This window comes from Phocoena phocoena, chromosome 8, assembly GCF_963924675.1.
Source record: "Phocoena phocoena chromosome 8, mPhoPho1.1, whole genome shotgun sequence".
In the NCBI taxonomy this organism is placed as follows: Eukaryota; Metazoa; Chordata; class Mammalia; order Artiodactyla; family Phocoenidae; genus Phocoena; species Phocoena phocoena.
Window position 1 is genome coordinate 32,003,924 of NC_089226.1, and position 72,089 is coordinate 32,076,012.

The following is a 72,089-nucleotide window of genomic DNA, read 5'->3' on the forward strand; positions in this document are numbered from 1 at the left end:
TTCCTGGCTTAAACAAAGGAGGAACACAGTTCATTTTCCACTTAATTCAGAAAAGCCATTCCAAGCATGGTAGGAAATGTTAAAGAGCTGATAGATAGAATTGATACTGCTACCTCCGAGGTAGAAATGCTGGCAAAACTATCCCCCAGTCTTTATGCCATATGCTTCTAATCTGCACCAATAATTCCTGTTCATAAATAGTATATTGAGTTCTCTTTTTAGAGTAATAAATCTATGCCTAAATCAGTTTTTTCATTTTTCTTCTACTAGAGTACCATTGAGCTCACTCTGATGTTCACGTCTTCAATGGGAGGTAAAGCTGATATGGAATTTTCTGAATAAGAAAAGTGGTTAAAAGAACACTTCAGAAGAAACCATTGTCTAACAGACTGGACACACATTGTCCTGGGGAGTTGAGGTAGCTGAGAGATGATGAATGAACAGGCTTTAATTCTCTTGGTGATTTGTTGCTAGAGGACCATTTAAAATTTCTTCCCTGGAGCCTTGAGAAGGTAGCTCACCTGCCTCACAGCACTGGGTTAATTCTGTGTTCAGGTACACAAGGGACCTGATTAACCCTGGTTTGACAATTAGTTGTTGGTAGCTAATAACTAATTATTCAGGACATGAGGAAACACATTTTTGTAACCTTCCCTCCCCCTCCAAAAACAATATATTCAATAAATTCACATAGGGGAACTTTAGCCTGCCTATGGTTGGGAGCCAATTTTGTTTGCCCGACTTTTGAACCTTTGAATTTAATGAGGGGTTGCTGACACTTTCTCCCATTCAACAGCTAGGAATTTAGTTTTCCCAGATTTGCAAATCAGGATCAACTTTACCCAAAACACTGTGTGGGAGGTGGAATTCTAAGATGACCCCCCCCAGTGACCCTCACCCTTTGTCTTATTCCCTCACCTGTGAATATGAGACATCATTCCTGTGATTATGTTATCTTACCTGGCAGAGGGGTTTTTGCAGATGTACTTAAGGTTAGTAATCAGTTGACCTTAAGATAAACTATTGAGTGGGCCTAGCATAATCATATGAGCCCTTTAAGAGCAAAGAGTTTTCTCTGGCTGGTGGCAGAAGTGGAAGTCGGAGAGATTTGAAGCGTGAGAAGGACATGCTGCTGTTGGCTTTGAAGACAGAGGGGCCACATGAATACAGGTGGCCTTTAAGAGCATGGAGTGGCCCCAGCTGACAGACAGTAAGAAAATGGGACCCTCATGCAAGGACCTGGATACCATCAGCAGCCTAAATGATCTTGGAAGCAGGTTTTTTCCCAGAGCCTCCAGATAAGAGGCAAGCGTAGCCACACCTTGATTTCAGCCTTCAGGAGACCCTGAGCAGAGACCCAGCTGAGCCGTCCATTCGTACTTATGACCTCCGCAACTGGAAGCTTATAAATGGTGTTTTAAGTGACTACATGTGTGGCCTAGAAGTATATTTTGCGACTAGTTTATCTTGAAAGGAATACCGGGGAGTTATACTGCTCTAAGCTATAAGTGCTATGGGTACTTTCCCGAGAAAAAAGTTGATGGCCAGGGTGAGTGTTTGCTTAGGATACAGTTATTTCGGTAATGGTGTGAAAAACCACATATTCTTCTGTTAGGGAGGAGTCTGCTGCTGGTATGTAATTTTTATGTGTTTGATTCTTACAGGAGCCTTCACTAACATTTATTAAACAAACCCACAACCTGTGACAGAAATCAGTGAACTTTTTCTGTGAAGGGCCACGTGGTAAATACTTGTGGCTTTGGGGCCCATATGGTCTCCATCGCAACTATAATCAATTCTGTCCTGGCACCACAGCAGACACAGACAATAGTTGAGTGAATGAGTGTAGCTGTGTGCCAGGAAAACTTTATTTATGGTCATCATTTGGCTTGTGTTATCAGTGTCTTATCTCTGGGGTTTTTTTCTTTTTACTCATGGCTGGTAGGTACTAGTTATTCCTTTAATTTATCACAACTGATTTCTGCCCTTATTCGTAGCTTTTCCTGACTTGAATTTACAAGAAACCTCCCCCACCAAAAAAAGTCTCTTTACTGAATTATCTTATAATCTTGAGCATGTTTTTTGTTTTTTGTTTTGCGGTATGCGGGCCTCCCACTGCTGTGGCCTCTCCCGTTGCGGAGCACAGGCTCCGGACACGCAGGCTCAGCGGCCATGGCTCACGGGCCCAGCCGCTCCGCGGCATGTGGGATCCTCCCGGACTGGGGCACGAACCCGCGTCCCCTGCATCGGCAGGCGGACTCTCAACCACTGCGCCACCAGGGAAGCCCTTGAGCATGTTTTTAAGTGACAAAATTGGTAGGAGAAGGACTATGGAATCTGTTTTATTACATAAGCATAGTGTATAAAACTTAATTTTAAAAGAGGCAAAGGTCATTCCTTTTATTTATTGAGGTATAATTGATGTGAAACTTTATATTAGTTTCAGGCATACAGCATAATGATTTGATAATCGTGTATACTGGCAAAATGATAAGCCTAGTTAACATCCAACACTACACATAGTTACAAATTTTTTTTCTTTCTTGTGATGAGAACTTTTAAGATTTATTCTGTTAGTAACTTTTTTTTTTTTTAAACGGGAGTCACTGAGCTTTATGGTTTCATTTGGCCCCAAAAATACACTTTTAGGGGGCCTCAAATTACTAGACATGTGAATTTGAATGTTCCCCACCGCCAGGTCCCTTCCACCCTTCGGTTCCTCCCAGGAGCTCCAAAGCCAAAGTTGAGTCTGTCCCACTCGGGTCGTTCCACAGCGTCTCTGCTTCCTGGGGGCTGCAGTTGCGATGTGAATGATGGTGAAGTTCCAGCTCAGGGGCCTCTGCCAGCTGCTGTCACATGATTGCACGGCACGAGTTTTGTTTCCAGGCCGTTTTATAGAAGGCTTTAGACTGTATTCCCAGCACTTCGGATTTGGACACCAGGTCATCTAGCTTCTCGCCTCGCTCTAACAAAGACTCCGTGGTGTTGTGCAGGATGATTTTGGTCTCATCTAGTTCAGCCTGCACTTTAGTCATTGGGTCAGCTTCTCGGAGGTTCTGGTATCTACTGAGGTGACCGTCCAGGCCTGCATACTGGATGGTATTGGGGGATCCAACTGGCCAGTCTGGCCTTTCGACCTGCTTGGAGAATTCGTCTAGTACCTTCTCCAGCAAGGTAAACGCCACCCAGGATGGGTATTCACTGTCAGCAATGACCACTCCCACCAGACTGTCGCTTCTCACTTAGACATGGCACAGATACTCTTGTTCTTTGACAGAAGCTCTGCTGCCTTTTGAAGAGCGCTCCACAATCAGTTGACTTGTGAAGGTCATGAATTCCTGAACGCTGGACCTCTGGAAGAAGCTGAAGGAGGACACGTCGTACGCAGCTTTGAGCGGCACCGCCTTGGCATCGCCTTTGTATGGGACGCTGAGGCTGTACAGCTTCATGGCGCCGCGCCCTCGGGCCAGCTACCCGCCTGGCCGCGGGACCAGCTTGCAGGGAGCAGCATGGCGCTGCCCCTCGAGACCGCCATCAGCTGCTGACGGGTCGGCCGCTCTCTTAGTAACTTAAATATGCAGTACAGTATTAACTATAGTCGCCAGTCTGTACATTACATCCCCTGACTTATTTATTGTATAACTGAAAGTTTGTACCTTTTGTCCTCTTCATCCTTTTCACCCACCACCCCTGCCCCGCCCCGCCCTAGCTTCTCCACATTTGACAGCCGCCTATCTGTGAGCTCAGTTTTTTCTTTTGATTCCACATAAAAGTGACATCGTGGACTTCCCTGGTGGCGCAGTGGTTGAGAATCCGCCTGCCAATGCAGGGGACACGGGTTCAAGCCCTGGTCTGGGAAGATTCCACATGCCGCGGAGCAACTACGCCCGTGCGTCACAACTACTGAGCCCTCATGCCGCAATGACTGAAGCTCAGGAGCCTAGAGCCTGCGCTCCAGCAACAAGAGAAGCCACAGCAATGAGAAGCCTGCGCACCGCAAAGAAGAGTAGCCCCCGCTCGCCGCAACTAGAGAAAGTCCGTGCGCAGCAACGAAGACCCAATGCAGCCAAAAATAAATAAATAAATAAAATAAAAATAAATTTATAAAAAAAAAAAAAAAGTGACATCGTACAGTATTTTTCTTCCTCTGACTTATTTCACTTAGCATAATGCACTCAAGGTCCATTCCTGTTGTCACAAATGGCAAGATTTCTTTTTTTTTAATGGCTGAGCAATATTCCACTGTGTGTGTGTGTGTGTGTGTGTGCGTGTGTGTGTCTGTGTCACATCTTTATCCATTCACTCATCAAAGGCCACTTAGGTTACATATCTTGGCTGTTGTACATAATGCTGGACTGAACATGGCAGTGTGTGTGTGTGTATATATATATATATATATATCTTTTCAACTTAGTGTTTTCATTGGGGGTGGGGGGCGCTGGAATAAATACCCAGGGGTGGATTGCTGTATCATACAGTAGGTCTATCTTGAACCTCCATACTGTTTTCCGTAGTGGCTGCACCAATTTACATTCTCACCCAGAGAGCACAAGGATTCCCTTTTCTTCATATCTTTCCTAAGACTTGTTATTTTTTGTCTTTTTGATAATAGCCATTCTAACAGTTAGGAGGTGATATCTCATTGTGTCTCTGATTTTCATTTTCCTGATGATTAGTGATGTTGAACACTTTTCATATGTCTGTTGTATGTCTTCTTTGGGAAAATTTCTATTCAGATTCTGTGCCTATTTTTTAAATGAAATTACTGGTTTTCTTGCTATTGAGTTATATGACTTCTTTATATAATTTGGATACTAACCCCTTAACAGATACATGATTTACAAATATTTTCTCCCATTCAGTAGGTTGCCTTTTCATTTTGTTGATGGTTTCGTTTGCTGTGCAGAAGCATCTTAGTTTGATGTAGTCCCACTTGTTTATTTTTGCTTTTGTTGTCTCTGCTTTTGGTGTCAATCCCAAAAATCATAGCCAAGACTTAAGGACTTTACCACCTATTTCTTTTTAGATGTTTTATGGTTTCAGGTCTTACATTAGGTACTATTAAGTCTTTACCCCATTTGGAATTAATGCTTTGTGTGTGGTGTAAGATAGCGGTTCAGTTTCATTCTGTTGCATATGGCTGTCCGGTTTTCCCATCTCCATTTATTGAAGAGATTGTTCTTTCCCCCATTGTATATTCTTGGCTTCTTTGTCTTAAATTAATTGACCATACATGTGTGGCTTCTGGGCTCTGTGTTCTGTTCTGTTGATATATATGTCTGTTTTTATGCCAATACCATACTGTTTTGATTACTGTAGCTCTGTAATTATAGCTTAAATTTAGAAAGTGTGATGCCTCCAGCTTCGTTTTTATTTCTCAAGATTGCTTTGGCTACTCAGGGACTTTTGTGATTCCATACAAATTTTAGGATCATTGGTTCAATTTCTATGAAAAATACCATTGGAATTTTTATAGAGATTGCATGGACTCTGTAGATTGCTTTGGATGGTGTGGATATTTTAACAATGTTCTTCTAATTCGTGATCACAGAATATTTTTCCATTTATTTGTGTCTTCTTTAATTCCTTACATCAATGTCTTATAGTTTTCAGTATACAGGTCCATTACCTACTCGGTTAAATTTTTTCCTAGGTATTTTATTCTCTTTCATGCAATTGTAAATGGGATTGGTTTCTTAATTTCTCTTTGTGATAGTTTGTTATTAGTGTATAGAAACACAGTAGATTTTTGTATATTGATTTTGTATCCTGAAACTTTATTGAATTTGTTTATTAGTTCTAACACTTTGTGGAGTCTTTAGGGTTTTCTATTTATAATACCATGTTATTTGCAAATACTGACAATTTTACTTCTTTCTCTCTAATTTGGATGCCTTTTATTTCTTTTTTTTTTTTAGAAGATGTTGGGGGTAGGAGTTTATTAATTTATTTATTTTTGCTCTGTTGGGTCTTTGTTTCTGTGCGAGAGCTTTCTCTAGTTGTGGCAGATGGGGGCCACTTTTCATCGTGGTGCGTGAGCTTCTCACTGTCGTGGCCTCTCTTGTTGCAGAGCACAGGCTCCAGACGCGCAGGCTCAGTAGTTGTGGCTCACGGGCCTAGTTGCTCCGCGGAATGTGGGATCCTCCCAGACCAGGGCTCGAACCCGTGTTCCCTGAGTTAGCAGGCAGATTCTCAACCACTGCACCACCAGTGGAAGCCCCTATTTCTTTTTCTTGCCTAATTGTTCGGGCTAGGACTTCCAATACTGTGTTGAATAAAAGTGGTGAGAATGGGCATACTTGTCTTGTTCCTGATTTTACAGGAAAAGCTTTCAGCTTTTCACTGTTGAGTATGATGTTAGCTATTGGCTTATCATATATGGCCTCTATTATGTTGAGGTACATTCCTTCTGTACCCACTTTGCAGAGAATTTTTATCATAAATGTTGAATTTTCCTAAATGCTTTTCCTGCATCTAATGAGATAATCATATGGTTTTTATCCTTCATTTTGTTAATGTGGTATATAACATTGATTTGCAGATGTTGAACCATCCTTGCATCACTGGAATAAATCCCACTGGATTATCGTGTATGATTCTTTTCATGTATTGATGAATCCAGTTTGGTAATATTTTGTTGAGGATTTTTGCATCCATATTCATCAGGGGTATTGGCCTGTAATTTTCTTTTGTTGTGGCATCCTTGTCTGATTTTGCTATCAAGGTAATGCTGACCTCTTAAAATTACTTTTGAAGTCTTATCTCTTCTATTTTTTTGGAAGAGTTTTGAGAAGGATTGGTATTAATTCTTGAATATTTGGCAGAATTCACCAGTGAAGCTGTCCTGTCCTGGACTTTTGTTTGCTAGGAGGTTTTTCTTTTGTTTTGTTTTTTGTTTTTAGGGTTTTTTTATTTTCTATTTTGTTTTATTTATTTCTTTATACAGCAGGTTCTTATTAGTCATCAGTTTTATACACATCAGTGTATACATGTCAATCCCAATTGCCCAATTCAGCACGCCACCATCCCCAGCCCCCCACGGCTTTCCCCCCTTGGTGTCCATACATTTGTTCTCTACATCTGTGTCTCAACTTCTGCCCTACAAACCAGTTCATCTGTACCATTTTTCTAGGTTCCATATACATGCCTTAATATACGATATTTGTTTTTCTCTTTCTGACTTACTTCACTCTTTATGACAGTCTCTAGATCCATCCATGTCTCAACAAAGGACTCAATTTCATTCCTTTTTATGGCTGAGTAATATTCCATTGTATATATGTACTACATCTTCTTTATCCATTCATCTGTTGTTGGGGATTTAGGTTGCTTCCATGACCTGGCTGTTGTAAATAGTGCTGCAGTGAACATTGGGGTTGCATGTGTCTTTTTCAATTATGGTTTTCTCTTGGTATATGCCCAGTAGTGGGATTGCTGGATCATATGGTAATTCTATTTTTAGTTTTTTAAGGAACCTCCATACTGTTCTCCATAGTGGGTGTATCAATTTACATTCCCACCAACAGTGCAAGAGAGTTCCCTTTTCTCCACACCCTCTCCAGCATTTGTTGTTTGTACATTTTCTGATGATGCCCATTCTAACTGGTGTGAGGTGATACCTCACTGTAGTTTTGATTTGCATTTCTCTAATAATTAGTGATATTGACCAGCTTTTCATGTGCTTCTTGGCCATCTGTATGTCTTCTTTGGAGAAATGTCTGTTTAGGTCTTCTGCCCATTTTTGGATTGGGCTGTATGTTTCTTTAATATTGAGCTGCATGAGCTGTTTATATATTTTGGAGATTAATCCTTTGTCCGTTGATTCATTTGCAAATATTTTCTCGCATTCTGAGGGTTGTCTTTCCGTCTTGTTTATGGTTTCCTTTGCTGTACAAAAGCTTTTAAGTTTCATTAGGTTCCATTTATTTATTTTTGCTTTTATTTCCATTACTCTAGGCGGTGGATCAAAAAAGATCTTGCTGTCATTTATGTCAAAGAGTGTTCTTCCTATGTTTTCCTCTAAGAGTTTTATAGTGTCCGGTCGTACATTTAGGTCTCGAATCCATTTTGAGTTTATTTTTGTGTATGGTGTTAGGGAGTGTTCTAATTTCATTCTTTTACATGTAGCTGTCCAGTTTTCCCAGCACCACTTATTGAAGAGACTGTCTTTTCTCCATTGTATATCCTTGCCTCCTTTGTCATAGATTAGTTGACCATAGGTGTGTGGGTTTATCTCTGGGCTTTCTATCTTGTTCCACTGATCTGTGTTTCTGTTTTTGTGCCAGTACCCTATTTTCTTGATTACTGTAGCTTTCTGGTACAGTGTGAAGTCAGGGAGTCTGATTCCTCCAGCTCCGTTTTTTTCCCTCAAGACTGCTTTGGCTATTTCGGGTCTTTTGTGTCTCCATACAAATTTTAAGATTTTTTGTTCTAGTTATGTAAAAAATGCCATTGGTAATTTGATAGGGATTGCATTGAATCTGTAGATTGCTTTGGGTAGTATAGTCATTTTCACTATATTGATTCTTCCAATCCAAGAACATGGTATATCTCTCCAATTGTTGGTATCATCTTTAATTTCTTTCATGAGTGTCTTATAGTTTTCTGCATACAGGTCTTTTGTCTCCCTAGGTAGGTTTATTCCTAGGTATTTTATTCTTTTTGTTGCAGTGGTACATGGGAGTGTTTCCTTAATTTCTCTTTCAGATTTTTCATCATTAGTGTGTAGGAATGCAAGAGATTTCTTGGTATTAATTTTGTATCCTGCAACTTTACCAGTTGATTAGCTCTAGTAGTTTACTAGTGGCATTTTCAGGATTCTCTATGTATAGTATCGTGTCATCTGCAAACAGTGACACTTTTACTTCTTCTTTTCCAATTTGTATTCCTTTTATTTCTTTTTCCTCTCTGATTGCCATGGCTAGGACTTCCAAAGCTATGTTGAATAATAGTGGTGAGAGTGGATATCCTTGTCTTGTTCCTGACCTTAGAGGAAATGCTTTCAGTTTTTCACCATTGAGAATGATGTTTGCTGTGGCTTTGTCGTATATGGCCTTTATTATGTTGAGGTAGGTTCCCTCTATGCCCACTTTCTGGAGAGTTTTTATCATAAATGGGTGTCGAATTTTGTCAGAAGCTTTTTCTGTATCTACTGAGATGATCAAATGGTTTTTATTCTTCAATTTGTTAATGTGGTGTATCCCATTGATTGATTTGCCTATATTGAGGAATCCTTGCATCCCTGGGATAAATCCCGCTTGACCGTGGTGTATGATCCTTTTAATGTGTTGTTGGATTCTGTTTGCTAGTATTTTGTAGAGGATTTTTGCATCTATATTCATCAGTGATATTGTTCTGTAATTTTCTTGTTTTGTAGTACCTTTGTATGGTTTTGGTATCAGGATGATGGTGGCCTCATACAATGAGTTTGGGAGTGTTCCTCCCTCTGCAATTTTTTGGAAGATTTTGAGAAGGATGGGTATTAGCTCTTCTCTAAATATTTGATAGCATTCACCTGTGAAGCCATCTGGTCCTGGACTTCTGTTTGTTGGAAGATTTTTAATCACAGTTTCATTTTCATTACTTGTGATTAGTCTGTGTATATTTTCTATTTCTTCGTGGTTCAGTCTTGGTAGGTTATACCTTTCTAAGAATTTGTCCATTTCTTCCAGGTTGTCCATTTTATTGGCCTGGAGTGCTTGTAGTAGTCTCTTAGGATGCTTTGTATTTCTGCGGTGTCTGTTGTAACGTCTCCTTTTTCATTTCTAATTTTATTGATTTCAGTCCTCTCCCTCTTTTTCTTGATGAGTCTAACTAATGGTTTATCAATTTGTTTATCTTCTCAAAGAACCAGCTTTTAGTTTTATTGATCTTTGCTATTGTTTTCTTTGTTTCTATTTCATTTATGTCTCCTCTGATCGTCATGATTTCTTTCCTTCTGCTAACTTTGGGTTTTGTTTGTTCTTCTTTCTCTAGTTCCTTTAGGTGTAAGGTTAGATTGTTGATTTGAGATTTTTCTTGTTTCTTGAGGTAGGCTTGTATAGCTATAAACTTTTCTCTTAGAACTGCTTTTGCTGCATCCCATAGGTTTTGGATCGTCGTGTTTTCATTGTCATTTGTCTCTAGGTATTTTTTGATTTCCTCTTTGATTTCTTCAGTGATCTCTTGGTTATTTAGTAACGTATTGTTTAGCCTCCACGTGTTCGTGTTTTTTACATTTTTTTCCCTGTAATTCATTTCTAATCTCACTGCGTTGTGATCAGAAAATATGCTTGATATGATTTCAGTTTTCTTAAATTTACTGAGGCTTGATTTGTGAACCAAGATATGAGCTATTCTGGAGAATGTCCCTTGTGCACTTGAGAAGAAAGTGTAACCTGCTGTTTTTGGATGGAATGTCCTATAAATATCATTTAAATCTGTCTGGTCTGTTGTGTCATTTAAAGCTTGTGTTTCCTTATTTATTTTCAATTTGGATGATCTGTCCATTGGGTGATCTGTCCATTGGTTAAAGTCCCCCACTATTATTTTGTTACTGTCTATTTCCTGTTTTATAGCTGTTAGCAATTGCCTTATGTATTGAGGTGGTCCAAGTTGGGTGCATATATATTTATAATTGTTATATCTTCTTCTTGGATTTGATCCCTTGATCATTATGTAGTGTCCTTCCTTGTCTCTTGTAACATTCTTTATTTTAAATTCTATTTTATCTGATATGAGTATTGCTACTCCAGCTTTCCTTCGATTTCCATTTACATGGAATATCTCTTTCCATCCCCTCACTTTCAGTCTGTATGTGTCCCTAGGTCTGAAGTGGGTCTCTTGTAGACAATATATATGGGTCTTATTTTTGCATCCATTCAGCAAGCCTGTGTCTTTTGGTTGCAGCATTTAATCCACTCACATTTAAGGTAGTTATCGATATGTATTTTCCTATGACCATTTTCTTAATTGTTTTGGGTTTGTTTTTGTAGGTCCTTTTCTTCTCTTGTGTTTCCTACTTAGAGAAGTTCCTTTAGCATTTGTTGTAGAGCTGGTTTGTTGGTGCTGAATTCCCTTATCTTTTGCTTGTCTGTAAAGCTTTTGATTTCTCCTTCAAATCTGAATGAGATCCTTGCTAGGTAGAGTAATCTTGGTTGTAGGTTCTTTACTTTCATCACTTTAAGTATATCATTCCACTCCCTTCTGGCTTGTAGAGTTTCTGCTGAGAAATCAGCTGTTAACCTTAAGGGAGTTCCCTTGTATGTTATTTGTCATTTTTCCCTTGCTGCTTTCAATAATTTTTATTTGTCTTTAATTTTTGCCAATTTGATTACTTTGTGTCTCGGCATGTTTCTCCTTGGGTTTATCCTGTATGGGACTCTCTGCGCTTCCTGGACTTGGGTGCCTATTTCCTTTCCCATGTTTGGAACGTTTTCAACTATAATCTCTTCAAATATTTTCTCGGGTCCTTTCTCTCTTCTCCTTCTGGGACCCCTATAATGTGAATGTTCTTGCGTTTACTGTTGTCCCAGAGGTCTCTTAGGCTGTCTTCATTTCTTTTCATTCTTTTTTCTTTATTCTGTTCCGCAGCAGTGAATTCCACCATTCTTTCTTCCAGGTCACTTATCCATTCTTCTGCCTCAGTTATTCTGCTCTTGATTCCTATAGTATAGTTTTCATTTCAGTTATTTTATTGTTCATCTCAGTTTGTTTGTTCTTTATTCTTCTAGGTCTTTGTTAAACATTTCTTGCATCTTCTCTATCTTTGCCTCCATTCTTTTTCCGAGGTCCTGGATCATCTTCACTATCATTTTTCGGAATTCTTTTTCTGGAAGGTTGCCTCTCTCCACTTCATTTCATTGTTTTTCTGAGGTTTTATCTGTTTCACTATCATTATTTTCAATTCTTTTTCTGGAAGTTTGCCTATCTCCACTTCATTTAGTTGTTTTTCTGCGGTTTTATCTTGTTTCTTCATCTGGTACATAACCCTCTGCCTTTTCATCTTGTCTATCTTTCTGTGAATGTGTTTTTTTTTTTTTCCACAGGCTGCAGGAATGTAGTTATTCTTGATTCTGCTGTCTGCCTTCTGGTGGATGAGGCTATCTTTAGGAGGTTTTGATTACTGATTCAACCTCCCTATTGGTCTGTTCAGATTTTCTGTTTCTTCATGATTCAGTCTTGGAAGGTTTTATGTTTCTAAGAATTTATCTATTTCTCCTAGGTTGTCCAATTTTTTGGCATATAATTGTTCATAGTAGTGTCTGAAAATTCTTTGTATTTCTGTGGTATCTGTTTTGATGTCACCTCTTTCAATTCTGACTTTAGCTGAAAGTTTGTCCATTTGTTGTTTATCTTCTCAAAATGGCAGCTCTTGATTTCATTGATGTTTTCTATTGTCATTTTAGTCTCTATTTCATTTTTCTACTCTGACCTTTGTTATTTTAATTCTTCTACTAACTTTGAGTCTCATTTGTTTTTTTCTAGTTTCTTTAGTGTGAAGTTACATTGTTTATGTGAGATTTTTCTTGTTTCCTGACGTCAGCATTTATAGCTATGCACTTCCCTGTTAGAATTACTTTTGCTGCATCCCATAAGTTTTGGTATGCTGTATTTACATTTTCATTAGTCTTAAGGTATTTTTTGTTTCCTCTTTGATTTCTTCTTTGACCCATTTGTTCAGTAGCATGTTGTTTAATTTCCACATATTTGTGCATTTTCCAGTTTTCTTCTTGTAATTGAATTCTAGTTTCCTGCCATTGTGGTTGGAAAAGATGCGTGATATTATTTTAGTCTTCTTAACTTTGTTAAGACTTGTCTTCTGGCCTCATATATTATCTATCCTGGAGAATACTCCATGTGCACTTGAAAAGATTGTGCATTCTGTTGCTTCTTGGATGAAATGTTCTGTATATATCTGTTAAGTCTCTATGTTCTAACATGTCATTTAAGGCCAGTGTTTCCTTATTGATTTTCTGTCTGATCTATCCATTGATGTAAGTGGGGTATTAAAGTCCCTCATTGTTACTGTATTGCTGTCTTTTTCTCCCTGTAGGTCTGTTAATATTTGCTTTATATATTTAGGTGCTCCTATGTTGGGTGCATAAATATTTACAAATATTTTCTTATTTGTTTAACACCTTTATGTGATGCCCTTCTTTGTCTCTTATTAATATCTTTGTTTTAAAGTTTATTTTGTCTGATGTAAGTATAGCTACCCCAGCTTTCTTTTTGTTTCCGTTTGCAGGGAATATATTTCTCTATCCCCTCTCTTTCAGTCTCTGTGTCCTTGTATCTGAAGTGAGTCTCCTGTAGGCAACATATAGATGGGTGGGTTTTTTTAATCCACTCTGTATCTTTCAATGGGAAAATTTAGACCATTGACATTTAAAGTAATTGTTGATAGGTATGGACTTACTTCCATTTTGTTAATTGTTTTCTGGCTGTTTTGCAGGTCCTGTATTCCTTTCTTCTTCTCTTGTTGTCTTCTTTTGTGGTTTGATGACATACTTTAGTGGTATGCTTAGATTCCTTTATGTTTTGTGTATCTACTAGAGGTCTTTTTCTTTGTGGTTACCTTGAAGCTTACATATAAGAACTTATTTATAACAGTCTGTGTTAAGCTGGTAACAAATATAAATAGGTTCTAAAGCTCTACAGTTTTGCTCTCCCCACCCCCACGTTTTATGTTTTTGATGTCACATTTACATCTTTTTATCCTGTGTATTCTTCAACTAATTATTATAATTATAGTTATTTTTATTAGTTTTGTGTTTTAATCTCCATACTAGCTCTATAAGTGATCAATCTACCACCTTTACATTAGATTATTCTGAATTTTACCTTTATCGCTGATACTTATTCTTTAATATGTTCTCTATTACTGATTAGCACCTTCTTGTTTCAGCTTAAAGAAGTCCCTTTAACATTTCTTATAAGGCCAGTTTAGTGGTGAACTCCTTTAGCTTTTGCTTTTCTGGAAAAACTCTTGATCTCTCCTTCAATTCTGAATGATAACTGCCAGATTGAGTATTCTTGGTTGACAGTTTTTCCTCTAAGCACTTTGAATATATTGTGCCACTCCCTCTGGCCTGCAAAGTTTCTGCTGAAAAATCTGTTGGTTTTATGAGGATTCCCTTATATGGAATAGGTTGGGGGGTTTTCTTGCTGCCTTTAAGATTTTCTCCTTGTCTTTATCTTTTGACACATTAATTATAATGTGTCTTTGTGTGGGTCTCTCTGGGTTCATCTTATTTGGAACTCTCTGGATTTCCTGGATCTGGATATCAGTCCCTACCCAGGTTGGGGAACTTTTCAGCCATTATTTTCTTTCAATAAATTTTCTGCCCCTTTCTCTCTTATTTTCCTGGGACCCCTATAATGCAAATGTTGGTCTGCTTGATGTTGTCTTGTAAGTCCCTCAAAGTATCTTTACTTTTTTTTCCACTCTGTTTCCTTTTTGCTGCTTTGATAGGGAGAGTTCCACTGTCCTGTCCTTGAGTTCACTGATCCTTTCTCCTGCTTTATCTAGTCTACTCTTGAGCCCCTTTAGTGTATTTTTCAGTTATTATATTCTTCAGCTCTGTGACTTCTTTTGATACTTTCTTATATTTTCCCTTTGTTGAAGTTCTGACTGTATTCATCCATTCTTCTCCCAAATTCAGTGAGAATCTTTATGACAGTTATTTTGAACTCTTTATCAGGTAAATTACTTATCTTTGTTTTATTAAAGTCTTTTTCTGATGTTTTATCTTGTTCTTTCCTGTGGAACATATTTCTCTGTTTCTTCATTTTCCTTGATTCTCTGCATTGGTTTCTATGCATTAGATGAAAGAGCCACCTTGCCCAGACTTGAAGGAGTGAGTCCATGCAGATGAACCTTATTGTTCAATCCTGCCCTAGCTCTTGGTTGTCTCTCAAACTTTTTTGATTGTTAAGTAGTCTATTTTGTTCTTAATGGATGCTAGTAGCTGAGAGTATGCCAAGACCTGTCAGTGTAGGAGAGGATCTCAGTCAGCACCTAGACTAAACCTGATTGGAAGCTAAACCCTCAGGTAAGAGCTTTCAAAGTATGCAAATATATACAGTTCTCTGGGACCACAAACATAAGTCCCACTGGCAGCTAGAGCCAGGTGATCTGGAGGTGTCCCCTGGGCAGCATCACAAAATTGGTACCTCAGAAAAATGGACAGCCTCCTTTCCAGAAGATTCCAGAGACCTGGAATGAGGCAAAGATGGTGTCCCCTGGCTTCCATTCCCAAGAGCGCCTTTGTAGGCCTCTAAAAGTGTGCCAAACCCTAAGCCTGCCCCTCAGGCCAAAGCTCCTGGACAAGCAAGAAGGCCTCTCTTTCAGAAAGATCTGCTATCTGCACAGTTCTCTGGGGATGGTAGCCAGCCAGGAACTACCTTTGCATTTGTTACAGTCCCGTGGGACCTAGGAACACAAGCCCCCCTGGCCTCCAGAGCCAGGCAATCAAGTGCATCCCCTGGCGGTGGGGGGGGGGGGGGGGGGAGGGGCAGCCACAAAAAACAGAGCACCAGACACATATACAAGTCCACTCCAGGATACACTGGTGCTCTGGAGTGTGGCAGAGGGAGAAAATGAAGATAGCACCCACCCACCAGGTCTCTGGAAAGGATTGCGATCAGCCCTTAGATGTGTGTTTAATTAGAAGCCTGTCCCTCAGGCCTAGCTGATAAGATAATAGGCCTCTTTCACAGAAAGGCTGAGCTCCTGGGTCTGTTGCCTCTTGCTGTACCCTGGGGAGTGGTAGCTGGTTGAGAGCTCTTTCTCTGTTGGTTGCAGTCCTATGGAACTTGTGAGCATATACCCTACTGACCAGAGCCAGTCATTCTAAAGGTCTCCCCTGGCAGCAACCACAAAAATTGGGGCACCAGAGATGGGCATAGGCTCCTTAGACATGTGTTAGATTAGATTCCTTCTGCTCATACCAAACTTTAAGATTAGCAAATGAGCCTCTTTCACATAAAGTCTGGGTGCCTCTCAATTGACTGCCTCTGAGCTGGTCCTTGGGGTGGGGTGAGTCTGAAGATGAGTGCCCTTTAAGAGCCATTTCTCAGTTGGCTATGGCCTTGGGGGTCTCAAGGACATGGCCCCATTGGTTTTCAAAGCTTAGAGGGCTCACCTCTCAGGTGCAGGTCTTAAAAGTCGGGTACCTGATGTGGGGTTCAAACCTTTCACTCCTCAGGGAGAAGCTACGGGTTTTGAGTTCCCTTCTGATTGTGTGTCACTGCAGCAGGTTGGGGGCAGGAGCGGGTTGCAGAGTTTATGGCGAGATTGTGTCAGCCTTTCCTTCCTGCCTCAGTGTTGGTTTTTTTCTCATCTGCCCGATGTGTAGGAGTCACTCAGCCAGTTTTGGGGTGTCTTTTTTCCCAGAGGAAATTGTTGTGTAATTGGCTGTAGATTCAGTGTGTCTATGGGAAGTGGTGAGTTTAGGATCTTCCCGTGTCATCATCGTGAACCAGTACCACTCATCACCTTTTCTCTGATTAGTAATTGTATAGTATATTTCTTTCCTATACCTTCACTTTCGATACTTTTCAGCTTTTTGGAATCTTAGTTTTAAGATATATTGCTTATGAACAGTTCATAGTTTTGCTATCCAGTTGATAATCTTTGTCTTTTACGTGGCCTGTTTTGTACATTTAATATAACTTCAGTGTAATTTCTGGACTGGGCCAGGAGCAGTAATAGGGTTTCACCGGGTAAAGAATGGGTGGGAAGCATCCCAGGCAGAGGAAGTACTATAACAAAGCAACAGAAGTAAATCGACCGCATAGGGAAAGCTGAGTAAATCTGCTGGGGCGGAAAAGAGTAGCAGAAGATTAGGCAGCAGAGGAGACCGTGGCCTTGTCATCATGGCGAAGGGATCGCTTTTGGCCTCTTCCCTCCTTGCATAGTGTGGAGCACATGCTAGAAGTGATCGAGTTCTTCCAAAACTGTGCCTGGCACTTACGTAGAGTAAAATGAAAATGCAAGATGTAGGTCTTGCAATTAATAACCAACTAGTTCGATTTAAAAGGTAAGATAATACAATTAAGAGTCCAGAAAAATGTAAAATAAGGAGATAAATAATAAAGTTAAAAATAAAGGAGTACCTGAGAAGGATTGCATCTTTCTTGTTTCTGCAGAGCCTCCTAGCATTGTTCTTGGCGCTGAGTAGGTATTGGGTTGGCCAAAAAGTTCATTCCAGTTTTTCTGTGACGTCTTAGGGGAAAACCTGAATGAATTTTTGGCCAGCCCAATAATACTCAGTGCTGGGAGGAGTGGGAAGCCAGGCTGACTGGAATGTGTTGGGGAAGAATAGCAGATAGAGTGAATTCTTTGGAGATTGCCAGGATGAGAGGCTGGGAAGGTTTGGAGCAGGAACAGAGGAAAAATAATATCAGCTTGCCTGATGCCCTTGTGAATGTGATTCTTGCCTTATTTATTTTTAAGTAGCTAGGGTTACAAATTGTGGGCTGGGTCTGTGGTAATGAAATAGAATGGGAAAGACCTATGGCAATATCATAACAAAGCCTGGATATTGTCTACACAGCCCTGGCCAGCTCAGCCTTGGCTGAGTTGGGTTCTGACTGCCTTGAAAAGCCAAGTTTCTTTTCTGACCCTCTCTTGCTCATCTGCTTTCTGTACAGCTCTGGGAATGCACAGGATCGCCCTTTGGAATGAATTTCCTTAAACAAACCTGGACTGTGTCACAATTGTTAGTTCTCACTGTCCGTAAGGCAGATAATTGCCTTGACTGAAAATGCCTCTTTCAGCTCCTGCCAGAGTTTATATTAAAAGATTTAGGTAGAGTGATGATAGTGTAATAAAATGTGGGAACAGAATTTATTACAGATGTACTATAACTTATTTAAAACATCGCAGTTGTTATTTTTCTGTGTTCATATATATATAGAGAGAGAGAGAGGTTTTTTTTCCTTTTTGGAATTTTAATTTTTGAATTTAGAAGTTTAGGAAAATATATTTGATTTTCAGAAAATGGACAGCTCTTTATGATGATATATTTTTTAAAGCCCAATTTTCTCTTAGATTGTTTTAAATCTAGATTTTTCTTGATTTTTTTAAAAGATAACTTTTTAAGATTTTTTTTCTAATCTATATTTTTCAGTTCTGTGGATTTTTGGTCCTCAGGTAATTTGAATTCAAGGAGAATTTTCATAATGTACAATGAGGAAAGGCCCCTTTGCTTTCTAAATAATGAGCACTTCTGGGATGACACTGATACTTAGATTCTCCATAGCAGGGGTCCCCAACCCCCAGGCCACAGACCAGTACCAGTCTGTGGCCTGTTAGGAACTGGGCCGCACAGCAGGGGGTGAGCGGCGGGCGAGTGACCGAAGCTTCATCTGTATTTACAGCCGCTCCCCATTGCTTGCATTACCACCTGAGCTCCGCCTCCTGTCAGGTCAGCGGCAGCATTCGATTCTCATAGGAGCTCGAACCCTACTGTGAACTGTGCACACGAGGGATCTAGGCTGCGCACTCCTTATGAGACTCTAATCCCTGATGATCTGGCTGGGGAGAGGCTGCAGATACAGATTATCATTAGCAGAGAGGTTTGACTGCACAGAGACCATAATAAATCATTTGCTTGCAGACTCATATCAAAACCTTATCAGCAGACTTCCCTGGTGGTGCAGTGGTTAAGAATCTGCCTGCCAATGCAGGGGACATGAGTTTGATCCCTGATCAGGGAAGTTCCCACATGCCATGGAGCAACTGAGCCCATGCACCACAACTACTGAAGCCCGCGCACCTAGAGCCCGTGCTCCACAACAAAGAGAGGCTACCACAATGAGAAGCCCGCACACCACAACGAAAAGTAGCGCCCGCTTGCCGCAACTAGAGAAAGCCCACGCACAGCAATGAGGACCCAATGCAGCCAAAAAATAAATAAATAAATAAAAATTTAAAAAGCCCTATCAGTGAGTGGCAAGTGAAAACGAGCTCAGGGCTCCCACAGATTCTGCATTATGGTGAGTTGTATAATTATTTCATTATATATTACAATGTAATAGTAATAAAAATAAAGTGCATAATAAATGAAATGTGCTTGAATCATCACGAAACCATCCCCACCTCCATCCGTGGAAATCTATGGGAAAGAGGTTTTCAAGGTTCTCAGTGTTTAAAAATATTCCAAGAGACACACACAAGACTAGTACTAGCTGCAGACTGTACTTAGAATCATAGAACCCTCAAAATGACTCTGTGGCACCAAAAATTTATGATCCATGATCTTAAATAGCTCTGTATTTTTGACAACTATAATAGGAAATGAAAAACTACCACTATCCCATTTTAAAATAACTGAGATTTTTTTTAAAAATGAATGTGAATTTTCAACTCTGGTTTAAGTGTGTATCTGATACCCCAAAGAAAACAAATTGTCACTCTTAACTTTGAAATATTTAGGTTAAAGGACAAAAATGGCACTTAGATAGTTTGGGGCTTAATTAAGGTTATAGGAATAAAGAAAGTTATTTCAACACAACATAGTTATACAAAGACACTTGGAATAAATCCAGACTTTGAAGAGGATGAGTACTTTTACTTGGTACTAGGAAAAAACAGGCTGCTTCATAGTGTCCTTGGTCTTGCTGGAATAAGAAGGTGGCTGGCTGGTGTTAATAGAAAAAGGCCTGGAACATCACTTTTTTCTTCTTGGATATTTATATCAATGAACTGAAAATACCTTTAAGAGCATCCTCTTCGATGTGCTGTTATTCAGATGGCAGTGGTGATAATCATGGAAGTAGATCTGACTGACTACTACTCAGCCTCCTGTAAGGGAACTGTGTCGTGCATCTCTGTAGGAGAGGTATATTCTGTAAAACAAATGCTGAGATACAGAGTAACCATTCATTGAGCAGGTCCTCCGTAGGAGGCACTGTGCTAAGTGCTCAATACAAATTATGTCAGTTATTTCTCCCAAACCCCTGTGATATCCCTTTTTATAGATGAGGAAGGAGACTGAATCTCAGAGAGGTTAAGTAACTTGTCTAAGGTAACCCAGCAAGTAAGTGGCTGAGCTGATCCAGAGCTTGAGCTCGTTCCCACCATGCCTGAAGAATATCACTAGCACTTGGTAAAGAGAAGAGCTCAGTACATGGAAGTGCGAATTCTGTCATAGAAAAATTGTGCTCCAGGGATAGTTCTCTTATTACAGAACAGGAACGGAGTGCTGATTGGACTGTCTTGAATGTTTTTTCAGCAGTGACAAAACATCAACTCATCCCCGTTTGTACTTTCTCTGTCTTGTCCCTTTTGCGCCTGAACATGGCAGTTGCTGGGACGGAGGGTGCATGGGTGCTCTTCCTACAGCCCTTCACTTTGTTTTCCTGTGATTATGTTAGTTGAAACCAAGAACTAGGGTCAAGAAATTCTTATAGCTCTGAAATCTATAGGTGATCTTAGGTTTCATTTAAGAAGTTTTGAGAGTAGTTTGACAAGTACCGAATGACTTAATTCATCTCACAGTGATTAGTTGCAAGGATCTGTGAAAGGAACAAGCTCAGCACAGCCACTGGCGAGTGCTGTGTCTCAGCTGCCTGAAGACACATTTTGTTAGCAGTGAAAGAACTGTGGTCCTGAGTGCATTAGTTTGCTAGGGCTGCCACACAAACGACCACTAACTAGGTAGTGTAAACAGCAGAGATGTATCATCAGATTGTCGACAGGGTTGCTGCCCCCTGAGAGAGGATCTTTCCTGTGCCTTTCGCCTCGTTTCTGGTGTTTTGCTGGCAATCTTTGGCTTTCCTTGGCCTGTTGGAAGCATCACCGTGATCTGTGCCTTCATCTTCACATGGTGTTCCTCCCGTATGTCTGTCTGCCTCCAAATTTCCCATTTTATAAGGACACCAGGTATTTAAGGCTCATCTTCATAACCTCATTTTAACTTCATTATAATCCTCTGTAAAGACCCTGTCTCCAAAAAAGGTCACATCCTAAACTACTGGGGGTTAGGGCTTCAACATATGAATTTTAGGGGGACACATAACACTAAATAAGTGTTAACAACTGTGTGCCACATACACCCCTTCCCGCAGCTCCACTTACGTTAGCTGAGGTGTTATCCATAGTACGTAGGTCCAGTTTATTGAATGAGTTGTATTTAGTAAGGTGTCTCTCCTTTTCAGAATAATACCAAAATAAATAAAAGTCTACAATGATTGGAATTTCTCCCTCTGCCAGCCTGGGCCTGCTTCGCGTTTGGAACCGACAGTGGGGAATTTGACACTGTCGGCTTCCTTCCTTGCTCTGCCTTTCTCCCCCTCACTTCTCCTGGTTTTTACCCTTCCAGGATCAGGCCTAAAGGGGCTTAAGGGGAAAAGCCAGCTGGGATGTTTTCATCTGACGAAGGTGCCCCCTAGGTGGCGGATGTGGTTCTCTTTGGTAGATTCCGGGGAGACCCTACAGCTGGGGCTTCCCCCTTCAGCTCCCCTGATGCAGTAGGGCCTCCCCTCCAGCTGACCCTCTCACTACACACCCATGGCCCCTAGCTTTTGGTGTTCCACTTCTCTGCTGGTTATCTTCATCCCTCTGCGCAGAACTCTCTGGGGAGGCTATCTTTTAAGGCAGCCCCATGCTGGCTATGTTTCACGGGGCCTGGTTTGGTTCTTGGGAAACACGCACCTTTGCTGTCAGTGGAAATAAGAGTCTACTCCCAGCGCAGCCTTTTACACTCTGCTGACAGGTAGAGACAGCTCAGCCATAGCCTCTCGCCTTTAGAGTTACTTTTCAGGCTTGAGTCAAATCTTAGTCTTTGTCGCTTCAGGTCCAGGAGATACTGGGCCTGCTCTTCGGGTGATTCCCTCGGCTTAGTTTGAGGTGAGCGGCTGCGTTCTCCTCTTTTCCTCCGTGGGCAGAGGTGGAGGTGGACACAGAGCACACTTGACACTTTCCAGTAACGTACCCTCTTTGGGCCTTTATAACTTGTTTTGTTTTGATTTGATGTTTTTGTACTGTTTTTGATTGAGATATAATTGACGTATAACATTGTATTAGTTTTAGGTGTACAACATAATGATTTATGTATTGCAAAATGATCACAATAAGTAACATCTATCATAATCTATAATAATGTATATAACATACAACACCTATTTCATCATATTTAGTTATAAAATTTTATTTCTTCTGATGAGAACTTTCAAGATTCTCTTCAAAACTTTCAAATATACAATATAGTATTAATAACTGTAGTCATCATGGGCTGTACATTACCTCCCCATGACTAATTTATTTTATAACTAGAAGTTTGTACCTTTTGACCACCTTCACTCATGTCACCCACCCTCCACGCCGTTACAACTTCTGCTTCTCAGAGGCAGGGGGAGACTGACTGGCTAAAACAGCAAAGTCAGATAGGGCTAAACCCTTTCCAAGCCCTGCATGGATGCTCTGTTCTTCTGACGTCTCTGCAGGTACTCACTGAGCCACGCTCTGCAGGGCACTGCTCAGTAGCTGAACAGTTAAGGGAGAAGGAAGACACCCAGACGTCCATGGTGGGATGGTCTCATTTGCAGAGGAGCACAAATGACCGTTTACTTATATTACAGGCAAGGGGGTTGAGTCATGGAATGTGAGTTCTGACCTTGAAGAGAGCATCCTTGCATTGCAGTTATCACATTTAAACATCATGAAATACACCTTAACATAAAAATTATTGGCCTGTTTTGTCAATTTATAGAAAATTTTAGCTGCTTAGTGGTTTCTGTAACACATTTGGATTTTCTTAGTGAAGAACTAACCTGTTACAGCTCCCTGTTTTTGCCCATGTTACTTCATACAGTATCTCTGAAGAATATCTTATTATGGCAGGGAGAAGAGAGTAGGCTGTGTGTGTGTGTGGAATCCAAAAGCAGAATTGTGTTCATTGTTTTGCTCTGCAAAGATCATTCTGTTCTAAAGATATGATATAAATGATGGTTCTTTGCTGTATTTAATTTCATTATAATAGAATTCATTCTCTACATTAAAATAATAGGTGATTATTTCAACGCTAAATTATATTATATGTTTATAGAGCATTCAGAATTGAATAATAACAGATTAGTCCAAGTTCATAGCATTCTACTTGAATAATTATGATTTATTCACCTATAATACAAAAGTACTGATTCCTTTGGTTTTTTTTTTTTTTTTTTTTTTTTTTTTTTGTGGTACACGGGCCTCTCACTGCTGTGGCCTCTTCCGTTAAGGAGCACAGGCTTAGGACGCTCAGGCCCAGCGGGCATGGCTCACGGGCCCAGCTGCTCCGGGGCACGTGGGATCTTCCCGGTCCAGGGCACGAACCCGTGTCCCCCGCATCGGCAGGCGGATTCTCAACCACTGCGCCACCAGGGAAGCCCCCTTTGGTCTTTTTTGAAAAATTAGGTAATACTCAGTGGAAGAGATCACACAGTAAAGACCCAAAGTTCACAAAATGTGATAGGAATTTAAAGAGTAAAAGCAGATGGGCAGATAAGCACTATTAAAACCAGCCTGTAAAATTGAAAATAAATATTTGAATTCTTTGAATAAAAAGTCCAGAATAGGGGCTTCCCTGGTGGCACAGTGGTTGAGAGTCTGCCTGCCGAGGCAGGGGATGCGGGTTCGTGCCCCGGTCCGGGAAGATCCCACATGCCGCGGAGCAGCTGGGCCCGTGAGCCATGGCTGCTGAGCCTGCGCGTCCGGAGCCTGTGCTCTGCACGGGAGAGGCCACAACAGTAAGAGGCCCGCATACCGCAAAAAAAAAGAAAAGAAAAGAAAAGAAAAAGTCCAGAATAATTGTGAAAGGGTGATAATGCATGAAGTAATCACTTTTGGTATGTGACAGCAGCAGTGGTACAGAGAACCTGAAGGCCCTGTGCTGCTGTCACTGGGGAAAAGGAGAAGGCAAGCCTGGTGGGTAATTCTTTCCACTTTAGTTCTTGGCCATAAAGAGTAAAATGGGAGTATATAGGCAACATAACAAACCACTAAACCTGCAAGTAAACTTTGAGACTAGGAAACAAACACAGAAATAAATTACATCCTATTAATAGGGCAAAGAGATTTTTCATTCCTTAAATAGTATATACTAAATTTTAATAACTAAAGTATCTTTAGTTGTAAACATCAGTTAGGTTGTGATGTTACAATGAAGATAGAGTATGAAAGAATATTGTTAAGACGGAAAGGTTTGCTTTTGGTCATAGGGCATTTTGTACATATATAGATATTTAGTATTTATTTTTGGTCATAGTGCTTATTTATTTATTTCCAATTGTTTATTTTAAATTAACACCAATGGTTCTCCTTTACAAAATTGGCTTTTGCTTTTTTTTTTTTTTTGCGGTGCGCGGGCCTCTCACTGTTGTGGCCTCTGCCGTTGCGGAGCAACAGGCTCCAGATGCGCAGGCTCAGCGGCCATGGCTCACGGGTACAGCCGCTCCGCGGCATGTGGGATCTTCCCGGACCGGGGCACGAACCCGTGTCCCCTGCATCGGCAGGCGGACTCTCAACCACTGCACCACCAGGGAAGCCCGGCTTTTGCATTTTTAAAGGTTTCAGAAATAATTTTAGAAATACCTTCCCAGTGACAGAAAATTATCACCAGTGTGAGATTTCCAACTAGCCACGTTCTGTGATGTTGTTTCACTTCCTAATGCACCATGGGAACTGGTTTTACTCTTAGGAAGAGTATCTTGGTCATGCTCACATCCTACTGGGGGGTTAGAAGCATGCAGCTACTGTTTGTCCTCAAAGCTTTTTGGAAGAATGTGGCAGAGAAACCTTAAAACTTTAAAAACCCTTTTTATATCCATTGGTTTCATAATCCATTCAACTAATATTTGTGACATGAAGCATGGAATATTCAGACACAGAGATGGTTAAGACACTGTCCCTGTATCGAAAGAACTCAGTCTTCTGGGTTGTTTCTTTTTTTCCCATACGTTCACAAAAATTTCTTACTTTACGTAAGTCCAGGCTTGGTTCCTGTTGAATATTTTACTATACGTTTTATGGCTTCTTGCTGTGTAGTGCAAAGTATTAATAAGCTAAGTATCTTTCACGATGCTGTGTTTGTTAGACCTTTTTCTTTATGTATGACCGCGAAAGTCAGTGAAGTGGGAGTTAATTATCTACGTCATAGCTCTGGCTTTAATGTTTCTTCATATTCTTGCAGCCCCACAGGTACTTTTCAGCCATACAGGTGAATCTTCCAACTTCAATGTGAAACCATCAGAAACTCCAGTTTCCCCAGTCTCAAAGATGACAGCTACCACCTCAAAACCCATAGCAAAACCATCATCAACTGCAGCTGCCTCAGTCTCAAATAACGGGACCGCCACTACCTTGAAAACCATAGCAAAACCATCAACAATTCTAGTTGCTTCAGTCTCAAATAACGGGACAGCCACTACCTCAAAACCCATAGCAACATCTAAAATGATAACACCAGAGGTCTCAACAAATATGACTTCCACCACCTTAAGGTCTACACTCAAAATCACAAGTGTTTCACAAAATATATCCCAGATATCAACATCCACAATGACCACAACTCACAATAGTTCAGTGACGTCTGTTTCTTCATCAGTAACAAGTATGTATAAAAATGGACCTATTTTTCCTGTGCTGAAAAAATTATTGTTAAAATGCCACATTTACATCATTCCATTCTGTAAAAATGTAGAAATTTAGACAATTATTTCTCATTTCCTAAATGAATTAGTTGTAGAGATCAGGAAGAGTCAGTTGACTTAGTAACTATCTTGTCCCTTTAAAAAAATTAGCTTCCAACTTAACCATGCCAAATCATGACTGTATGAGATCCATCCGTAAATAAATAATTTATCCTAACATGGGATTTTATTTTGCATGGTTTGAAAACTTGTCATACCTTTAACTCTTTGAACCTCATTCTAGAAAGGAATTAGGCAGGCTCAGTCTCCATGATTTCTAAACCTAAATCATGGAGAACTTTGGTTTTAATTTACTTGTGCCATAAAAATATTTTTTAATGGTATTATATATAGTCACATATGTAGTATTAGTCTCAGCACTCTTTATTTTTTTGCATTTGTTTAAAATATAATGCCTGTGAAACCATGAATTCAAAAACCTTAAGATTCTCTTTTAAGTTATCCAAAGTTGAAGTTCTGTTTAAAAGCTAGTGATTACATTTATCAGAACAAATAGCAGACTTCATGGTTTCTTTTGTGTGTTTTTATATACTTCTATTCCAAATAGTTTATTTTTTTTATTACTGCAATTTATGTATTGAAATCAACTTTTAATGTCTCAGGGGCTCTTGACTCCATAAAATTAAAATAGTTAAAATTCCCAATTTATTCAAAAGGAGAAATTTCAATTAGAAACATTTACTCAAATTGGATCCAGTTTCAAGATTTCAGCTGTTACCCAGACCTGTTTTGTTTAAGGCATGAACTCTTAAGAAAATTCATAAAAGAATTAACCAAATCTTGCTGCCTCTAAGGTTTTGGTAGACCATCCAAGCCCAGTCTCACCTTAAGATCTTGGGGTTGTAGGCACTGGGGATTTAAGGGATGTGTTGGATCAAGTGAAGAAAACTAGAACCAGTCACTAGACACAAAATCATCTGGAGGGCACCTTGATGTGCTTACGATTCCCCCTTGTCCCCAGATCAGCATTCTTACATAGAAATTCAGAATGTTTTAGCTTATTACAATATGTTTAAAAAGCACTAAAGCCTTAATTTTTGTTTCCTTTTGTTTTCTTCTAGTCACAGCAACTATTATTTCTAAGGAAAATAAAGGATCAAAATTTGATACTGGCAGCTTTGTTGGTGGTATTGTATTAACACTGGGAGTTTTATCTTTTCTTTACATTGGATGCAAAATGTATTATTCAAGAAGAGGCATTCGGTATAGAACCATGTAAGTTTTGATTGGCCAGGACTTTTTTATTATTATTAATTCTGTATTTAAATCTCATGACAAAATATCAGAGTAGAGCGAGTGTTCATCTCAGGGATTAATAATTTATAGATTTATGAGTTATATTCCCATTAATCCTCTATGCCCAAAGCAAATTGTTTATGTGCAAGCTTGTGATTATAATTATTTGCAAATGCAAATGGATATACCTATAAAAATGATTGTATTTTATTAGTGTCATACTTTTTTTTTTTTTTTTTTTACCAGAGACCCAAGTTTAGCCAGTCCTTTTCACTTGCTTATACCTCTAATTGCAAGAAATACCATTATCAGGTCTCCTGAGGCTGTTGACCTAGTGTTACTGACAAACACAAGACATACTAAAATAACATCCTTGATAAAAACGTGATTTTTGCTTTCTGTGACAAAGAAAATAAAGAAATTCTTCTGACAGCCTCATTTTCCCTGATACTGAGTTGTTAGTATAATATACATTATCAGTTCATCTGTAGCAAAACTGTCTTTTCAGGTGAGCTTTATCAACAAGTCCCCAACAACAAACTATGTCATTCTAAAGATCTGATGGTTTTTGGAGGTATCATCTCCCAATTTTTGTTATTCCAACAAAGTCCTTTCGGTTTTTTCTTTTGAGCCTTATATGTACAAGAGCAAATCCATTCTTTTGATTGTTAATGTATGTATAAAATAAATACCATAGAATAGATGACCATTATCCAAGATTTGTTTAAGTTGTCATATGCATATGTGTCTCACACAGAGTTTCCATGTCAGAAACACTTGGGAACTACTAATTGAGCAAAGTAAAATAGAATACGTTACTTTACTATAAGAATACTGTAAGCCTTTGATATGTTGATGTACATTATGAATTTTTAGGAGGAGAATATAGTATGAAAATATGTCTCAAATTTTTCATTGAACTAAGAAAACCAGACTTTAAACAAAGTATATTTAAATTAGAAGTTACCTTCCACATACAGTATCCAACATATCGAACTTACTTTAAAAGCGCATCAAGGTGGTGTTTTGTCAGATTAAAAGCACATTCAGAAACATTCATTCTTTTCTCTTTTAGATCAACCCGTAAAAGAAAAAAATACATGAAGGAAACTGACTAAACAGAGTTGACTCTAAAAATGCTTTAAAATTTGAAATATTTTTTAAAACCACTGTGTTTCTAGAAATACTTATCATCTGTTTTCTTGGTAAATTTCACCAGTTAAACAGAAGGCACATTTTGATTATAGTAAATTTAATGCAACTCCTTTTTTATAATATCAATGTTTATTGATATAGTTGAGGCTATAAAATATTGAAGGAATTAAATTTAAATGTGTTGTTTTCATTTTAAAGTGCCTTAACTACAAAGTATATAATTTTAGCTTTATGGACTTTTTCCTCACGTATACATGACCACATAATGCTGCATGCCCTGTGGAGGACATCAGAGTCCAGAATCCCCATAACTGTAAGGACAGAGCTGTGTGGCATGTAAGGAAGGCAGTGTGACTCTAACAGGAGTCTTATTCATGTCAGAACCAGTAGATGGTGAAAACACCATATTTAGTTGAGTCTAAGTACACATTTTTGTTTTTGTGTATTTCCACATTTTAACACCTCTGAAATGGATGTATCTTACAGTCTATGGGATGAGAAAGCATTGTGTTGTAGTTTAATAGGCCATGTTTTTCTTAGTGCTACATTTTTTAAAGAGTGCATTTTAAAGCCAGTAGTTCCTTTGAAGTTATAAATAATGACATTCCATAAGTAAGGACTTAATATTTGTCCCATTAAGGAACCTGAGACCTTCTATATCTAGTAATTATTAGCATTTCTAGTTTTCATTTATTGGATAATAACACTGATTAAAACACTGATTATAGTGTTAACTCCTGTGTTTCTTAGAGTTGCATGGAGAGACAGTGGAGTGAAGTGGTAAGAGATGGGGTTTGGGGCAGACAGACTTAATTTTGATTCTGGTTCTACTGTTGACTAACAGGGTGCCTACCCACGTTTATATAAATGATGTTGTACAGTGTACAGTGGTCAAGACGAGAGTTCACATGCTTGCTTCTGATCTTCTGCGAAATGGAATTGATTGATTAAATAAATAAATAACATTATATATATACATTTTTTTTTTTTTAAGTGCCCTCTCTCTGCTTAGGGGTACTGTGATGATTAAATGAGATATGGATGTAAAGTCTGTAGCATAACACCTGGCACATAGAAGATGCTCAAGAAATGATCGCTGTTTTGGTTGTTTTCTTTTTTAAAGAGGGTTATAATAGCTAATTGATGAAAAGTCACACAGGCACTGCAGAGATTTGAGCATAGGTCCATTTCGCAACCTGAATACACTGCTTGAATCCTTAACCAATACAGTATACCAGGTACTTTTTCTTAAGAAACTTTACACAAAGCAATGACAGTTTTGATTCTGAAATTTATTTATTACTTAAAATTATGAACTATAAGTAGTTTGATACAAATACAAAACAAAGTAACTTTAACTTTTGATACATTACAGCGATGAACATGATGCCATCATTTAAGGGACTCCAAGGATCAATGGAAAGAAGATTGATACAACCCTATCAATTAATTTTGATTTATTATTACTTTAGAACAGTATTCTCTTCTTGAAAATAGCATAAACAGGCCATGAATATAATATACAATGTATTATATAAATATGTAAAGATTCCTCATGATTGCTAAAGGTAAAAAGTGTTTGATTTGGGTTTTTTAATGAACATATGTAGCATACAGTTAATGCAATGGTTAGAAAATATATAGTAAGACAAGTCTTGTCCCTTTTTTGTGTGTCATTGGTCACATAGGGCCAGTAATTGGAAAACATCATCAGTGAAGGGTATGATGCCATGTGTTCATACAAATAAGGAGCTTGTCTCAGCACTCAGGATTTTGATGTCTTTGTTGGTCACACAAAGAACCTCAGTGCTGTTAAGAGCTGGATATATCCTAATTACCATTGCCACATAGCAGAAATTATATGAATAAGCCAAGTCTTAAGCATAATTTTAGTTAAAGTGTCTCTTCAGAAAGCATCCATATTTCATATGTTTAAAGCTTAGTTATTTGGTTTAGAAACAAAATGCATGCCCTCCCCCACCAAAAAAAAAAAAGTCAAATAAAACTAGAAACAATATGTGGGCTTATCCCTGTTAGAGAGCCATTGGAGAGCCTGTATTTTTAATAACTTCTTTGGCGCTTTCAATGGCAGTTGATGTAATTGCCTTTTCTTTCCTCTGTAATTTCAGTAAATTGCAATGTTTAACATAATAATGTTTTAAAGACTTAGTTATTAGTGTTAAATAATAAGTTAGATTATTTGCTACTGTGAGAATACTGTCACCACTGGAAATTGCTTTACTTCATGTTCAGCTGTTAATTTTATATTTAGTGAATATTTTTAACAGATGTAGAACTGCTTTCAATATCTAGAAATGGTTAACGTAATGTAAACACACCTAGCCTTAAAAAAAAAAGACTCTTATATCATTTCCAAAGCAACATTTAGAACTCTCTTTAGTCCAAACGATAGATGAATGCTGTTTATCAGGCCAGGGATTGTGGGGCTCCCCTCAGGCTACTAAACCTATAGGATGAGAATGCCGCATTTTCGTGCACTGTCAATGTTACTCAAAGATTTGGGGAAACTGCATTTTTATACTAAGACACCAATGTACTTTGGAATAAATTCCTGCAGAGTATTTAAGACAGAAAAGTTCCTGCTTCCTTATTTGGGTCCTCTTCCTCCCGTGCTGACAGGGGGAGGCACGTTCAGATATACCACGTTAATGGAGAGGAAGCACGCAATATTGAGGGACACCATTATCAGCCAGCATATTTTGGAGTGTTTTCAGCTTTACAGTTTATATTCCAGCACTCAAAACTCAGGGTCAAGTTTTGACAAAAGAGGTATTTAGTCATACTGTGTACTAAGATATTGTTTCTTCTACCTTAGATGGTCGCAGTAAATCACACCAATGTCTGACAGTCCAAAAATGAGCTAAGAAGTCCTAAAAAATATGTACCTACATTTAATAGGAATTAAATGTAACTTTTGTGATCAGCTTTTGGTTTGCAGAGAATCAAGAATTCTGATATAAAAGGATCATTTCTACTCACTGTGCATTATGGCCAATTGATGTGATGAAAATGAATAATAAAAATTATCCAGAATATGGATATGACAGGATGGATGGATGTGACACATGGAATGTGGAAGAAATATTATGAAACACATGTGTTTGCATTAGTTTGAAAAAAGAGATGGGGGCTGATAAGTTGTCTGTTACTAACTTAACCATAACTGGTCTTTTAAACACTGCTTCATTTCTTTGCAAAATATACTAAAGATACGTTTTATAGTAATGAGGGCTTTCTAAATTTGATTTGTCTCCTGCATTCTTGATATTTCAGTACTTTAAGTCAGTCAGAACTTTGTAGACAGGACTGAACTTTTCTTGAATGCTTGTTTCTTAGCACTTTGAAAAATATAAAACCACTTTTTAAGTACTAAATGTCATTATTTGCCTTTAAAGTTTCCTGTGCTTTAGGTTCGAAATATTTTAGTTATGTCTTTTTTCTGTATATAAGTTGTATAATTTGTTACTTTCAAATATCCGTACTTCAATGCAATCAGGTGTTGGGGGTTTTTGGTTTGTTGTTTTGTTTTTGTTTTTTGGTTATCTGCAGAATTGAGGGAAACAGCTATATAAACCAGTATTTCCCTTTGGAGCACATTTCCTAAGCATAAATTTATCTTCCTTATTATGTTTACTTCAGCAAATGTTCAGTTTTATTTGCATTCTTTGATAATGTATTTACTTGAAGATAAAAGCAATTCAGATGTATGTCTAAATATTAGGTAGAATTCAACCTATGATTTTAAAATTTCCTTGGATAATCCATAGAATGAATAATTCAAATACAGATAATGAGAGCTGGCAGTATATTACAGTGATAATTTTGTATTTTTCAGGAAAAAAAATGTAAAGCAAATTTCTGTTACTTTTTTTCTTTTTATTACAATGACCAACTTTTGGCATTTCATTGTTACTGAGATCTATTTTTAGAATAAAATTTTGTTAAGAGTAGTACATGGTTTTGCTTCATTTTATCAAACTCAAGAGAAACTAACAAATAGAAAATGTCCAAAGTAAAAAGGCAGATCGTGGGGGCTAATCTGACACTGTAAGTGTGGTTGCCTGGTTCAGCAGCAGCAGGAACATCACCTGGAAACTTGTTAAAAGTGCAAATTCTTGAGTCCCATCCCAAACCTACTGAATCACAAACTCTGGGGTGGAGCCCAGCAGTGTTTTAGCAATCCTATCAGGTTATTCTGATGAACACCAGAGTATGAGAGGCACTGCTCAAAGGATTTTCATTTGAAGCCTCTTATTTGTTCTTCTGGGTAGAACTTTTAAAACAGGTATATTCGGGACTTCCCTGGTGGCACAGTGGTTAAGAATCCACCTACCAATGCAGGGGACACAGGTTCATGCTCTGGTCCGGGAAGATCCCACATGCCGGTGGAACAACTAAGCCCGTGTGTCACAACTACTGACCCTGCACTCTAGAGCCCGCAAGCCACAACTACTGAGCCCGCATGCCACAACTACTGAAGCCGGTGCACCTAGAGCCCGTGCTCTGCAACAAGAGAGGCCACAGCAATGAGAAGCCCATGCACCAAAATGAAGAGTAGCCCCCTTTTGCCGCAACTAGAGAAAGCCTGCACACAGCAATGAAGACCCAATGCAGCCAAAAATAAAATAAATAACTTTGTTTTTTAAAAAAACAGGTATATTCGTGGTAGAAATTTAAAAATTACCATTTCTTATGTAAATCAGCTGCAAATGCATTAACGTATAGTATGGTATTTTCAACACTTCTTTTCCTTTACAACTGGAAATAATTTAACTATATCTAAGGGTAACTTATATGTTATTATAAGGTAACCAAGGCGAAAAGGTGCAGTCTTCAGAAAATTTATATAATAAAAAGTACTCTTTCAGCAATATTTGTACACAATTCTTCCTCCCCATCATTACTTCGGCTTCACTCTGGGCAAAGTTACTCCCCCAGCAACTTCAGGCTTGAATGTGTGTCTTGTTTGGGTCAACAGTGGTATGAGTGTAGATATAATAAACATCACGTGTCCAGAAAAAAATACCCTTTTAAGTTTCAGCTAATTATTGATGTTATACATACAAAAAAAATGCAGATTGTCTTCACCAAGATGGCAACAGAAGCACAGCTAATAACTATTCATGCACTGAGAAAATCCTGGAATGCAGGAGTGAGGGTGAAACACCCCCTTGCACCACAGAAACCAAGAGAGACCACATTAAAGAGGTAAGAGGAGGGACTTCACTGGTGGCACAGTGGTTAAGAATCCGCCTGCCAATGCAGGGGACACGGGTTCGAGCCCTGGTCCGGGAAGATCCCACATGCCGTGGTGCAGCTAAGCCCGTGTGCCACAACTGCTGTGCCTGTGCTCTAGAGCCCGTGAGCCACAACTACTGAACCCGAGTGCCACAACTACTGAAGCCCATGTGCCTAGAGCCTGTGCTCTGCAACAAGAGAAGCCACCATGATAAGAAGCCTGTGCACCACAACCAAGAGAAGCCCCCGCTTGCCACAACTAGAGAAAGCCCAAGCACAGCAAAGACCCAATGCAGCCAAAAATAAATAAATTAAATAAATAAATTTAAAAAAAAAAAAAAGGTAAGAGGAGTGGCTACATGGTGACTGCACTGCCCGTCCCCCCAGCCTGGCACAACACCATGCCAAGAGGTCTCCCTTGAACCTCTGGTTACCCCATTTGGAAAAGAGCACAGTGTGGACATCTAGCTCCCCCAGTATTGTGGTTCACTTCTTGGGAGCCCACATTCCAGTCTCACCCCATGGGAATTGCAGGGAAGTCTGTGGGGCTTGACCACCAGGAATCTGACAGAGAAGAGGGGAAGGGCTTGCAGTAACCAACACTCAGAATGTGGCAGACTGAGTTCCAACCTGCAGCATGCAGGTGTAGTCCCAGCCAGCAGCTTGGCACATCTGCAGAATCAAGTTGGTGGCACAGTCTAACCAGGGAACTCAGTGGGGTGCAGGTCTGCCTGATTTGGGTCCTCAAACAAAGAGACTTAGCAGCCCTGGAGCCTGGTCTACCTCCATCCCAGAAAGTTGAGTCATATCCTGGCCCACTGCTGAAATGGAAAAAATAGAAACATACAAACTGCCTAACTGAATTCAGAAGAAATAGGAAATCTGCACAGACCAATTATTAATAAGGAGACTGAAACAGTAATCAAAAGTTTTCCAACACAAAAAGACCAGGACCTGATAGCATCACTGGAGAATTATACAAAACATTGAAAGAAGAATTAATGGCAATCCTTCTCAAATGCTTCCAAAAAATCAAAGAGGAAGGAACACTCCCAAACTCATTTTATGAGGCCAGCATTACCCTAATACCAAAGCCAGAAAAGGACACTACCAGAAAAGAAAACCAGAGGCCAATATCCCTGATGAATATAGATGCAAAAATTCTCAATAGAATATTAGCAAACTGAATTTAGCAACACACAAAAAGGATCATTCACCATGATCATTCACCAAAATCCCTGGGATTTTTATCTCGTTGATGCAAGGATGATTTAACATATGCAAATAAGTCAGTCTGATACATCACATTAATAGAATGAATGAAAAAATATCATCTCAATGACACAGAAAAAGCATTTGAAAAATTCAACATCCATTCATGATTTAAAAAACTTAACATTTTATGTATTAAGGAATGTACCTCAACATAATAAAAGTCATATATGACAAGCCCACAGCTAACATAGTCATTAGTGAAAGGGTTGAAAGTTTATCCTGCAAGATCAAGAACAAGACAAGAGTTCACTCTCACCACTCCTATTCAACACTCCTAGTCAACATAGTACTGGAAGTCCTAGCCAGAGCAATCAGGCAAGAAAAATAAAAGGCATCAGAATTGGAAAGGAAGAAGTAAAATCGTCCCTATTTGCAGACGACATGATTTTATATATAAAAAAGTCCTAAAGATGCCACCAAAAAACTTTAGGTCTATTCAACAAATTCAGTAAAGTTGCAGTATACAAAATTAACATTCAAAAACAGTAGCATTTCTATACACTAACAATGAATTATCTGAAAAAGAAATAAAGAAAATGGTCCCATTTACAATAGCATCAAAAACAATAAAATACTTAGTAATAAACTTAACCAAGGAGATGAAAGATCTCTACTCTGAAATTATAAAACACTGATGAAAGAAATTGAAGAAGACACAAAGAAATGGAAATGTATCCTGTGTTCCTGGATTGGAAGAGTTAATATTGTTAAAATATGAACACTACCGAAAGCCTTCTAGAGATTCAATGCAATCCCTATCAAGATTGAAATGGCATTTTTTTACAGAAGTAGAACAAAAATCCAAACATTTAGATGGAACCACAAGGACCCCAAAGAGTCAAAGCAATCCTGAGAGAGAAGAAAGCAGGAGGCATCATACTTCCTGATTTCAAGCTATATTATAAAGCTATAGTAATCAGGGCAGTATGGTACTGACACATAAAAACAGACACATAGAACAATGGAGCAGAATCCAGGTCCCAAAAATAACCCCTGCATATATGGTCAAGTATTTGACAAGGGAGCCAAAATTTCTCAATGGAGAAAAAGTCTTTTTGAATAGTGGTGCTAGGAAATTTGGATATTCACATGTAAAAGAGTGAAATTAGACCCCTATCTTACACTCCTCACAAAAATTAACTCAAATGGATTAAAGACTTACATGTAAAAACCATAAAACTCCTAGAAAAAAACATAGGAACAAAGCTCCTTGACATGGGTCTTGGCAATGGTTTTTGGATATGACACAAAGCAAAAGCAACAAAATCAAAAATAAACAAGTGGGACCACATCAAACTAAAAAGCTTCTGCATAGCAAAAGAAATGATCAACAAAATGAAAAGACAACCAATGGAAAGGGTAAAAATATTTGCAAACCATATATCTAATAAGGGGTTAATATCCAAAGTGTATAATGAACTCATGCAATAATAGCAAAAAAAAAAAATTTAAGGGGGAAAGGAACTGAATAGACATTTTTCCAAAGAAGATACAAATGGCAAACAAGCATATGAAAATATGCTCAACATCACTCATTATTAGGAAATGCAAATCAAAACCACAATGAAATATTAGCTCACATCTGTTAGAATGGCTATCATCCCCCCAAAAACAAGATATAACAGATGCTGGTGAGGATGTGGAGAAAAAGGAACACCTGTGCACTGTTGGTGGGATTGTAGACTGGTACAACCACTATGGAAAACAGTATGGAAGTTCCTCAAAACATTAAAAATAGAACTATCGGGCTTCCCTGGTGGCGCAGTGGTTGAGAGTCCGCCTGCCGATGCAGGGGACATGGGTTTGTGCCCCGGTCCGGGAAGATCCCACATGCCGCGGAGCAGCTGGGCCCGTGAGCCATGGCCACTGAGCCTGCGCGTCCGGAGCCTGTGCTCCACAACGGGAGAGGCCACAACAGTGAGAGGCCCGCATACCGCAAAAAAAAAATAAAATAAAATAAAAAAATAAAAAATAAAAATAGAACTATCATATGACTTAGGAATTTCACTTCTGGGAATGTAACCAAAGGAAATAAAAACACTATGTTGAAGAGATATCTGCACCCCCATGTTCATTAGCAGCATTATTTACAGTAGCCAAAACATGGAAACAACCTAAATGACCACTAATGGGTGAATGGATAAAAAAGTTGTGGTGCATATATATACAATGGAATATTATTCAGCCATAAAAAGGAAATCCTGCCATTTTTAACAGCATAGATGGACTTTGAGGACATTATGCTAAGTGAAATACATGGACAGAGAACGACAAATAGTGAATATCTCACTTATATGTAGAATCTAAAAAACAAACAAAAACCTAAACTCATAGAAAAAGAGAGTAGATTTGTTTCCCAGAAGTGGGGTGTAGGGGGAGGGGACAATTGGATAAAGGGGGTCAAAATGTACAAACTTCCAGTTATAAGATAAATATATACTGGGGATATAACGTACAACATGATGACTAACAGTTAACACTGCTGTATGATATGTAAGAAAGTTAAGAGAGTAAATCCTAAGAATTCTCATTACAAGGAAAAAAATTTTTTTCTTTTGTATCTATATGAGATGGTGGATGTTAACTAAACTTACTGTGGTAATCATTTCACAGTGTATGTACGTCAAATCATTATGCTGTAAACCTTAAACTTATACAGTGTCAAATGTCAATTATATCTCAATAAAATTAAAAATGCATAAATCATAAATATACAGCACAATGAATTATCCCAAAGTGAACAAAGGTTTATCACAAAGTGAGAAAACCTCTTTAACCCCCACCCAGGTCAAAGACTAGAATATTACCAACACTTTAGAAGTCCCTCTCTGCCCCCTCCCAACCACACTTCTCTCCTTCTCCTCTGAGGTTAACAACTGCTTGACTTTTTTTTTTTTTCTGGTACGCGGGCCTCTCACTGTTGTGGCCTCTGCCGTTGCAGAGCACAGGCCCCGGATGCGCAGGCTCAGCGGCCATAGCTCACGTGCCTAGCTGCTCTGCGGCAGATGGGATCTTCCCGGACCGGGACACGAACCCGTGTCCCCTGCATCGGCAGGTGAACTCTCAACCACTGCACCACCAGGGAAGCCCATTGACTTTTAAGGTCATAGATTAGTATTGCCTGTTTTAGAATTTCATGTGATGGAATCATGCTACTTTCGCATCTAGGTCTTTTCAGTCAACGTCTGTGAGATTCATTCACATTATTGTAAGCAGTCACTAATTTATAGTCATTGCTGTTTAGTATTCCATTATGAGCATACCGATTTGTTTATCTCCTGCACATTTGGGTCTCCAGAATTTGGTTTACACAAATAACATGGATATGAACTAATTATACATGGCCATTGATGCAAATCTGTAAGCATTTCTTTTGGGTATATACCTAGGACAGGAATTGCTGGGTCAGATAATTTGTGAGTATAGCTGCATTAGAAAATGCTAAACAATAAGAACCTGCTGGATAAAAAATAAAATTAAAAAATTTTTTGAAAAGAACATAAAAAAAAAGCTAAACAGTTTTTCAAAGTGATTCAATCAGTCTGCACCCCCATGGTAGCCTGAGAGTTCTAATCAATTGTCTCATATCCTAATCTGCACTTGATTTATCTGTCCTGAATTTTAATCATTCTGGCAGATGTGTGGTGGTATCCCACTGTGGGTGTACTTTGCATTTCTCTGATAACTCTTTATACAAGGTTACACACATTTTCATTTGTTTGTTGGCCATTTGGCTATACTCTTGGGAAGTTCCTGTTTGAATCTCTTGCCCATTTTTCTGATAGGTTTTCTGTCTTTTTATTGATTTGTAATTTTCTGTATATCCTTGATGTAAGTTTTCATCAGTAATATGTGTACAAATATATCTCTCCAAATCCATAGCTTACATTTAATAAATATAGGAAAATTAATTTTTGTTCTATGCAAGGAACTAAGAGTGTAATTTAAATAGCATATGGTATATTTCCATTAAATATGTTTCTGGCAAAAGAAATGTTTGTTATTATCCCTGCAAGTATTTTGTGTAAGAGTGCAGTGACTGACAATTTCCTAAGAAGTAATGCATAATAAAAAGAAACATTTAATAAGTATGAACATTTTATATTTACTCTGCTGTTGTGTGATTGCAGTTTCACAGATTCATTAGTGAGTTTGTAGTAAAGGGGAGAACACAATTTAATACATATCTCTGGATATAAATAGCTGATAACTGAGAAGAAAACTAGTTGGAGATCTGTAATGAAGTCCTAGAAAATTTCTACCGTGAATAGAAAGTACTCAGCTTCCTGCCCTTTTCCTGCAGCAGCACCACTACACCTATCTTCCCCCTACACACATCCATCCATCCTAACCCTCTTCCATTCCATTTCAGGAAGAGATAGATTTCTGCCCCAAAATGTCTAGTGTTATCACCTCCCAACTACTCAAAAGCCTTGCTTATTTTTATTAATAAAATACCATAATCATTAATAATTTCTTAAGAACCAGTTAAAGTGCCACCTCTTTTATGTATAACTTTTCTCATGCCCCCAAGCCTGCTCTTTTTCTTCTGTTCTGTGTTTTCTGCTATTGCTGCTGCTTCAAAGTGTTGACAGGAGGGCATATAGCAAAAGGATTCTCAAAACGTCCTGTCCTGCTGCTTTTGCTGTGGGATCAGGAAGGAAGTTTCTAGGAACTTCAAATGCTCTGCACCAAAGGATATTAAAAAAAAAAAAAAAAAAAATCAGCTGAGATGGAACACTTCCTAACTCATTCTGTGAAGTTAGCTAGCATTACCCTGATACCAAAGCCAGACAAACACACCACAAGATAACGACAAACCAATATCCCTTATGAATATAAACGCAAAAATCTTCAACAAAATATTAGCAATCTGAATCCAACAACATATTAAAAATTTTTATACACCCTGATCAAATGGGATTTATCCCAGGAATGCTGGGTGTTTCAACACAACAAAATCAATCAATGCAATATACCACATTAATAAACAAACGTGGAGGGGAATCATATGATCATTTCAATGGAGAAAAAGTATTTGACAATAGCCAACATCTTTCATGATAACACTCAGAAAACTAGAAATGGAAGTGACTTCATCAACCTGACAAATGGCATTTATTAAAAAAAAAAACAAAACAAAAACCACTAACGTACTCAATGGTAAAAGACTAAAACTTTCCCACTAAGGAAGCCCACTTTCATCACTGATGTTCAACATTGTGCTGAAAATTCTAGCCAAAGAAATTAGGTGAGAGAAAAATCTTCAAAACTGGAAAAAAAGTAAAACTATCTCTATTTGTAGATGGCATGTTTCTAGACATAAAAATTCCCAATAAAACAACAAGGAATATAGAGCTAATAAATTCACAAAGTTGCAGGGTACAAGATCAACACACAAAAATCAGTTGTGTCTCTATACACTAGCAATGAACAGTCCAAAAGGACATTAAGAAAACAACATTCAAAAGAATAAAACACCTAGGAAGAAATTTAACCAAGAAAGTGCAAGTCTTGTACACTGAAAACTACAAAACATTGCTGATATTAAAGACTTAAATAATGGAAAAAATCCCCATGTTCATGGATGGGAAGATTTAATATTGTAAAGATGGCACTACTACCCAAGGCAATCCACAGATTCAATGCAGTCCCTACTGAAAGTCCATCAGCTTTTTCCTCAGATTCATATGGAATTACAAGGGACCCCCAAATAGCAGAAACAATCTTGAAAAATAAGAACTATGTTGGAGGATCACAGTTCCCAATTTAAAAAGTTACTACAAGTCTACAGTAATTAAAACAGTGTGATACTAGCAGAGGATAGACATATAGACCAATGGAATTGAACTGAACATCAGGAATAAACCCATAATCTATGGCCAATTAAGATGTGTGTGTGTGTGCTGTACACTTCAGAGCAAGTGCCCATTTTTAAAAATTTTATATTTTAAATAAAAAATATATTTACCATGTGATATTTTTGTGATGAGAACGCCTGATTCTATTCTCTTAGCAAATTTCCATTATTCAGTACATTATTAACTATAATAACTATAGTCATTATGCTGTACATTAGATCTCTATATGTATGCATCCAATATAACTGCAATTTTGTGCTCTTTGACAAATATCTCCCCATTTCCCCACTTTCCTCTTCCCAGCATCCACAATTCTACTCTCTACTTCTAAATTTGACTTTTTTAGATTTGACATACAAGTGAGATCCTGTTTTTATTTCTTTCTGTGTCTGGCTTATTTCACTTAGTCTAATGTCACCCAGGTTCATTCATGTTGTTGCAAATGGCAGGAGCTCTTTCTTTTTCAAGGCTGAAATCTATATATTATATATATAAAATCTCTCAATTTTTTAATCCATTCTTTGTTGAATGGACACTTAGGTTGTTTCCACATCTTACCTAGTGTGAATAATGCCGCAATAAACATGATAGAGCAGATATCTCTTCAAGGTACTGATTTCATTTTCTTTGTTTATATGCCCAGAAGAGGGATTGCAGGGTCGTGATAGTTTTATTTGTAGTTTTTTGAGGAAACTCCATAGTGAGTATACAATTTACAATCCCGCCAAGTGTGTACAAGGTTCCTTTTTCTCCACTTGCTCACCAGCACTATCTCGTCTTTTTGATAGTAGCCATCCTAACAGGTGTTTGTTGCTATCTCATTGTAGCTTTGATTTGCATTTCCCTGATGATTAGTCACATTAGCACCTTTTCATTTACCTATTGGTCACTTGTATGTCTTCTTTGGAAAAATGTCTATTCAGTTCCTCTGTCCACTTTTTATATTGAGTTGTTTTTTTGCTATTGAGTTGTACAAGTTGCTTACATACTTTGGACATTATCAGATATATGGTTTGCAAATATTTTTTCCCTTTTAATTTTGTTGATTGTTTCCTTTGCTGTGCAGAAGCATTTTAGTTTGATGTAGTCCCACTTGTTTATTTTTGCTTTTGTTGTCTGAATTTTAGGTGTCATATACAAAAAATTATAGCCAAGAGTAATGTCAAGGAGCTTTTTCCCTATTTTTTTTCCTTCAGAAGTTTTATAGTTTCAGGTATTATGTTTAAGTCTTTGATCCATTTTGAGTTATTTTTGTGTATGGTGTATGATATGGGTCCAGTTTTATTCCTTTGCATGTGGATATCATTTTCCCTATACATTTTATTGAAGAGACTACCCTTTTCCTGTTGTGTATTCTTCACACCCTTGTCAAAAATTAGCTGACCATATATGCTTGGGTTTATTTCTAGGCCCTCTATTCTGTTCCATTGGTCTATGTGTCTGTTTTAATGCCAGTATCATACTCTTTTGATTACTATAGCTTTGCAACATAATTTGAAATCAGGAAGTGTGATGCCCCCAACTCTATTCTTCTTTCTCAAGATGGCTCTAGCAAGTCAGAGGTTTGGGGGTTTTGTGTGTGTGTGTAGTTCCATACAAATTTTAGAATTTTTTTCTATTTCTGTGGAAAATGCCACTGGAATTTTGATAGGGATGCATTGAATCTGTATATTGTTTTGGGTGGTATGGACATTTTAACAATATTAATTCTTCCAATTCATTATACAAGGTATCTTTTCATTTATTTTTTCTTTAAGTTTTTCCTTCAATGTTCAATTGATTTTTGACAAGGGTTCCAAGGCCATTCAATGGGAAAAGAATAGTCTCTTCAACGAATATCCTGTTGTCCCTGTTCAAAAATGCAAAAGAATGGAATTGGACCCTCACCTCACACCATATAGAAAAATTAATTCAAAATGGATCAACAATTTAAATATAAAAGCCAAACTATAAAACTCTTAAAATGGGTAAATCTTCATGACCCTGAATTTGGCAATGGATTCTTAAATATAACACCAAAATCATGAGCAACCAAATCAAAGAAAAACTAGATATATCAAACTTCATCAAAATTAAAAACCAAACTTTTGCATCAAGAACATTATCAAGAAAGTAAAAAGATAACCTATAGAATTCAAGAAAATATTTGCAATCATATTTTTAAGAAGGGTCTAATATACAGCATATATAAAGAACTACTACAACTCAACAACAAAAAGACAAGCAACCCAATTGAAAAGTGGACAAAGAGCTGGAATAGACATTTCTCCAAAAATATACAAATGGCCAAAAAGCACATGAAAAGATGCTCAACGTCATTAGCCATTAGGGAAATGCAAATGAAAGCGATGATGAGAAACAATTTCATATCCACTAGGACGTGTATAAAAAAGAGAGAGCAAGAAAGAAGAAAATACAAAGTGTTGCAGGGAATGTGGAGAAATGGGATCCCTTGTGGATTGCTGTTTGGAATGTAAAATGAATGGTGCAGCTGTTGTTGAAAACAGTCTGGCAGTTCCTAAATAACCTCATTCCAGGTATATAACCAAAAGAACTGAAAACAGGTACCCAAACAAATACTTGTAGAAGACCATTCATAGCAGCACTAATCACAGTAGCCAAAAGGTAGAAACTACACAAGTCCACCAATGGATGAATGGCTAAATAAAATGGTATATACATTCAACGGAATATTACTCATCCATAAAAAGGAATGAAGTACTTATACATGCTACAATGTGAAACACTGTGCTAAGTGAAAAAAGCCAGACACAAAAAGCCACATATTGTTTGGCTCCATTTATATAAAATATCCAAATTAAATAAACCCACAGACAAAAAGCAAATTGTTTGCCAGGGGCAATGGGGAAGAGGGCGTGGGGACTGACTGCTTAAAGGGTACTGGATTCTCTTTTGGCTTTAGTCATCTGCATAATCTACATCCCCTTCTCCCTTTTTTGGCACAAATGATGTTTTTCAGTATTATTTATGGTGTTTATGAATTGAGCTTTAAGTCCAACCAACTAGCCTTCCCAAACTCCTTTTATATAGAAATTCAATTCTGCCACTACATTATTCTTTATAACAGCTACAATCATATAACTCATCTACTGAAAAAATCAGTAGTTCCTCTTTACCTTTAGAATGATGTCTAGACAGCAAAGCCCATAATCTGTAGCCCTTTTAAATCTGGTTCCCATCCTAACTTTCTAACCTTGTTTCCCTAAATACTTTCATTGACCCTACAACTACTCACTTTTTCCAAAAACTACTTCATGCATTTCTCTCTTTCTTCATATTTTTCCTTCTACCTGGAAAATACTTCCCAATAACTCTGTTCTTCAACTTTGTATACTCTAATCCTATTTAATCCTCAATACCCAATTGATTACTACCTTAGTTAAAATTCTTCATAAAAATCCCCATAGCACTTTATCTGAACCTCTCTTACAGCAGTTATTTTCTACTTTGAATTAAAATATATCTCTCAGAGCCTCAGTACCCCATCTTATTCTTTTACACCTCTGTGCCTTTACACATGCCAAACCTATCACCAGTCTCTATACCTGCCCCCATGCTTTTTCACCTTTGACATCTGTAAAGCATATCCTAATTATTCCAAATTACATTGTTCTATGAATTACTTTAGCAATCACAATAGCTTCAAAATGGATAAGCTTCCTCAAGAGACAGTGAATTCTGGTGGAAACAGAGATTGTACATGCAATCATCTGAAATGCTATAGAGATTATATATACCAGATAAGAACAGAGAAAAATCTTTTGTTTCCTTGTAACTTTGAAACCAAGATTATGATTTCTATTTTCATAGAAAAATCATGGGGTATTTACCTACTGACATGGAAAAGTAGAGTTCTTCAAGGCATACAGTTGAGTGAAAAAGCAACCTAAAGAACATTCATATTTTCTTTTAATATTTATTTACTTGGTTGCACTGGGTCTTAGTTGTGGCAGGCGGGCTGCTTAGTTGCGGCTTGCCAACTCCTTAGTTGTAGCATGCGAACTCTTAGCTGTGGCATGCATGTGGGATCTAGTTCCCTGACCAGGGATCGAACCCGGGCCCCCTGCATTGGGAGTGTGGAGTCCTAATCACTGCACCACCAGGGAAGTCCCAAGAACATTCATATTTTCTATGCACATGTATGTATACACAATCACATACATTAAATACATAGCAAATTTAATGATTACCCCTGGGTGATTAAGCCCTGGGAATGAGATTGAAAGTAGCAGTGGGGAGAAATTAAGGAGGACTTAAACATTTACTTTATATATCAATACTCTGAATCTTTTACAACAAGTATCTATTCAAGTTTTACCTGGCCTTTAAAAAACAAAGCACAACAAAACAAAACAAAAAAAAACACTGAGTGGAACACAATGCTGTGACTCAGTTTATCCAGGTCTGACATCGAAGAAGATGCTTGCTACTTGGGGATGAGACCAATGACACTGTCATCAGCACTGCCCGCTAACAGAGAACACAGAAATTCTTATATAGACACCACTATAATCTTATGAGGAATAAGTAAGGCAGAAATTGATCTGCAAAGAAAAGCCGAGGATCAAAGAGGGTTATAAAGGGCTTGCTAAAATCCTTATTAAATGGTAGAACTGAGCTTAGAGACAAAGTCTTTGGATTTGAAATTCTGGGCTCTTTTCACAGTACCACAGTACCACAATACACAGTCACTTGGCTTACAAGATAATTATACACTACCTTTTATTGCCAGAGCTGCAAAGGATTAAAAGTGCCAAGGATTCACTGGTTAAAACCTGTCTGGACACCATTATACCAGAAATGTAACAGGACCTCGCATAATTATCAATTGTTATCATGGTTTTTCTGCTTTCACTAAGCTAATCACGTATATCCCAACAGATCAACCAGGCAATACAATCTGTTGTGGGCTTGTGGGGCCCAATAAATAATACACCCCTCTTTTACCCGAGTACAGAACCAATAAAGAGTAAAAGAAATGATCACACACATGGGACTTCCCTTGGTGGCGCAGTGGTTAAGAATCCAACTGCCAGTGCAGGAGACGTGGGTTTGATCCCTGGTCTGGGAAGATCCCACATGCCGTGGAGCAACTAAGCCCGTGTGCCACAACTACTGAGCCTGTGCTCCAGAGCCCACGAGCCACAACTACTGAGCCTAGTGCCACATCTACTGAAGTCCACGTGCCCAGAGCCCATACTCCACAACAAGAGAAGCCACCGCAATGAGAAGCCTGCGCACCACAACGAAGAGTAGCCCCCGCCTGACGCAACTAGAGAAAGCCTGCGCGCAGCAACGAAGACCCAACGCAACCAAAAACAAGTAAATAAATATTTGAAAAAAAGAAATGATCACACATAGATTAAAATGGCATCTTTATTACTGATAAAGACTTTGAGGACAACACTTAGGTGTAGATTTCCTAATACTGAATCCCAAAATGAAACTTTACTACTCAGTTACTGGAAATACTGAAAAACCAAAGCAGGCTGCTGTGTTGCCAACAGTCTGGCTGGCTCCCAAAAAGGAAAAAGAGGGAAGATGAGATTGAGCTACTAGGCATATCCAAGTTTCTCTCCAAAAGGCACCAAGAAGGTAATTTGCAGGGGCAAAGAGAGCTCCTTCTATGCCAAAGGAAACCTCAAAGAAGTAGACTAAATGCTCTCCCTTAATACAGTTTTTTCTGGATTAATTTTTGTAGTGAATAATACTTTATGGTTACCACACACCACTGGTTCTTAAAGGGTGGTTCATGGATCTCTGAGGGTTCCTGAAACTCTTTGGGGCTCTGGAAATTCAAAAACAATACTAAGATGTTATTTACCATTTTCACTGATGGTACAAATACAATGGTGGTAAAACTGTTGACCTTAGCATGAATCGAGGTAGTAGCAGCCAGGTCTATTACTGCCACATATTCACAGTATAAAAAATTGCCAACTTGCATGTAAGAATATTTTCGATGAAGCAGTAAAATTATTTTTAAGTATGACTCGAGCAGACATCATTTTAATACTGACGAAATGGAAAAACACAAAGTCCTCATGCTACATACAAAAGTACAACAATTGTCTCAAGGAAAAGCATTTGTGTGGTTGAATTGCAAGCTGAACTAGTTGCTTTTTTCATGGGATAGCATTTTTATTTAAAAGAATGACTGAAAAAATACTGACAGTCTTAAGTATTTGACAGTCATTCTCTTGAAGTGAGTCTGAGAAAACAGCTGATAGTGTTGTAGCTAAATGATAAAAAAATCAAGCTTTTAAGCAAAACTTAAAATTTTAGAAAATTTGTATCTACCTCTGTGAGCTTGAGAGCTTCCCGATACTTAGATTTGCCCTGATATTGGTGGTACTGGTGAGACTAACAAACGTGATTTGAATACTGAATAATGAAATGTGTCAACATTTGGGAGATCTACATAATTCAGTAAACAAATATTTTCCAAATGATGAATACAAGATGGTACATGATGGTAAAAGATCCATTCAAAATGCAAGAGTCACCAATAGATCTTATATAAGAGAAAACAAAAAGACCACTGAACATTAGAAAGATTAGTGGTTGCCAGGGGTTAGCTCAGAGGGAGGGATGAATAGATGGAGCACAGAAATTTTAGGGCAGTTCCTATTGCTGAGCCTGACTGGGATCATAATAATGGAGATATGCCGCTCCGGTATAGGAAGTGTATGATAGGAAACATTATAGGAAGTTTATCTTAGAGGGTCTTCGAAAGGGAGTACCCAGGCAAAAGAGCTTAAACAAAATTCAGGAGATACACCAAAAACCCGTCAGAGTTTCCAGAAAGAATTTATCAAACTTATAGGTGGTAAACTGATGCAGACCCTAAGGTCCCCGAAAATATGAGAATGGTAAACATGACCTTCACTGGGCAAATTATCCCAGATAGAAGAAGAAAATTACAAAAGTTAGATGGTTCATTTGGAATGAACCCTTCTCAATTGGTAGATGTTGCTTTTAAAGCGTTCGACAACAGAAAAGAGCGACAGAAAGGAATGCAAGACGCAACACAGCTTTTCTGGCAGCAGCACTGGATTCCCGGAAGGCAAGTAACCTGGAGAGGTAAGCCTCCACTGGGGAGAGAACAATGCGCCTACTGTAAAGAGGAAGGGCATTGGAAAAAAAGATTGCCCTGGGCTAAAGAATAAGAAAGAAAGAAAAAAAAAAAAAAGAATAAGAAAGAAGACAATAAAAGAGACAGGAGCCTCTCTTATCGTACAAAGAGAGCAACACTCTGATGATGAAGAGGCCCGGGCTCCCTTCGACTTGAGGCGTCCAATTCCAATTTCCCCAGGAGCCCCAGGTAACTCTGACAGTGGGGAACAAGTTGATTGACTTTCTGATAGATACAGGTGCAACATATTCTGTGGTAAACACCAAGGTGGCACAGAAAACATCTCAGTCCAACCCGGTCACGGGAGTTTCTGGAGAAGTACAAAATAGTTCTTTCTTACAATCTCTAAAATGCCAATTAGGGGACCTCACCCTGAAACACAGTTTCTTATATGTTCCAGAGTGTCCAATCCCTCTTTGGGGTTGAGATCTCCTTTGTATATTAAATGCTCAAGTAACTTTTTCGCCAGGACAGCTTGACATCAGGGTCCCACCAGAGCACACTGTAAGACTACAGATAGCACTCATGGACACCCCAGAAAAGGAGACACAGCCCTTTCCCCTCCAAGGTCTATGAAAAGGTAAGGCAGAAGTGTTGGGCTGATGGCACCCCAGAGAAGGCCAATACTAATCCCGTTAAAAAGGGGACGCTGGGACACCTAATCTAGAACAATACCCTCTGAGGCAAGAGGCCCAAAAGGAATTCAGCCAATTCTTGAAAAGTTTTTGAAAACAGGACTGATTAAACCTTGCAGGTTCCCATATAACACCCCTATCCTCCTGGTCAAAAAGCCAAACTCAACAGAGTATCACTTTGTCCAAGACTTGAGGGCCATTAATGAAATAGTCCAAGATTTGCACCCTGTGGTACCTAATCCATACACTCTACTTAACAACTATTCCAGTAGAATACAGCTGGCTCTCAGTTTTGGACTTGAAGGATGCTTTTTCTGCTTTCCTATTGCAGAAGAATCACAGCAGCTGTTTGCTTTTGAATGGCAGGATCCAGAAACACAGGTAGTCCAACAGTTATTATTGGACAGTCCTACCTCAAGGATTTAAGAATTCCCCTACATTGTTTGGGGAAACATTGGTTAGGGACCTTAGAAACTTAATATTGGATGAAAGACTCTTACTCCAATACATGGACGATTTGCTCATCGCAAGCCCTACATATGATAAGTGTCTACAAAATACCAATAAGAACCCTGAACTATTTGGTAATTGTGGATATAAGGTCTCCCAGAAAAAGGCCCAAGTATGTAAGCAACAAGTCACGTATCTGGATTTCGTCATTTCCCAAGGAGAGTGGGGTCTTTTGCCTGATAGAAAACAGGCAATTGCAGGCTTTGGAACACCCAAGACTTGCAGACAACTGAGGGGGTTTCTGGGAATGGTAGGGTTCTGTCGGATCTGGATCCCAAATTATGGGCTCATAGTAAAGCCCCTCTATGAGGCTTTAAAGGGACATGATTTTGAGCCCCTTACTTGGACTACGGAATGCACAACAGCCTTTGAAACAATAAAAACAAAGTTAGTCTCAGCCCTGGCTTTAGGACTACCAGACTTAGAAAAACCTTTCAAATTATATGTCTATGAGAGAAAAAGGCAGAAGTCTTCGGGTGTAAATTCAAACTCTGGGAAATATCCCTCGACGCTTTGCCTACTTCTCAAAAATAACTAAAACAGACTGTTAAGGGATGGTCAACTTGCTTTCAAGCTGTAGCAGCTAATTGTGACATACTTCTGGAAGCTCGTAAGTTTACCTTGGGGCAACCCACCACAGTGTATGTCCCTCACCATGTCCTTTCTTTACTGGAACAAAAAGGGGGCTATTGGCTAACTTCTGGGAGAATGGGAAAGTACCAAGCCATTCTCTTAAACAATCCCAATATAAGGCTCCTGGTCTCTTCAACCCTAAATCCAGCCACATTGCTCCCAATTGATGCCGCATAATCCCCAGAGCACAACTGCCTACATGTCATCGAGCTAGTGTACTCTAGCAGACCGGATTTAACGGACCAGCCCTTGGCTGAGCCAGATATGGAACTGTTCACTGGTGGAAGCAGCTTCATGGACCAAGGTAGGTGATGTGCTGGGTATTTGGTGGTAACCTTTAGAAAGATTGTTGAAGCAAAAGCTCTGTCCCCAGGGAGTTCAGCCCAGAAGGCAGAAATCATTGCTCTGACAAGAGCCTTACTACTCACTGAAGGCAAGTGAGTAAATATATACACAGACTCTCACTATGTATTCTCCATGGTGCATGCTCACAGGGCAATCTGGAAAGAAAGGGGACTCCTCACTTCAAAACATAAAGACATAAAACATGCTTCTGAAATCCTATCACTATTAGAAGCAGTCTATAAACCCTCCCAAGTGGCCGTAATGCACTGCCCAGGCCACCAAAAGGGCGAAACTCATAGAATAAAAGGCAACTGGTTAGCTAACCAAGCTGCAAAGAAAGCAGCAAAGGAAGGGGATTATCAAGTCAGGATAGGGTCACTTCTCCCACAGATTGACTTGTCAAAATACCAGCCAGTGTTTTCAAGAAAGGACAAGGAGAGGGCCAAAGAGTAGGGATTCCCTCTCGATCACAACTCATCTGGCTGGAAATGTAGTGCACAAGGCATTGTTTTGATTCCTGAGGCACTCTTGGACACTGCGCTGTAGCACATTCATAATAGTACCCGTTACGGGAGAGATGCCACCTTATAATGGATTCAAAAATATATAATAGGTCCTAACTTACAAAGGGCCATCCAGTGAGTCACTCAAAATTGCATGCTTTGTGCTAAAAATAACCCAAAGACTGCTATCAGACTTCCCCAGATGGGGACTCATCACAGAGGAACCTAACTCACTGAGGACTGGCAAATAGACTTTACTCAAATGCCTCGAGCCACAGAAAATTTCAGACACCTGTATTTGTGGACACCTTCAGGATGGGTAGAGGCATATCCCACCAGGACAGAAAAAGCATCTGAAGTAATTAGAGTCCTCCTTAAGGAAATTATCCCCCGATTTGGACTGCCTAACTCCCTTCAAAGTGATAATGGGCCTGCTTTTGTCTCTAGCATAACCTAACAAGTGTCTAAAGCATTGCAAATTAATTGGAAGCTACATTCATCCTGGAGACCACAATCAATGGGAAAAGCTGAGAAAATGAATTATACATTAAAAAGGAGCATTGCTAAAATAAGTCGAGTCTAATTTAACTTGGGATAAGGCTTTGCCAGTTGCCCTGCTATGGATCAGAGTGGCTCCCAGAAGAGACTTAAATTTAGCCCCTTTGAAATATTGTATGGTAGGCCATTCGGGTGTCTGCCCAGGGGGGAGAATCTATTGATATAAATGCTCTGAAAGATCTAGCAGTTGCCAATTATGTTAAAACTCTGGGCACTATACTAACCTTTGTTCATGGGTTTGCTTCCAGCAGGTCTGGCTATCCAACTAAGGTAGCCTTATATCCTTTCTGGCCTAGAGACTGAGTTCTCCTTAAAACCTGGAGAGAGCAAGGGCCTGAACACCAGCTGACTGCAAGGTGGACAGGACCACAAGTGATATTACTTACCACACACTCATCTGTCAAGTTAGCTGGAGTAAAGCCATGGATTCATCACACTTGGGTTAAAGCAGCACCACTGCCATCAGAAAACGACATAACTCCTGAGAGGCCTAGAGAGCAATGGGTTTGTGAACCCTTAGAAGGGTTAAGGTTGCTCTTCGAAAAGAATAAGTATTGAGGTGAAAATTTCATTGTAGAAGTAATTTCATCAGATTCAAATAGTTGTAGATAAAGAGAATTGTATCGGTTACTAAAAATTTTAAGGAGTATTCCCGACCCAAAGCTGATCAATTCCATTTCACAATCACTCCCTCATTGCCCCTGTTCAGCAGGAACTGGCCAGAAAGTTCATTGCCTCCTTTCCCACAAGATTGTGGAATGGACATTGACAGTGGGTAATAGTAATACTGGTGGGGCAGGCATGAGCTGTAGCAGCCCTGCTCAGCCATTGGTTGGTGCCACAGTGGGCCTCTCCCCGAAGTGAGCGACCATCAATGAGCCACTGGTAGTGGTCCCACTGTGTGGTAGAGGCACCACAGTGGGCCCCTCCCGCAAGCAAGCAACTGTCAACGAGCAACAGCTAGTGGTCCTGCTCAGCCATTGGTCAATGCCACAGTGGGCCCTCCCCCTCCCCCTCTTCTGTATAAAAGGAGCCCTAATTCAGCCTGAGGTAAGATGGTTTTTTGAAGATGCTAGTCTGCCATCTTCTCAGTCTGCTAGCTTTCCAATCAAAATCATTATTCCTTGTTCCAACAACTTGTCTCCTGATTTATTGGCCTGCCATGTGGCGAGCAGAACGAGCTTGGGCCCAGTAACAATGGGAGTGAGGAGCTCCGCAACCAGGAATGCTCATGGAAGGAAGCCCAGAGCACCACAGAAGCAAAGTGCCATTGTCGAGTGACGTGCAAAGGGTGAGGCCGCCATTTCAGCCTTTCTCCCCGTGCACCAGCCCCTGCCTCCACAGACACTAGGGAGGGCTCCCGCTGGAGTAGGCTCACACAACCCTGGTCATCACCTCCTCTACCCCCTCCTCACCTGGGCTGCCTGTTTCCCCCGATTGCTGCCCCAGCACCCTCCCACCTGATGGACTTGCATGCTCTGGCAGCCTTGGGAGCAGACGCAGAGGTGGGGCTGAAACCACAGTTGAGCCCCAGGGACTGTGTGACTAAGGAAGAAGAGCTGAAATCTCTCCTCGCAGATGAGCAAACTGAGGAGTTACACCTCTGCTGACGGCTTCATAAATCCAGTGCCTGCGGAACACCCAGACAAGTGCTCCCGTAGCTGAGATGGGTGTGGCTTTAGCAGCTGTGGGCTTTGTGGGCATGTACATGCAGGGGTTGGGCCAGTCCAGAGTCTGAGCTGCCTGCACAGCTCGGCTAAGAAACAGATCTGGGGGCCTCTATGCCAACAACTAGGGAGCAGGCCCCACTCCAGACAGGGCAGTGACAACCAAGAGCAAAGGGAAGGCCCCACTCAACGTCCAGTGCAGGCTCTGGTCACCACAACATCACTTACACCCCCTATCAAAGGGGTAATGGCCAGCATACACTGAGGAAGGAGGGTAAAAAAGTGAAGTGAAGTGAAGTGAAGTAAAAAGTAAAGTAAAATAAAAAAAAAAAAAACCCACACAGGCTACACAGGGGCATTTCCACATAAAAATAGCCCTCCAAAACAGTCTGAGGGTCTGGCATTGGGAGGAAGAACCCCCAGAGCATTTAGCCTTGAAGGCCAGTGGGGCTTGAGTGCAGGAACCCCACAGGGCTGCGAGAAACAGAGACTCCACTCTTGGAGGGCACACACAAGGTCTCACATGCACTGGGACCCAGCACAAAGCAGTCCCTCCATAGGAACCTAGGCTAGACCTACCAACAGGTCTTGGAAGGTCTCCTAGGGAGATGGGGGTTGGTTGTAGCTCACTGTGGGGGTAAGAACACTGGTAACAGAGGCCCCAGGGAATATTAATTGGCATGAGCTCTCCCAGAGGTCCCCATTTCAGCACCAAGACCCAGCCCCACCCAACAGCCTACAGGCTCCAGTGCTGGAACACCTCAAGCCAAACAACCAGCAATACAGAAACACACCCCCACCCATCAGCAGACAGGCTGCCTAAAGTTGTACTAAGCTCACAGCCACGCCAAAACACAGTCCTTGATACGGTCCTGCCCACCAGAGGGACAAGACCCAGCTCCACCCACCAGAGGGCAGGCACCAGTGCCTCCCACCGGGAAGCCTGCTCAGGCAGCAGGACCAACCTCACCTACTAGGGGGCAGACATCAGAAGCAAGAGGAACTACAATCTTGCAGCCTGCAGAAAGGAGACCACAAACACAGTAAGTTAGACAAAATGAGACAACAGAGAAGGAGCAAGATAAAAACTTACAAGAACAACTAAATGAAGAGGAGACAGGCAATCTACCTGAAAAAGAATTCAGAGTAATGATAGTAAAGATGATTCAAAATCTTGGGGAAAAAATGGAGGCATGGACCAAGAAGATACAAGAAATGTTTAACAAAGAGATAGAAGATTTAAAGAACAGAGATGAACAACACAATAACTGAAACAAAAATATACTAGAAGGAATCAATAGAATAACTGAGGCACAAGAATGAATAAGTGAGCTGGAAAACAGGATGGTGGAAATCACTGCCACAGAATAGAATAAAGAAAAAAGGAGGAAAAGAAATGAGGACAGTCTCAGAGACCTCTGGGACAGCATTAAACACACCAACATTCACATTATAGAGTTCCCAGAAGAAGAAAAGAAAGAGAAAGGGCCTGAGAAAAATATCTGAAGAGACTGTAGTCGAAAATTTCCCTAACGTGAAAGAAAATAGTCACCCAAGTCCAGGAAGCACAGAGTCCCAGACAGATAAACCCAAGGAGGAACATGCTGAGACACGTATCTCTGGCAACCTGCATCATTTCACTGAGCCTAAATTTCCACATTTACAAAAAAAGGGATAACCAGTCTCTTAAGGTATTAAGGATTAAATAAGGCAATAAATAAACCTAACAAAGATCTGACATTTCACCTATTTGTTCAACATAATGAATCCCATTATGACACTGATTATTATCATTAGAAGGGCAAAAAGGGACTTACCCAGCAAGAGATTAAATCCTACTCTTTGATCTAGGTGCATAAGAGGATTTGGCTAGTGGATAACATATTAATTACATTACCATTTACTTATACTTTATGCAGTATTTTTACTGAATGCGAAAATGTTTTTATACATTATTAAAACTGACTAGCTGAATAAAGCCAAACAAGATAAACTCTCAAACTCAAAGAGAAAGTTAATTTTTATGCTGGATGGTAGCACATGAAATTTTCAAAAATATTAATATAGCTTAGTTGGACAATTTGCCTAAAAAGCACAAGCTAAGGAGTCAAAGTAGACCCATGTTCAAACTTTATTTTGCAGTTGTTTAAAGGTGCATGGTCCGGCCCTCAAGATGGCTGTTCTCTTGCTCTCTGTACATCCCCTGCTCAACCAGTGCCTGCTTCACCTACACCCTACTCACCTTACTGACCTTACCTACTTGCACTATGTCCCAACTAATGATTGTTCTGACTTTAGATCAGAACATCTCCACTAAGACAGCTTATCAAAGGGGCAGTGAGGGGCATGGCACCTCTGCTGGTTTCCCTGGTAACTGAAGAGCCAACCTGACATCAATTCGCCTTATAACTGGTACCTGATGCCATGTCCCGCCCCCTTCTACCAGACAGTGAAATGTCACTCCAGGGGGACCTTACTTCAGACATGGAAAATCCCCCTATCCATTAAACCAGTGGTCCCCAACCTTTTTGGCACCAGGGACCAGTTTCATGGAAGACAATTTTTCCATGGACTGGGGGTGGGGGGAGGGACGGTTTTGGGATGATTCAAGCACATTTATTGTGTACTTTATTTCTATTACTACTACATTGTAATATATAATGAAATAATTATACAACTCACCATAACGCAGAATCAGTGGGATCCCTGAGCTTGTTTTCACTTGCCACTCACTGATAGAGTTTTGATATGAGTCTGCAAGCAACTGATTTATTATGGTCTGTGTGCAAACCTCTCTGCTAATGATGATCTGTACCTGCAGCCACTCCCCAGCACTAGCATCACCACCTCAGATCATCAGGCATTAGATTATCATGTGGAGCACACAACCTAGATCCCTTACATGCTCAGTTCACAGTAGGGTTCATGCTCCTATGAGAATCTAGTGCTGCCACTGATCTGACAGGAGGTGGAGCTCAGGCGGTAATGCAAGCGATGGGGAGTGGCTGTAAATACAGATCCCACCGCTCACCTCCTGCTGTGTGGCCCAGTTCCTAATGGACCACAGAGCAGTACCAGTCTGTGGCCTGGGGGTTGGGGACCCCTGCATTAAACCGCTGATGTCTCTGTCACTGACTGGGCTTTTTCTTCGGTCTTTGTCTACAGGTGGGGCAAGTAAAGGGCTTGCAGGCCTGCAGGGTACAGCCAAACAAAAGGATTACAGCTAACGTGCTTTGAATTATTTAGCACCTTGTATTAGTTTGCTAGGGCTGCCATACAAAGTACTAAGTCTGGGTGGCTTAAATGACAGAAATTTATTTTTTCAGAGTTCTGGTGGCTGGAAGTCTGAAATCAAGATGTTGGAAGATGTGGTTTCTTTTGAAGCTTTTTTACCTTGGCTTTTTTTTTTTCCCCCAAGATTTTTTAAAATTATTTTTATTTTTGGCTATGTTGGGTCTTCGTTGCTGCGTGCAGGCTTTCTCTAGTTGCCGCAAACGGGGGCCCCTCTTCAATGCAGTGCATGGGCTCTCGTTGTGGTGGCTTCTCGTTGCAGAGCACAGATGGCTCTAGGTGCGCGGGCTTCAGTAGTCGTGGCACGCAGGCTCAGTAGTCAGGGCTCGCTGGCTCTAGAGCGCAGGCTCAGTAGTTGTGGTGCACAGGCTTAGTTGCTCTGCAGCATGTGGGATGCTCCCAGACCAAGGATCGAACCCATATCCCCTGCATTAGCAGGCGGATTCTTAACCACTGTGCCACCAGGGAAGTCCTTACCTTGGCTTGCTGATGACCGTCTTCCTCAGGTATCTTCACATGGTCCACTGCCTGGGTGTGTCTGTGCCCTAATCTCTTCTTATAAGGATACCAGTCATACAGTACTGGATTAGGGCTCACATGGTCTCATTTTACCTTAATTATCTCTTTAAATGCCCAATCGTGAAATACAGTCACATTTTGGGATACTCAGGATTAGGACTCTAATATACAAATTTGGGGGACACAATTCAGCTGACAACACATCTTAATTATTAAAAGAATCTAGTAGCCCTGTGCCTGGTACACAGTGAATCCTCAATATAGGTTTTATTAAAGACCAGGGTCAAAAATGATTTGATTCCCTCTATGATGGCAGGGAGAAACTTTCTCTCACTGACATAAGGTCTTGCACCAAGACATAGGCATTTGGACTTAAATAAATGCATCAACACATCAGGATGGAAACAAAGCAAGAGCCCGGCTGGTGGGCCACAGACTCTCACAAGCACACCTGCTCCTGGCTTTGCCACACACACCCCCATCAGCCAGGACCTCTCCTGCATCATGGAAAACTTGCTGCAGCTCCCTGACAGACACAGAGCCTCAGACTTCTTATAGGGCCAGGCCTGGGCCCATGGAAATTTCGTGGAGCCTGCAGGGCAGCTCTCTGTCCAGCAGAGGACTCAGGCTTTCTGGGGACCCAGGCCCAGGCCAAAAGTGGTGAGCATCCCACAAGTCACAGAAGAAAGGGGCCATGCTGCGGCCAGGGTGGCACAGGACCCACCCCCATGGCCCTTGCGATGCATGCCAGGGCCTTGTGGATACTGTTTTCTATAGAACTCCTGCCTATTTTTATTTAACCGTCATTAAAGAGCACCTATGCTCTGTGGCAAAAAAAAAAAAAAAAAAAAAAAAAAGATACATTTTCTTTCTTCCTACTGTATTCTCTATTTAAAGGGATCTAAAGGAGTTTTAGGATAAGAAGAGTTTTTAATATTAGACCTCCTTTCCACCTGGCCTCAGAAATCTGCCATAGACCCAGACCTGGGAAAGGTCAAATATGACTGGACCCAAAAAAAGATACTTACCATTGCTTGTATTCCACCTCCTCATCCCACCAACACTTACTCAACAACAAAATGATTAAACTATTTTTTTAAATTCCAATGAAGATTTACATAATTCTATGTTAATAATTTTTGATATGGATTTTAAATTCAAATAATATCTATAATATACAAAGCAACTAGACAGATATTACCATCTAAAGGAAATTCTCATAAATCCCATTACTATTAAAAAAAACACTTCATGGTAATGTTTCATGAATTCAATTTTTTAACTTAATAACTAGCATCTGAAGTGCTTACAATGTGACAGATACTATGCTTATGTACATTATCTCATCCTTATATAACCCTGTGAAGGCTTACGGAAATTACTTTTTAAATCAGAGGAAAAAAATCGATCATGCAGTCTTTTTAAAGACCTTTATTAAGATGTTTCTCACAAATTAGGGAAAAGCTTTTTTACCTGTAAGAGAAAAATCCTTATTTTACAACACAACTGAAGAAACACCAATGAGAATTTGGCAATATAACTGTGATAAACTCCAGAGCTCCTGGTTTCCATTTCTTTCAACTACACTCTAAAGTAGTACTCAAAGCTTTCAGAAAGAATACCAAACCTAGTCACTCCTAAAATGATACATAATAGCATTAAGACTGCTCCTTTAACTCCTCCTGTGTTCATACATGTACAGTAATATAGCTCAAACATAAATCTTACCTTTCATATAAACAGAGATTAAGATTAAATATTATATATGGTATTCTTTTGGAAACAAGATTACTAGTACCAAAGAAAGCAGAGTAGAACAAAAATGTTACTAATTAAAGAACCAATAATTCCTTTTTTACTTCAGATAGCTTCAAATGTTCAAACAGTATTTTAAAGACTTTTATATGTAGGCAACATACAGCTTATTTTTCTTTTATGAGAGAAATGTACGAACAGTACCCTTAATTATACCCCTGCAAATAGGGCATTTTCTTAGAGAAGGGGCACATTCCTGGCATACTACCAGATGACCACAAGGAATGAATACAATAGAAACTTCTTTGTCCATACACACTTTACAAGTTCTTTCTTCTTGCAACCTTCTCAATTGTTCTTCCAGTGACAGACCTAGTAACAACAGAAACTTCCATTAAAAAAAATGAAAGGGTAATATTTCATGTTGGTCCTAAGTCTTAATTTTGTTTTACCTGAAACATCTTCTGTTGGAATATACTTCATATTCTTTTCCACTGAAGAAAGAAAAACATAACAAAAATATCACTCTAATAACTCATTAAAAAATTTTTTTTCATAAAAAAATGAAATTTTGTCATGTGCAACAACATGGATGGACCTGGAGTGTATTGTGCTTAGTGAAATAAGACAGAGAAAGACATATACTCTATTTTATCACTTGTATGTGGAATCTAAAAAATAAAACTAGTGAATATAACAAATAAGATAAAGACAAAGATATAAAGAACAAACTAGTGGTTACCAGTGGGGAGAGGGAAGTTGAGGGGAAGATAAGGATAGGGGGACTAAGGGGTTCAAACTACTATGTATAAAATAAACAAGCTACAAGGATTTATGGTACAGCACAGGGAATATAGCCAATATTTTATAATGACTATAAACAGTATAATCTACAAAAATTTTGAATCACTTTGCTGTACACCTGGAACTTATATAATATTGTAAATCAACTATACCTCAATTAAAAAAAATTTTTTTAAGGCATCACTCTACCAAATACAAGACTGCTTCATCTACTACCTATTATTTTTCACCTACTATATCCTGAACAACACAGATTCTAGCTATTTATCATCAGAAATTATTTAGCCATGCTACTTGGGTAATAAAAGACTTCACTTTTCAGAACAAGTTAAATGTATAGTTTGCTAATTGGATTCGTTTTGTTTGTCAAACACAAAGATGAACATAATCCCAAGAATTTCTAAAATAACTTTACCAACAAACTCACCAAATAAGTTCTTATATAATGTAGAGTCAATTTCTTGAAGACAGTTCTTGAAAATGTTGGCAGCACCATTTCCTTTAACTAAAATGGTATCAATCAGTTCTCTTGCTTGCAAAGGTATCTGTGTTTTTTGTTTAATAATATCATGTTCCTGTTTATTAATTACATTGGCCTTTAAAAGATTATCCAGGATAGGAAGCACACATGTCAACTGTTGAAAGAGAGCCATTCTATTCCTCCGAATCAAGGACAAATCATCTTCATGTTAAAAAAAAGAAAGAAAAATCCATTAGATTACAAACTGCTCCAACTACACTCATATACTAACAACCAACCCTATGAACAATTCAGACACTAAATAAATAGGAGCTGAAAAAAGAAGGACAAAATTACTCCTCTGCAGTTTAATGTCTGTCACTTGGAAAACTTTCAGAAGATTTAGCTAAGGCATATTATATATAAGTACACACATGGTCTCTGTTTTTTTAACTTATTAAAGTCTATATGTTCACCTGTCTTAGAACCCTGCTTTATCCTGCTGAGAGTAAGCAGAGAATTTTAGAGGGCAGTATAAATTTGCAACCTCTGTACTTTGCCCCCATGGAATTACTACTGACTTCTCTTTGCATTATATCACTTTACTTTTGTGAGCATTTTCATATGAATTGTCTCCTTTGATAAAAAGATCCTATTAATTAAACAAAGCAGGTATGACTGCTTCTCATTTTCAGATAGGGAGAGACAGACTCACAATATCATTAACTGCGACCTATCCAAGGTCACAGAAAGAATCAGTTATAGAATCAGGTCTCCTAGATTAGTGTCTTCAACTCCATGTTTAAGAAGCAGTAAGCAGTGTTGAAGAGTTTGAGCTGTAGAGTTAGGACAGACCTAGAGCCCCACACTGGCTTAGCCACTTACTAGCTATGTGCCCTAACCTCCATACACCTCAGTTTCCTCATCTGTAAAATGCAGATAATAATAGTACCTTTCTCAAAGAGTTGTAAGGATTAAATGAGATACATGTGAAGTATTTATCACAATATCTGGCACATAATTAGCTACCAATATTGTCTTATAAAGGTCTAGGTTTGGGCTTCCCTGGTGGCGCAGTGGTTGAGAGTCCACCTGCCGATGCAGGGGACACGGGTTCGTGCCCCATTCCGGGAAGATCCCACATGTCGTGGAGCGGCTAGGCCCGTGAGCCATGGCCGCTGAGCCTGCGCGTCCAGAGCCTGTGCTCTGCAGCGGGAGAGGCCACAGCAGGGAGAGGCCCGCGTACCGCAAAAAAAAAAAAATAAAATAAAAAATAATAAAGGTCTAGGTTTATAGCAATCAAAAAAGACTGTGTATGAATCAAGCCTAATCTTTTTTAAAAAGCACAAAATCCATTGTTAAATTTCCTACATTTATGGAATATGGGCATAAATTCCTACAGTATTTTTCAAAAAGTTCCTCTTCTGATGCCCGCAATCACCATAATATTTAATTGCCTGTTTTCAACCTTAAAAAAAAAAAATACATTTCTATATTTACAAGTTTAATGAGAAATAAAAAAGAAGTCTATTGTAAAGTTCCGGGAAAAAAAAAAAGACCATTTCCTTCACCATTTACTTCTTTCTAGAAGTCAAACGCTCTATTCATCTCAAAATTATTGAATTCCCTTCTCTGACCACAACTTATATCCTTCTACCTTACTAATTCACCTCACTACTAACATTTGTTCTTCAATCTCCATGTCATTCCCAACTACTAACACAAGAGTTGTCTCCTGGCTTTGCTTACTTCCCATTCTAGTCTAGATGTAGCCAGGTGTCTCAATGATCTTCTCTTATTAGCATCCTAAATTCTTCCTCCCTATTCCTTTTCTGACTTGTTTGCTTATTAAGAAACAATTTCAAATCCGTAATTCAAGGGACTTCGCTGGCAGTCCAGTAGTTAAGATTCTGCACTTCCACTGCAGGGGACGTGGTTCGATCCCTGGTCAGGAAACTAAGATCCCACATGCCACTTGGCCACAAACAAAACAAAACAAACAACAAAAAATCCATAAGTTAAGACTATTCGTTGAACCTTACAAAGAATAAGAAAGTCACAAAACTATAGTGACCAGTTTTATTAGAGTGATTTCATTTAACCTGTGTTTTATTACTGGTTAACAATCTTAAAATCTTTTCACTTTCCTCAGGCCCTTTCTTTCACGAAGCCCTTCCCATTTCCCAAATAAATCTACTTAGAATTTTTTTTTGATGTTCTAGGCACTGTGCTAAACTGTTTTATTTGTAACATCTCATTTGATTCCTATAGCTGCTCCATGCAATTGGTACTGTTATCATCCCCATTTTACAGATGAGAAAAACTGAGGTCTGGTTAAGTTAACTGCCAACCTGGTAACTGACAGAGCCAGGGTTTAAACACAAACCTGTCTCAACTAGAAATCAGACTTCAAACACTGTGTAACATGGCCAAACAATGAGGTTCTCAAACTATTCCTAACATTACTTAAGAGCTTAAACTGAGAAAGTGTCTTCCAATCCAAATGCCCCAATTTACACTATATATGCAACCTTCACCTCTGCTGGCCCTTTAACCCTATCTTCTGCATACTAGTTTCCACAGCTAGTCTATAAGCTCCTTGAAAGCAAGCACCATGAATAGCAAGCACAGTATTTGGCACAGGTGCTCATCCTCAATTAACATTTATTAAAGGAATGATTACTCAAAAGACTTGTTTTGGGAGTCTGAGGCTTAACATAATCTGGATGAATACCAAAATCAGTTCCCTACTATCTTTGGACTGGGCAGGTGCTTCTCATCAAAGCCTAGGATTTCATCATGGGTTCTATTTTTTGCATAAGGATCACTAAGCAAGGATTAGACAGTCAAACACCATGTTAAGAATATGATTTGAAGGAACTTAAAAAAAAAAAAAAGTAGAAACAAGACAGGCACCCAACTATAAAATCTTGCTTTTTCAAAATAGTTTAAATTTGTTAATGTATGAGGAAGAAATGCAATATAGCTCAAGAAAGGAATTATGCTAAAATCCTCTGATGAGCATAAATCAGCAATCTTCTTGGAAAATAAGCATTCAAAAAAACAAAAACAACTGTAGTCAGTGCTTCTCGACTAGGGTGATACACTGCCCACAGTGGAGAAGGGGATGTGAGGCTAGAAATGACTGGTGGCTGTCACCAGCAGTTAGTGGACAGAGGGGAATGCTCACTGTCCTGCAACATGTGAGACAGTCCTATGAGCCCTCAATGGAAGTAACGCAGGTGACTAACATTCCCAAATACCTGATGCTGTTTCTTCAATTTGTCTCTCCTTCTCTTCTTCTCTTTTTTCATCTTCAGCATTAAGAAGTGCTGACACAATATCATTAACTGTTCTGTAATTCTCTCCAGTTGTTAGGATTTTACTCTGAATTGTCTGCTTTACCAGGCTTCTACTAAAGCCCATTTCCAAGGCAGCTTTAACCACAGGTGTATTCATCATGACTGCATCCTCTGAAGAACTTTCCCCAGGTCCAAAATGAACAACTAGTTTAAAAGACATGTATTTGTATAAATTCCATAAATATAAAAATACAGAGAATAATGACTATGATACAGTCTTTACCCTAGTACGGATTATGTCCTGGTAAGGGAGATGAGCTATATACACCAACTACCTATAACTCCAACAAACGTTTGAACCTGATAAGCATCAAATGAGAGTGTAGTAATAGGCTGTACTTTTAAAAAATACCACTTCCCACATCCTAGACCTACTTAATTAGAGACTCTTAGGGATGGGGCATAGGAATATTCTAAATATTCCTCAAATGATTCTGATGTACAGTCAATTTTGGAAACTGAGATGCTACACAAATTTAGAAGTGAAAAATTATCTTAATTCAGCTAGAAAAGTGGGGTAAATCAACAAAAACTTCATGGAAAAGACGGCAGTAGAGTTTGAACTTAAAGGATGGACAAGACCTAGAAAGGTGGATAGATGAGTGTGATCAGAGAAGCATTTTCTGAGAACAGGGCCAATGTTAGCCAATATGGCACTCCTGTGAAAATTACAAAATGACATAATTCTTCAAGACACTTTACCGCCATCTGCTGGAAAACTGTTTTATAATAAAAATAAATATACAATGTGCATGTGCTCCCTTGCTCAAACGTATGTGGAAACCCTGTCTGAAGAGAGAACACGCCAGAACAAACACCTGAAAGATAAGGAGTGAGCTATGGGAATATCTGAAAGAAGTCTTTCAGGCAAAGAGAACAGCAAGTATAAAAGCCTCAAGTCAAGAGAAAAGCTTGATATATTCAAGAAACAGAAAGGTGATGCAAAGTCAGAGACGAGGGTGATGCCTAGATGTAGAGCCTTTTGAGGAATTTGTATTTCATTCTAAGTTTGCTACAATATTCTAAGAGGGTTTTAAGTAGGGTACTGATAAAACCTGATTTGTTTTTTCAAAAGATGATTCTGGCAGCTCTGTGATAAATTTTAATGAGGTAAAATGGAATCAGGGAGCCCTGTTAGGATTTTATGACAAAAAGTCATAAAATGATGTTATGGCACTCATGGCAGCTTGAATCAGGCTAATAGTGCTGGAGATGGAGAGAAGTGGTAAGATTTGGGACATATTATAAAGGCAGAGATGGAAGGACTTCTAACAGATTAAATATACAAAGTAAAAGGAGGAATCAGGGATGATGTCTAACTTAAGTCAACTTTTGACCTTAGGAAGTGAGTGCCATTAACTGAGTTGGGAAGACCAGAGAAAGAGCAAATTTGAAGGATGAAGGACGGGGAGAAAATGTTTGCTTTGGTTATATTAACTCTGAGACACCCAGTATAACCATGTAGAGATTTAAACAGGTAGTTGAACAGTCAGCAGCTCAGGAAATGGAGAAATACATTTGGGTTGAATGTTGAGAGGTACTCCATCATTTAGAGGTTTGAAAAAGGAGTAACCACCAAAGGAAATTGTTCATGATCAACCAGGGAAATAGGGGAAAACCAAGAATGTGGTGTCCAGGGCTTCTCTGGTGTCCACCTGCCAATGCAAGAGATATGGGTTCGTGCCCTGGTCCGGGAAGATCCCACATGCCACGGAGCGGCTGGGCCCGTGAGCCTGTGCGTCCGGAACCTGTGCTCCGCAACGGGAGAGGCCACAACAGTGAGAGGCCCGTGTACCGAAAAAAAACAAAAACAAACAAAAAAAAAGAATGTGGTGTCCAGGAAGCCAAGTGAGGAACATACCTTAAGAAGGATGCAGGAAACTATGATAGCAAGATTGCCGGTTAAGATGCCCCCAACTTGTACCCCATGCAACAACATTTTAGAATCCATCCAAGGACAAAAATGCCTTTTGTGGGAGGCTTTGGGATTTAGGTATAAGATTATGAAACCCAAGTGTATTCCAAGACCAAGGAGAGCCATTTTGAGGAGACTGGCCTGTACCAGGCACCTGAATCCCTGACCATGGTCCCAGCTACAAACCCAGAAACAGCTCAGTATCCATCAAGACTGAAAGCAGAAGGTCTTTACCTGCCAAAACCAGTCAATAAAGACTGCAAGCAGCATTTGCTCCCTCAAATGCACAGACACCAAGGCAAGGCTACATACAAATATCATACAAATCAGGCACATATGACACCATCACAAGAAATCAATAAAGATCCAGAACTGACCCCAAAGAAATGAAGATATATGATTTGCCTGACAATGAACTCAATAGAGTCACCTTAAAAAAACTCAACAAAATTCAAGAGAAGAAAGATAAACAACTAAATGAAATGAAGATAACAATGCATGAACAAAATCAGAAGTTTAATCAAGAAACAGAAACCACAAAAAAGAATCAAGCAGAAAACCTGGAGCTGAAGAATACAAGGACAGAACTGAAAAACATCAATAGAGAACTTCAACAACAGACTTGCTCATGCAGAAGAAAGAATCGGAGAACTCAAATGGAGATCATTTGAAATTAGCCAGTTATAGGAACAAAAAGAAAAGAGAATGAAAGAGTGAAGGAAGCCTACATGAATTATAGGACACAACCAAATGAATAAACAGTCAAATCATGGGAATCCTAGAAGACAGAAAAAGGGGAAGAAAGCTTAAAGAAATAATAGCTGAAAACTTCAGCTCCTAAATCTTGGGAGAGATATGGATATCCACAAACAGTAAGCTCAAGGAACCTCAAGTAAGATCAGCCCAAAGATTACTCCAAGACACATTATAGTCAAAATATTAAAAGTGAAAAGACAGAGAAACCATTTTGAAAGCAGCAAGAAAAAAATGACTCCTCATATACAAAGGAACCCCCTAAGGCTATCAGCACATTTCTCTGCAGAAACCTTGAAGGCCAGGAGAGAATGACTTAATATATCAAAGTGCTCAAAGAAAAAAAAAAAATGCCAACCAAGAACACTGGCAAAACTGTCCTTCAGAAATGAAGGAGAGATAAAAACATTCCAGACAAGCAAAAGTTGAGGGAGTTCATCAACACTAAACCTGCCTTAGAAGAAATACTAAAGTTATTTCAAGTTAAAATGAAGAGATGCTAAGTAACAACATGAAATAAAACTTACTGGTAAAGGTAAATATGTAGTCAAATTCGTAACACCCTATACTGTATCTCTAGCATAAGTTAAAAAACAACAATATATTTTGCACAGCAAAAGAAACCATAAACAAAATGAAAAGACAACTCACAGAATGGGAGAAAATATTTGCAAATGATGCGACCAACAAGAGCTTACTGCCCAAAATATACAAACAGCACATGCAGCTCTATGTCAAAAAAAAAACAACTCAATCAAAAAATGTGCAGAAGATCTAAATAGACATTTCTCCAAAGAAAACATACAGATGGCCAAAAAGCACATAAAAAGATGCTCATCATCACTAATTATCAGAGAAATGTAAATCAAAACTACAGTGAGGTATCACCTCACGCCAGTCAGAATGGCCATTATCAAAGTCTACAAACAATAAACACTGGAGAGGGTGTAGAGAAGAGGGAACCCTCCTATGCTGTTGGTGGGAATGTACATTGGTATAACCACTATGGAGAATAGTATGGAGGTTTCTTAAAAAACTAAAAAACAGAACTACCATATGATCCAGCAATCCCACTCCTGGGCATATATCTGGAGAAAAGCATAATTTGAAAAGAAACATGCACCCCAATGTTCACTACAGCACTGTTTACAATAGCCAAGACATGGAAGCAACCCAAACGTCCACTGATAGAGGAATGGATAAAGAAAATGTGGTACATATATACAATGAAATATTAGCCATAAAAAAGAGCGAAATAATGCCATTTGCAGCAACATAGATAGACCCAGAGATTATCATACTAAGAGAAGTCAGAGAAAGACAAATATCATATGGTATCACTCATACGGAATCTAATTTTTTAAAAACTGATTTAATGAACTTATTTACAAAACGCAACAGACTCACAGATTTCAGAAACAAACTTATGGTTACCAAAAGGGAAATGTGGGGGGGAGGGATAAATTAGGAGCTTGGGATTAACATACACACATAACTATATATAAAATAGATAACCAACAAGGACTTACAGAGGAAACTCTACTCAATATTCTACAATAACCTATATAGGAAAAGAATCTGAAAAAGAACGAATATATGTATATGTATAACTGAATCACTATGCTGTACACCTGAAACTAACACAACATTGTAAACCAACTATACTCCAATAAAAGTTAAAAGAAAAAAGAAATATTTATAGAAAAAAACATAAAAATAAAAAACACAAAACAATAATATTATTAACTATAACTATAATAACTTGTTACTGGATGCAGAAGATAAAAAGTATGACATCAATAGTGTAAAACATGGGGTGAGAAGAAGTAAAACTGTAGAGTTTTTGTAAATGAAGGTAAGTTGTTATCAGCTTAAAATAGACTATTGTATCTAAGATATTTTACATAAGCTTCATGGTAAACACAAAGAAACCTATAGTACATACAGAAAATACAATAGAGAAATTAAAGCACACTACTACAGAAAATAAATCAGAAAGGAAGAGAGCAAAAGAGGAAGAAATGAACCAAGGAACTAAAAAAAGTCAGAAAACAATTAATAAAATCATAATAAAAAGTCCTTATATATCAATAATTACAATACCAATAATTATTTTAAATGTAAATGGACTAAATTCTCCAATCAAAAGACATAGAATGGCTGAATGGATTAAAAAAACCCCACTAGATCCAACAGTATGCTGCCTACAAAAGAATCATTTTAGTTTTAAGGACACAGAAAGGTTGAAAATGAAAAGATATAAAAGGTGTTCTATGCAAATGGTAATCAAAAGTAATGAGGAATGGTTATACTTACATAAAATAAAATAGACTTTCAGTCAAAATCAGTGACAAGAGACAAAGATCACTGTATGTAGTGATGAAGGGGTCAACTCATTAAAAGTACACAAAACAATTGTAAATTTATATGCAACAAACATTGAAGCATCTAAATATTTAAAGCAAATATTAACATAACTAAAGGAAGAAATAGAGAGCAATATAATAATAGTAGGGGACTTCAATATCCCACTTTCAAGACTGGCTAGATCATCCAGACAGAAAGTTAATAAGGAAAAAGGAGACCTGAATAACACTATACACTAAATGCCAGATGTGGCTAAAATTAGATTATAACCAGAAGACATATTTCCTTATCCTTGCACTAAACTACTACATACCTGGCAAATACCTAATATCTAGCCCAATTTTCAAACCATGTGAACTGGGTCTTTCCAAACATGCTAGCTTATACAAACATTTCCTCTTTGGAGGGCTTATTATTTGCTCTTCTCATTTGGTATTCCCTGAAGTTGTTTTTCTTTTGCACTTGTCTTGTCTCTCCAGTGAGAATGTCAGCACTTTAAGAACAAAAACTAAAATACTTCCAAGAATCCTCTAAAAATGTCATGAATCTTAGTAGATACATAATATTTATTAACTTTCTAGCACTTTTTTCTATGACCTCAGAAGTCCTTTGTTTACATACTTTCATTCTTAATATTCTTACAAAAAAATCCTATCCTACATTTGGAACATTTTCATACATACTTGGTGGATCAGCATTTTCATCTCCAGGAGTATCTGAAGTTGACAATAGCTATGAAACAGGAGAAAAAAATAATAGATAAAATCAAAAATCTCAAACAACCTGAACATAGCAACATTAAGATAATATGGAGGAGACACTAAGGACTCTTCTCCAACCCCACCACAAATTTGTACAGTGGCAGGTTGAGTGATTTTTCAAAAAAAAGGAAAAAAGAGTCTTTTTTTAAAAGCCCCTGAACAAACATGTCCATTAAGATGGACACAAAACATGTAAATGTAATTAATGAGAAAACAGATGTAATTGTCACTTCTAATCATATTTGTAACTATTATCTAGGAGAACTCAATGTTGCCAATTATAAAAACATATTTACCTGTTCAAGAAGATGAGGATACCTAGCTTGAATCTCATCAACAAACTCCCGCCCTTTCATGCGTATCAAGAACTCACACCTAAAACGTAAGAGGAAAAATTTTTAAGTTCTTTTATATCAAAAATATAATCTGATTATTCTAGAAAAGTGGCTTTCAAATTATTTGATTGTACCCCAAAGTACAAACATTTTACATCACAACCTAGTACATATACACATCTAACAGGAACAAAACTCTCATACAATATTACAAATTCTTACTATGCATTGATGCATTGTGATATTTTGTTTGATTGCATTAATACAATCACAACAATAAAAAGGTCTGGATCTCAAAGGAGCACAAGCTAAGGCTTGAAAAATACTGTTCTAGATAATTTACTTTGGGGACTTAACATAGCAGAAACTTTAATTTGCTATTCCTAAAATGTGATCTTTCACAAAATATCTGCTAATCTATCTCCATTGTCCACTCTACCATTATACTTAACACAAACCCTCTCTCTAAAAAATAGAGAATCAAGTATTTTCATCTATACATGTGAAGGGGTTTCCCAAATACTTGCTTTCAAACTACTAGAATTTCTCAATGGTGTTCCAGGAAGTTCATATAACATGAACTTCTGTTTCTGTTTCTTCCCTTTTGTTTTTTCAACGAATGGTGCTAGACAACTTGATATAATATGCAAAAAACAAGCCTTGATTTATGTCCATAGTATACACAAAAACAAACTAAAAATGAATCATATGCCTAAATACAAAACCTGTCAATTTAACTTCTAGAAGAAAACACAGGAGAAAATCTTTTCTTTTTCTTCTAATTTTTATTTTATTTATTTATTTTTGGCTGTGTTGGGTCTTCGTCGCTGCACGCGGGCTTTCTCTAGTTGCGGTGAGCTGGGGCTACTCTTCGTTGCGGTGCACGAGCTTCTCACTGCAGTGGCTTCTCTTGTTGCGGAGCATGGGCTCTAGGCACGGGACTTCAGTAGTTGCGGCTCACAGGCTCTAGAGCACAGGCTCAGTAGTTGTGGCACACAGGTGTAGCTGCTCATGCATGTGGGATCTTCCTGGACCAGGGATTGAACCTGTGTCACCTGCATTGGCAGGCAGATTCTTATCCACTGCACCACCAGGGAAACCCTAGGAGAAAATCTTTCTGTCCTTAGGTTAGGTAAAGATTTTTTAGCTAAGAGACCAACAGCACAATCCGTAAAAGATAAAATTGATAAACTGACATCTTCAAAATTAAAAACTGCTGCTCATCGAATACACTAATAAGAAAAGGAAAGACAAGCCACAGACTGAAACGCTGCAAAAGACATCTGATATAAGACTTGTATCCAGAATATATTGAAAAGTCTCGGAACTTAGTAATGAAAACAAAAAAAAATTTAAAAGAGACACTTCATCAAAGAAAATACAGTTCCAAGGATGAAGAACCCACAGATACAGAGGGCTGACTGTACTATGTCATATGAGGGACTTGAGCATCCATGAATTTTGGTTTCTTGAGGGGAATCCCTGGGAGAGTTCTGGAACCAATCCCCCACTGATACTGAGGGACAACTGTATATAGATGGCAAATAAGAAGCTCACCATCATTAATCATTAAGGAAATGCTAATTAAAATCACAGTGAAATACCACTACACATCAATTAGAATGGTTAAAATCAAAAAGACTGACAATACCGTGTGTCATTAAGAATCTGGAATTCTTAGAGGTATCATACATTCCTGGTGGGAATTTAAAATGGTACAGCCACTTCAGAAAACGATTTGGCAGTTCCTTCTAAAGTTACAATAGTAAACAAAACTTGCCATCCAACCCACCAATCCCACTCCTAAGTACAACATTTACCTAAGCAAAACAAAAACATATGTTCACAAAGGTTTATTAATGTTTAGAGTGGCTTTATTCATTATTGCCCCAAATGTCCTTCAACTGGTAAATGGTTAGATTTAGTAGAGATCATGTAAGCATGCTCAAGACTCAAGTTTATCATGCAGAGAATACAGCTTGTCATTGTTCATGATCTTAATATAGTTCTAAAGTATTTTTATTCTGGGACTGACTAACATATTCATAACGACTAAAGACAGGAAGTATAATGAACATTGGCTGCCCCGTATTTCCCCCTTCTCCAATAAATTCTATGAGGACAGAGGTTTTTGTCTGTCTTATTCACTGATATATTCCCAGCATCTAAAATAGTTATCAGGGGGATATAGGGAAATAGGTGAAAGGGATTAACAGGTACAAACCTGAGTTATAAAATAAATAAGCCATGGGGATGTAATATACAGCACAAAGAATATGGTCACAATATTGCAATAACTCTGTATGGGGACAGATGGTTACTAGGCTTATCATGGTAACAATTTCATAATGTATGCAAATATCAAATCACCGTGTAGTACACCTCAAACTAATATAATATTGTGTCACATATTTCAATTAAAAAAAAAGATATTAGAAGGGAAAAAAAGATCCTCATGATGATGTCTGATTTCCCATCATTACTTTCAACTACTTATTCCTAGGACTCTTGCCTTCAGACAGTGCTGTTACTGTCATGAATTATCATGCTCAATCGAAATGAATCCCAGTATTCTTCCTGGTCTGCTGCAAAATCTGCATTTGTCTGCCTATTAATTTCATTTTCAACCTCATATGCAATGGTACCACAATTTTTGCCTTTCACTTTAATTTGGTTCTTCTTTCTTTTGCTTTGGCTTGATTTTTTATTTGATTCCACACTGTTGTATAAATACCAATACTGATGAAAAACAGAAATTCCTTTTGTATATAGAAATGTAAACCCTATTACCTCTTCTTTCAAATGATTATTACTAAAAATGTTAAGAGGGAAAAAATAAAACAGTATCCAGTAGGCATATAAATATTTAATTAATGAATAAATTGTGTTAAAATACAGTGATAATGATTATCCATTTTAGTTTTTCATTTTCTGAGATTAAAGATTATCCACAATTGAAATTTGTTGCTTACAAAAAGCACCACTGGCCTTTTCCCTTACTTAACCATCTAAAACAAAATACAAATTACAGAAGTAAACCAAGATTTTGTTTGGTTTTGTTTTATAAAGGACAAAATGTAGCAACTGAAACACTGGAATTGGAAAGCTGTTTCTGTCTTTTTAATACAGTATTAAATTTCAAATTATATGTACATACTCTCATAGAGCCAAGCACAATCAAATCACTTAAAATTCTGACAATCAGGAATTCTCTGGTGGACCAGTGGTTAGGACTCGGCCCTTCCACTGCTGTGGCCTGGGTTCCAACCCTAGCTGGGAAACTAAGATCCCGCAAGC

The 72,089-nt window shown here is 38.7% G+C and overlaps 2 protein-coding genes and 1 pseudogene across 2 annotated transcripts in view; 1 reads left to right on the forward strand and 2 right to left on the reverse strand.

Annotated features, from left to right (window-relative positions):
- Nucleotides 1-2,852: 2,852 nt before the first annotated feature.
- Nucleotides 2,853-3,449, reverse strand: LOC136127319 (synaptobrevin homolog YKT6 pseudogene; annotated as a pseudogene).
- Nucleotides 3,448-29,468, forward strand: TMEM123 (transmembrane protein 123). The gene is made up of 5 exons (XM_065882359.1): nt 3,448-3,564; nt 19,737-19,791; nt 25,158-25,577; nt 26,739-26,892; nt 29,444-29,468. The coding sequence occupies exons 1-5, from the start codon at nt 3,448-3,450 to the stop codon at nt 29,466-29,468; spliced, it is 771 nt and encodes a 256-aa protein (XP_065738431.1).
- Nucleotides 29,469-58,109: 28,641 nt separating this feature from the next.
- The window catches only part of BIRC2 (baculoviral IAP repeat containing 2), a 17,564-nt gene continuing 3,584 nt past the window's right edge, over nt 58,110-72,089 (reverse strand). Inside the window, exons 3-8 of the mRNA XM_065881720.1 lie at nt 68,754-68,832; nt 68,380-68,428; nt 62,563-62,805; nt 59,267-59,521; nt 58,488-58,529; nt 58,110-58,407 (exon numbers count right to left, since the gene is read on the reverse strand). Coding sequence (XP_065737792.1) covers nt 58,214-58,407; nt 58,488-58,529; nt 59,267-59,521; nt 62,563-62,805; nt 68,380-68,428; nt 68,754-68,832 — 862 coding nt within the window. The 3' untranslated portion in view covers nt 58,110-58,213. The remainder of the gene's footprint in view (nt 58,408-58,487; nt 58,530-59,266; nt 59,522-62,562; nt 62,806-68,379; nt 68,429-68,753; nt 68,833-72,089) is intronic.

Bases quoted from the DNA above. Each gene is read 5' to 3' on its own strand.
- TMEM123 (XM_065882359.1), top strand. From the start codon at position 3,448: ATGGCGCCGCGCCCTCGGGCCAGCTACCCGCCTGGCCGCGGGACCAGC. The intron at 19,792-25,157 runs GTAAGGGAACTG...ATATTCTTGCAG, and splicing joins TGACTACTACTCAGCCTCCT to CCCCACAGGTACTTTTCAGC. The intron at 26,893-29,443 runs GTAAGTTTTGAT...GATACATTACAG, and splicing joins GGCATTCGGTATAGAACCAT to CGATGAACATGATGCCATCA.